Here is a 64860-nt window from a genome sequence, read left to right on the forward strand (position 1 = left end):
CCTCCTTCCTTCACCACCCCCACTTGGGTAAATACTTTCCTAATAAAATGGACCCCCTTGGATCCATATCCCCATCACTAATAATGTAAATAATTTTTATAAATTTGATATTTATATTTTAGGAAATAACTTATATAGCTAGTACACCAATATATAATGTCTATATATTATTACCATTGAAGAAGATTAGAAAATATACGATGGATACATTTGCATGATAACAATAGTTGGAAAAGATAATGGTAGGGATATTTTTTACCAAAATATTATAGAGTTGAGGTCAAATGAGGACCATTATATTATAAGAGGACTGTGCGGACTGGTGCAGTCGTGTGCCATTAGTCTGTATGTCGTGTGCCTGGCCTAAAGTAGTCATGTGCCACAGTTTGTATGTCGTGTGCATAGGTTTGTTAATTAATAGAGCCTGAGTTCGAAATCTTATGTTTACACTTTACATGTATTCTTGTGTGCCATTGTGTATTAAATTGTCCTGCACAGTCCTCTATATATTGTGGTCCTCATGTGAACTCAACCCTATGTATATGTATATGTATATGTGTGTGTGTGTGTGTGTGTATATATATATATATATATATATATATATATATATATATATATATATATATATATAAAGTAACAAAAAAGGGACATAGATGAATGGTATAACTTCATTCACACTTAATGATTTTTAGATTTGGGGTTCGAACTTATAAATATACTAGTTTTTTTACGCGCTTTGTGCAATTGAGATAATGCCCAATGATTATTTTTAAATAAGTATTTCAAAGTATATCAATGCAATATTATATAGGAGATGTTTATGCATAGGTAATTAAATGTTGAATTTGTTTATTTAAATCGGTAATTTAAAGTATATAAATTGAAGATAATATATGAGGGATTGATTATAATTGTCACTAAAATAAATGTTTGCAACTTTGTAGTAACTCTAGTCTAAATACTTAGTCTTAAAGCGATAGTCTAAATAAATACTATTTTTAGTTTAAATTTCTCTAATTATTAGTAATTCTCTTTTGGGTAGCATTGTCATTGTTTTCATCTTCAGTACATGTCCTTTCTTTTTTATTTTTTTTGTTGGTAGTGTGTCATGTGCCATTAGGTTACTGGTGGCAGCATAGAGAAATTCATCATGCAATGAGATTATGGTGTAGGAAACTTTAGATTTGCATTGCTGCGTATATGACTGAGATTTAATTTTAGTTGTAATATGGACAATAATGATGTAAGAACAATTTTCTCCGATAAAAAAATAATAGTATAATATTTGTAAAGTAATGTACAATTGTACCATTATAAAAAAAAATACAAAAAAAAATATTAATACCATAATGACCTAAATCATTCGAATAATAGAAAAGCATAATTGAAATATTAAGTTTGTTCTAAATAATCAAAAGAATATTAATTAAACATTAAAAAAAAAAAAACTTAACCTAAATTTATTTTTTTTAAAAAATCAAGAAAATCAAATGATTTTTAAAGTTCCCGATTTATAATCTTTGATGCTCAACTTTGAATGCTATGTATTTATTCAGGCTAATTATTTGACCAAAGTTTATGTTAAATTTTATATTATATATCGGAGACTGTGTAACATGTGTGGTCTTATGGTACTGTACTATGAGAATGCTACTAAAAAGCTTGCCCTATGAATCCCCTCTTTGGAAGATTTCATTTTTACCAGTTGAGTGCTGGGTTGAAATTTCATATATGCTGTTGCTCTCTTGAGCCTTAACATACCAAATCAAAACCTTTGTTTTACACTGTTAAACATTGAAATATTATTCCTCTGAAGCTTTTAATAAACCTTTCTATTCTCACAACCCCAAGCAACAGAACAGATAATCTGCAATTATATATGTCTGAAGAGAAATTGGTTCAAGGGTTGCATCCTAGTACTACACATCTCTTAGATGCATCAATTTTTGGAACCCTTTTTAACTTTTTTATGCAATAGAAATGTTAAGGAATTTAGATTTCGTAATCTGAGTAAGAAAAGCAGCAAAAGAAAAGACACAAAAGGAAGAAACGAATAAGAAGAAAAAAGCAGAAGAAGAAGCAGTTTACATATGAGTTTCCCACATCGGCAGAACAGAAAAGGGGGAGAGGAGTGGTGGGTTATAAATTAGGGCCAAGTGCCATTGGGCAACATACTTACCTGGACGGGGTCAATGGGTGATCAACAAGGCCCATGGCCTAGGTTGATGACTTCCATTGCACTTTGGAAGGGTGTTAACCTAAGGTCTACCTTAATGGTGGAGCCTACGTCATAATTTGTTATAGAGGGGGCCTGTGTTCGCGCGGCCCCTACCCAATTTTATGCCAAAGTTTTGTCGTTTTATATTAAGCCTATTTTTTGTTTGCCCAATTCTATACTTGATTTCAGGTTTCTGTGATTGGGTTCTGCATTTTTTCAACTAGACTGGACTTGAAGCTTATTCATTGCTTGTAGGCTTATGTATTAATCTTTTTTTCTGCTCTCTCTTTTTATTCAGTGTCTGTAGGCTTATGTATTAATTTTTTTTTTCTGCTCTCTTTTTTTATTCATTGTCTGTAGGCTTATGTATTAATTTTTTTTTTCTGCTCTCAATTTTTTTTTTTAAGATTTAGATATTTATTGGGAATAGTAATTGTTCATGAGATGTACAAACATACTTGAGTTCTTCAGCTCAGAATTAGTTTATTAAAAATGTAAGTATAACTATACAATGTAATATTTAACAATTTTACTAAAAATGTAAGTATAACTATACAAAGTAATATTTAATAATTTTAAAAGTTTAATAATGTCATTATTATGTTCATTTTAAAGTTTATTGTTACTTGTATTTTTATTTGTATTTGAGTTTGAAATAACTACTTTAATTATATAACTAATCTATTTAAATAAAATTTGTAAATAAAATAACAGGTAATATTTGTCGAAAATCTCTACCAAAAATTTATTCATATCTAATTTATCCTTTTTATATATGTGGAGTCAAATTAATTATAATTGAGGTTTAAATGAATATATACACAAATTATATTAAATATAAAACTTTACCAATAAATTTGAACACAATAAACTTTTTCTCTACTTTATTTTGCTTTAATATATATAGATATAGAGATAGAGATATAATAAAGTATAAATGCACATAATAGCTTCAAAAAAATATGTATAAATACATCTACCCACACAATTAATGCATTCATAATTATTAATCTTGTTTCTATCAAAATACATTCATATTTTGGAGGGAAAATTTTGTGGCCATCATTTTACTTTAATATATATAGAGATTTAAATTATGCAGCTACATAATCCATGGAAGCTTAGACTATTATTTTTGTAAATATACTCCACTTTTAAAAGTGACATGATATTATAATATAATAAACAGAATAATAAATAAATTAAAAAAGGGCATTTTTTTTTTTTACTTTGCAAGCTTGCATTTCAATTTTCATGTAAACACATAATTAAAAAAATATAATTTTCATACATACTTCTACATCATCTTACAAATGCCAAAATTTCTGAGATAAAAACAGTTTTAGAATCAACACTTCCATTGTCACATCCCCAAGCAACAGAATAGACATGCATAAATATGATGTGCAATTATGTATAAAGAGAAGTTCGTTTAAGAGTACAGTATCCTATTACTATACATCGCTTAAGTTTAGGTTTTGTAAAAGAAGCAGCAGTAGACTTAAGAGAGATTCCCACATTGTCTAAACAAAGAAAAAAAGAAAAAAATAAGAGATTTCCACATTGCCAGAATACAAAGGAGGGACAGAAGCGGTGAGTTATAAAAATGGGCCGAGTGCTATTAGAATGCATAGTTAATAGTTAATTATCTGGACGGGATCAATGGGCGATAAACAAGGCTCATGGCTTAGGGTGTCAATCTAAGGTCTACCATTAGGAGGTTTGCATTCCCCAATCGTTCGTTATGCGTTGGACTTGTGTCCAGCATGCTTGCTGGACACGGGTAACAGTGCCTAACGGCACTGTTATCTTTCTTCTTTTTTTTTTTTTTTTTTAAAAAAAATTTTAGACTAATTTGTTATAGGAGTATATGTTCATAATTTTATTACTATATGTTAATAATTGTACATTCATAACTTCATAACTATATATTCATAACTCTATAACTGTACATTCATAACTCTATAACTGTACATTCATAACTCCATAATTGTACATTCATAATTTTTGAAGTTTTATGTTCACAATTTTAGAGCTCTATGTTCATAATTTTATCACTATATGTTCATAATTGTAAGTTCATAATGTTAGAACTCTTTGTTCATAATTCGATCAATAACTGTACATTCATAATTCCATACTGTAGATTCATAATCTCATAACTGTAGATTCATAACTCCATAACTGTAGATTCATAACTCTATAACTGTACATTCATAACTCCATAACTGTACATTCATAATCTTCGAAGCTCTATACTCACAATTTTAAAGCTCCATGATCATAATTTTATCACTATATATGTTCATAATTGTAAGTTCATAATGTTAGAGCTCTGTGTTCATAATTTCATAATTGCATAACTGTACATTCATAACGGCATAACTGTACATTCATAATCCAAAAAAAAAAAAAAAATAACACCGTTAACGACAAAATGCGCGCGAAATTTTATTTTTTTTTTAACTAAATGACGCGTTTTTTTTTTTGAAAAACGACGTCGTTTTGGGCCCGTGTCCACAATTCATTGTGGACACGGGTCCAGGGCATAATTTGCCTGCATTCCCGCAGCCCCTACCAAATTTTGGGCTTCTTAGAAAGCCCCCTTTTAATTTTTTATTTTGTCATAGTTCAATTGTATGCTGAAATTTTGACTTATGCGATTGGTCTCTCAATACTAATTTCATTTGACAATTGTTTTATTTTTTGGTTTCATTTTTCATACGTATTAATTTCATTATAGCAATATCAATATATTATTTTAATTCTATCACAGTTTAATTTCATAATTATAGTAATGCTAAAGTATTATTTTAATTACACTCAAGGTTCATTTGACAATACACAAATTATCATGTAGACCCGTGTCCAAATGTTCACAATTTTCCTTTTAAAAATTCACAATATTTATACTACGAACACACAATGTTAACATTTATTTAATTGATTACATTGTTTTGTATTCACAAGTTCATTTCAATAGTTTTCTCAAATTACCACCAAGTCAATGAGGTACAAATAAATAAGAACGACATTGCCTATACATATCCCAAGAAAAACCATCAATCACTATTTCCTCATAATTTTCCATATACTTATTTCCTTAAAAGAATTTCATCGCGCATGTATGATTTACCTCATCCCCACATGCTCTATCAAGCCGGGTCATGGGGGCCTTAGGTTGGAGATTCAACTTTTTGGGATAAGAATTTTGCTCATGCCATTAAATTATACTAGTAATTGTCCCGTGCGATGCACAGACATTAATATTACAGTATTATAATATAAGTATAATTATAGAAATACGATTGACATTATTTGAGATTTAAATAAATGAGCTACATTAATATATAACAAATTCATTAAGAATTACAAATTGTTGAAAATTTTTTTATATACAACATTTTTAGTCGTAGTCATAGACTCCCCATTATCATCACATATCTCAAGACTTTTAACCCCTTGGATGACTGACCCTTAAAATTGCATCATACATTTGACAATGATTAAAAACGGGTTTTGTCATAAACGAATTGACATGTGATAATGTTTGGACTTGACTTTAATTTATTGTCATCGCATAAGAAAGCATTAAAGAGAATTGTTTCCTCTCGAATTTAAATGGTAGCCTTGAATCGAAATGAGTTAGTGACATTCGTGAAACTAAAACTTTAGTTCCTATATGAGCCCCACTTATAATTTTAACTTCCAATACATGACCAGCCAGTTTAGTAACTATCAATCAAGTGCGGTTGCAAAGACTTAATGAATGATCAATGTTTCTAGTTTAATGAGTTAGGCAACTCATTCGTGTATGCAGTGAATTTGTCTATATTGAGGATAATAACCACTTTGACTTACTATTGATTCTACCCGTTTATGTTGACTGTTATCATATTGGACATAATTATTTGTCTGTTAAACAATGTTCACCACAAATAATGAAGTTGGATAAAAATAACCACGTAATAAAAAGAGTATAGCAACTTCTAATCAGTAACATATTAAATTTTATCATCAACAAATGTAAATTTATAAATATGATTTTAAACATTTATAAATGGCCTACAATAATATTGAAGTCTAATATCCAAAAATATCAATTATAAGCCCAATACAAATTAGCATTAAAAAATACATATCAGGCCTGCACTTAGTAGCCCATAACCCGAACCCATTAGCCCAAATATATAAAGGGAAAACCAAACCCTAAGCCACTAACGCCAGATTCGTCTTCCTTGCTCTGTACTTCGCTCCTCCTCTCTAAACTCTTATCTCTCAGCGATCCGGATTCATAAACTGAAACGGTAGATCGTGGTTATCTAACTAATCCATGGCTAAGATTACGGTTCTATCACTGTTTTCTACTTTGCGATTGGTGAAATCGTTTTCCCTAAAAATTTCGATCTAAATTTTTTTGATCGGGGCCGATCTGTTGCTTCTATGAACAGATCTTTTAAACGAAGGTGTCAGAAACTCAGTTACACCGTCTTCCGCCACTGAGAGCATCGAGAAGCTTTTCTATGATAAAGATAAGTCCATTCTTCTCATCATCATATTGTTTTTTATTTTTTTAAATTTGTCATTAAATTCGATTTATTGTTTATTTGGTAGATTGGTATGAAAAAAAACTATAATACCGAGAAATCCCCAGATTAAGTTCTCGGTTTGGTATAATTTTGCTCCCTATAATTGTTGATGAAATTATTTTCCTCATTTTGGTGTTCTGATTCATGTAATACTTAAAAGTTTATTAGTTTGTTAATTTTGTCATAATTCCTGCAAATTTATAAATATTCAACTGATGGTTTAAATTTTAAAAATTTTGCCATGCATTTTAAAAGAATAAATAGTTCATTCACTTATCAACAAAAAAATAGTATCTGTCTCGTAGGAATAAAACCCCTAAGTAGTTTTGCATATTGCCTGGGTATTATATATAGTTGAGCTGTAGCATTTAATTCTTAAATATGCAAGTTTCCCCTTCTTGATAGCCTCAACTCTCTCTTTCTTCAATGTCTGTATTGAAGGTGTATATTGCATAGCTTTAAAGTGTTCATTGACAGTTTACTGAGAGTGTAGGTGCATAATTGTGTAACATGCTTGTGTTATAGCCATAAAGTTAAAATCTGAGTTGTTATGACCATGCTCATAGTATACCTAAACTGTAAAGATAATAAAAAGATACATTGTGTACTTACCTCAGTTATCTGGTAGATGTTTTCTCTTTTTGGCAATAACCGTAGAACTTGTTAATCTCATGATTTACCTGTGTATCAACTTGCTTTTTCAAGTCCTTTGAATTCTGGGCTTTGGATTTCTGTAGAATTGGTTTTAACAGTGAGCCAAATTATTGCAGCTATTGTTGGTTTGTCATTATCAAGGCATGAGCACACACACGAACTCCACTGTTTGCTTGGATTGTGGGTTATGCACCTGGATGAAACTTTGGAGTTCTTCCCTACATTTGTTGTGGATTGAAGATCCTATTTATAGGATAGTTATTTTGGATACCAAAGAGTCTCAATGGACATTAGGATACTTATTTTGCAATTATTGTGGATACTAAAGAGTCCATGTGGACATCTTTCAATTACATTGCAGATACCAAAGAGTCATTCAATAAATGTAATCTAATGACTATAATAAATGTAATCTAATGACTTTCAATAAATGTAATCTAATGACTTTGGTGGGAGCTCATTCACACTTTTGGAGGGAAACTTTTTGGGGCTAGGATTATGCTTTATTATATATAAAGAAGATATATTTACTGGCATTTATATACACGATGTACAAAAGTAAATAATCAACATTGATTCTTAATGTTAAAATTATGATTATATTTAAATAATTTTAAAAATAATAAATAACATAAATCACATAATCTGTATTATATTAAAATGATTTATTATTAACTTAGTTTTTATGATTATTTTAAGAAGATTTAATTATTATTTTTATACATATATATTTTATCTATATGTATTTCTAATAAAGATATGTTTGTCTAGACAAATATATAAATGATACTCCATATATATATATAGATAGTAAAATACATTTGGCTTAAAATATTCGAGGTTCAAACTTATAAATATACTAGTATTTTTATGGAGTTAATACCAATCCTCCCAGTATTAGCGATATACCAGCACTGGTCATCCGACTTTAAAACGGCTACAAGTAATCTTCCGTCTCTCCGTTAACTTTGCTATGCTATTAAAGGGGTGTTAAATTTGAGGGCAAACTTGTCTTTTGACCTATATTTCTTCCTCTTGGTTCATAGCAACATGAAATGACTATCTGAAGACTCTGAGGTTTAACTTCGCGTGTAAATGCAAGTTCAGCGATTACTGGGATTCGACGTCTAAATGGGATTTCCATAAGCTGCACAAGAGGCTGTTAAGAAGAGGAGAAGGACCACAAAGAAGCCTTACTCTAGATCTATTGTTGGTGCAACCTTGGAGGTAATTCAAAAGAATTGAATTTACGGCGAAACACAGCATATATAGCTTCTTCACTTGTAGTCACGTCCAGAACACAGGCGACGGAGGAGCGCAGTTTCTGCAGGTTCATAAATCTTATTCATTCTTCTGCGAATTATGGCTTCCCATTTCTGAATTGGCCTTCTGTTCTCAGCTCCTAGCACATTCCGAGCACTCAGCCACATAAGATAAGTCAACGTGGAAGGAAAGAATGTAATATAAGAGAAATTACATATTTGTCCTCACATTTAACGCCCATTTTAACAGCAACTCTAACGGAGGACCACATGTGGTTATTTTTAAAAAGACAGGACTACTGGTGGTTGTTTTAAAGTCGGATGACCAGGGCTGGTATATCGCTAATACTCGGAGGACCATTGGAAATATTCAGCGCAAAAATAGATGTCCAATATTAATAGTCTATATTAAAATCTTAGATTTATTTAAATTTTAAATATTTATATTATTGTATAATAATAATAATTGATAGTTTTATTGGGACCGGGTCCACCATAGGCCTAGAATGACGGTCCAAATACAAAGACCTTGATTTATTTAGATTTTAAATATTTATATTATTGTATAATAATAATAATTGATGGTTTTATTGGGACCGGGTCCACCATAGGCCTAGAATGACAGTCCAAATACAAAGACCAAGGTCCAAAGGATGGGTTATAGCTAACTATGCGATTGACAAGAATCAAACCCAAGTGATTGGGTTGAGAGCATAGACCAGAGACCACTAGATCAGAGTGTCTATAGTGCTCAGATGATGATGTCTTAAAGCGAGGGAATGGTGCCTTATATAGTGTAGAGGGTCTTCCGAATTGTTGACAAGTGTAAGACATCGACTAGTATTCCATATTTGTCCTCCACATGTCCATGCATGCCTCGTGTCTTCACCCATATCTCCAGCTTCTTACCCACCTTTTCTACCACCCCTCTCTACCCCTTACTACCACCCCCAGTCGGAGGGGGCGCCGATGGTGCGCCGGGGGGAGGGGGATTGCATGGTCCCCGCTAGTCACGCCATGACATGGGGAGTCCGATGGGCCAACCTTGCTAGCCATGTGCAAGCCGGAAGGATCGATTACTACCCCCTCCATGTACGCACATACCTACAATACTATGCCCCCCCCCCCCCCCCCTCAAGTGGGGGCGCTGTTGCTATGCCATGGCCTGAGGTGGTCGACGGGCCACGCCGTTGGCCAATCGCCAGTCATGGCCGGTGATTAATGCTGCCAACTCGAAAATATAGGAACCAATATATGGTGTAGCTCCTTGGTAGACAAGAGGTGGTGTGGTCTGGTGGGTTGAGGCGCGCTAGCTGTGTTGGAGCTCCTTGGTACACAAGAGGTGGTGTGGTCTGGTTGGTTGAGGCGCGCCGGCTGTGCTGGAGGTTATGGGTTCAACCCTTTCTGGCAGCATCCTTGACCCATTTTACTCTAGCGTTCTGCTGGCTCCCTGCCTTCCCTAGGTGCCGACCCGACGGCCACACCTCGTTGCCGGTATTCATGGGGGCTACCCTGCCTATCGGTTACCAATCTATGCTGGCGATTATTCTTCCCTATCAACTCCTTCTCTCTCCTCCTTTGTGCCTTATTATTCTTCCCTATCAACTCCTTCTCTCTCCTCCTTTGTGCCTTTTTAGGCCACCATGCATGCTTGTCTTCCTAGCCCAACAAGACCTAGGCCGACCTCCTCCCTTCACCACCCCCACTTGGGTAAATACTTTCCTAATAAAATGGACCCCCTAAGATCCATATCCCCATCAATAATAATGTAAACCATTTTTATAAATTTGATATTTATATTTTAGGAAATAACTTATATAGCTAGTACTCCAATATATAATGTCTACATATTATTACCATTGAAGAAGAATATTAGAAAATATACGGTGGATACAAGTGCTTGGTAACAACAGTTGGAAAAGATAATGGAATTTATAATGATAGAGATATTTTTTACCAAAATATTGCATAGTACGACTCTTATATCAAAATGTATATATATATATATATATATATATATATATATATATATATATATATATATATATATATATATATATAGTACTAATTCCCGCGTACTTAGAATATATGTACATGTATATACATGTTGAGAGAAGGGTGTATATAGAGAGAGAGTAATCCATCAGAGAGTGAGGGAAGGACCTTAACAATGAGGGCCAAAGCCCTTTTTATAGGCCAGGGTTTGGCGGGTTTAACCCGCCATCTTTGGCCTTGACCCGTAGATCGGGACCCGAACCGCTTGACCTCGACCCAACTATAAAACGGGAACTCGGACGTATAGGGAACCCGAATCCGGGGTATATTTCCTATCAAAATATCAAGAAGTCCCCCCAGTCCGTGCCCTGACAATGAGTTAATGAGGAAGGGTTCGGGCTAGAAAATTTGACTACGCGGTTCGGGACATACGCCGGTTGCCTCGTTAAAAAATCTTAGACTAGGGAAAAATCCAATGAGAAAAAATTCTAACCAAGGGAAAAAGAGTACAACCTTAAATACAGTCTTTTGGACTATACGGGGTCGCCCGCCCTAAGGGTTGGTTACGCAACACGAGTTGCGAGATCGAACTTTACCAATCTAACAATCAGGCTGCTGACTTTGACCACAAGTTTTAACTGCGATCTAGGGATCTACTTTGCCGACCTAGCGACCGGATTTGCGGCACAACTCAAAAGACTGGATTCTACCGATCTGGCGATCGGGATGCTAGCTATGACTAGGAGATCAGATTATTTGGGATCGGAAGATCTAACTTTACCAGTTACGAGATTGGATTTTACTCACGGTCTGGGGACCTTAAATGATCGTGCGGATCATAAGTGGGAACACTCTTCCCAACGCCCTTCGCTCGGGCTAACTGGTTGCGACCGGTTTGAGCTCGGTTAAACTCTAATCTAGATTACTCGACTAAAAGAGCGGTCTTAGCCGATTACAATTGGCTTGGCTTTGACTATTGCACTAATCACTACGACTTGCTTTTGGGAAACCAAAAATTGCTCGACCTGGGCAATTTTCCCCATTTTTCACTCGATTAATGAATTGAAAGTCCCAGGCGAATGGACACTTGGAGACCCGATGGTCTAACAATAGCGAGATGCGCTCGATTTACGAGTCGAAAGTCCCAGGTGAAGGGACACCAGGAGACCTGATGGTCTAACGATAGCGAGATCGGGAAGGTCGTTCTACTTGTGAAGCGATTACAAGACCGGGGTCGATCTACTCGTGAAGCGATTATGAGACCGGGAAGGTCAATCTACTCGTGAAGCGATTTACGAGACCGAGAAGGTCGATCTACTCGTGAAGCGATTACGAGACCGGGAAGGTCAATCTACTCGTGAAGCGATCTACGAGACCGGGAAGATCGCTTTACTCGGGGAGCGCTTTGGTGTTTATGAAACCCACTAGGAGACCCGAAGGTCTAACGATAATGAGTCCGGGAAGGTTATTTTGATCGGGAAGTGACGACGAGACCGGGAAAGTCGGTCCACACAAGAAGCGCTTTGGCGAACGAGCTAAGTCAGTCTACTCGGGAAGCACTTTGGCTACTCTGGAAATACTTTAGCGAAGTGAACGAGCTACTCTACCATCTACTCGGGAAATACTTTAGCGAAACGGATACTCTACCGATCTACTCGTGAAGCGATCTACGAGATCGGGAAGATCGCTTTACTCGGGGAGCGCTTTGGTGTTTATGAAACCCGCTAGGAGAACCGAAGGTCTAACGATAATGAGACCGGGAAAGTTATTTTGATCGGGAAGTGACGACAAGATCGGGAAAGACAGTCCACTCAAGAAGCGCTTTGGCGAATGAGCTAAGTCGGTCTACTCGGGAAGCACTTTGGCTACTCGAGGAATACTTTAGCGAAGTGAACGAGTTACTCTACCGATCTACTCGGGAAATACTTTAGCGAAACGGCTACTCTGCCGATCTACTTGGGAAATACTTTAGCGAAGCGAACGAGCTACTACCGGTGTAGCCCCCCACTCCCTTAGTTGCGAGAATCGTCAACATAAGGGAGCAGATACGATAATTTCCCAAGTTTGGCTTTGCAACTTTAATTGCGATCGGGAAATGACCCGACTGATCTCATGATGCCGATGCATCAGACCACACGCATAACGTCGTTGATCGGGAAGTGACGCGATCGGTTTCACAATGCCGGTGTACTACCAGTAGATTTGCCTAACTTGTATGACTTTTGGTACTTCGCTAGATCTAAACTTTCCAATCAAGGGACCAGACCTATAACGTGATAGAGGATTTACACGCTACCAATCGAGCGATCGGACTACTAACGTGATCAAATTACCAATCAAAAGATTGGGTTTGCCCGGGGTGGAAAGTCCGACCTTGCGGGCTCAATTGCCTACCTTGTAGGGCTTAAAGTCGAGATATGATCTCAGGCCAACTGGGCCGATGGTGGCAATACCGACCTAATCGGACTTAACTACTCAACCGGTGGTGGCAATGCCGACCTAATCGGACTTACCACACGACTGGAACTGGCGGACCTTTGTCCTATTTGGTACAATACCGGAATTGAAGGAACCTCGTCCTCTTCGGTCTTAGACCAGAACTATAGGAACCTCGTCCTCTTCGGTATGGAACCGAAACTATAGGAACCTCGTCCTGCCTCTTCGGTATGGAACCGGAACTATAGGAACCTCGTCCTGCCTCTTCGGTATGGAACCGAAACTATAGGAACCTCGTTCTGCATCTTCGGTATGGAACCCGAACTATAGGAACCTCGTCCTGCCTCTTCGGCATGGAGTCGGAACTATAGGAACCTTGTCCTGCCTCTTCGGTATGGAACCGGAATTATAGGAATTGAACCTCGTCTGATTGGTCCGAATACTAAAATTACCTACTTAGTAGGGCTTGATGCCGGGACTTTTCCCGAACTTAACAATGCCGCCGGTGGTGGCGCGACCGACCTAACCGGGCTTAGGGTGCCAGTGATGGAAATACCAATCTAACCGGACTTATTACAATTAATTCTCACAATTACAAGGAATTCAACCTATACAATTTGTATAATTTAAAACTCTACCGCCCATTTTAATTTACGGCTGTGAGTAATACAATTTTGTAATTCAAAAATTATATTTACAATCTCCTTGACTTGAGGCTACTCTGCTGTATAACCGACCGCATGCATGACCACGAGTAGCGTACCCTGCGCACGAACCTAAAAATTTCAAATCAAAACTTGATTCGCTATGGAGCTTAGTGATCCCCGGGTATGGAATTACTCGCAGTCACCGGCCTGATACGCTCGGACCCAAGAATCTTATATTCCAACTCGAGGCGACATGTATTCTAGTTGATGTTGAAATGCTCAATATACCACTATGTGTTCTGAAACATCCATTACGCAGAACAAGCTGATCTGATGCTTCGCATTCTTCAGGGGCGGCTTCACTGCTCAAGACTTTCCCACCAAATTACTTCCACCCAATCGGAGAGGGTCGGGTCGGGTTGACGAAGAAGGCGCAATCCATTTGGGTCGCCTTGATCGGGAGCAATAGCTTCTGGTTGATATTTTGATGATCAATGAGGCGCAGAGTCAGAAAATTGAGTGGCGAGCATATGGGGTTGGGTTACGCTGTTGTTGAGGGGGAGCTTCAACAATGATTGATTGGGAGATCAATTGGTCAATTCTTCACAGAAACTTTGTGTTTAGTCGAGCTAAGTTTTAACTATGATTTTGCTTTGAATAACTTTGTGTTCATTTGCGACCGCGACTATTATTAAATGAGGAATTAGGTAGTCTTTTCCTGTAGGGATGGTTACCCCCAACCGAGTTACCAAATCTGTTTAGTTTCAAACCAAGTACCATTTTCAATCAATCATTTTTTTTTTTTTTAAATAGAATTCAAAAGTCTACTAAAATTACACCGATGTTTGAATACAGACTAAATTACATCTACAATAATCAGCCCAACAACGTGAGGTTTGGAATTCAATCAATCAATCGATGAATCTAATCGCCACACTATAACCAATCATCTCTAATCCTATTGCTGCTGAACCCTAAAGTTCAATAATAGTTCCACACTAATAATAATAATAATAATAATAATAAATTAATAAAATTAAAAATATAATAACTTGCTCCTGCACTTCCTTGCTCACCACGCCACGAGTGACAGAATGAAGGACTAAATGAATCACATAACTTACAGTTGTTTAAGCCTCTTTCTAAACATCATATTTCTTTGGCTGGTGCTAAAGGGCCGCGCTTCTGGAGGAAGCGAAAAAATGAACTCTTTTCGCCTTTCCATCGCAACTTCTTGCCCCCCAAATCTGAAAACTTGGGAACAATATCCTTGCGTCTTTCAATCTGCACAAAAATTTGTAAAAATAAAGCAATTTTGCGAGAGCAGATGGAATGCTAGTAAAGGTGGATACAAATGACAAGCAAAATCTCAGAGAAAAAAAAAAACATACCTTTCTTATCTTTCCATCCCTTAAATGATACCGAATCCCAGACCAATTGATGGACTGAGAAAAATGTGAACGGAATGCAGAGATAGGGTATAAGAAATTGTCTACCACCAGCGCAATAAATACCTGTTCAGTTAGGAATTGTTTCGTCAAACATTAGGGTGAGTTAGTCATCTCAGTGAAAGCAACTCAGCTACAATGAAGCTTTATCAGATGTCTACATTACATATTCACCCGCAACCATATATACAACATATCCCTGCTTTTTAAACTTCAAACTGGTAGATTTTTCATTCACATGGGTGTTTGAGTGCAGTTGTACATATATGAATATATGTGTGCATAATTTGATAAATCTGGCAGATTTTTCGGATTATAATGACATTCCAAGAGATGGAGAGGGCAGGGAGGGACTGTGATTTATGTTTTATAGGAAAACTTCAAACTAACTTACCAGAAACCAGTTATAAGAAGCCAATGATAGTGGAGTAGCCTCCGGAGACAGTAGATTGCATAATTGAACCTCTATTCTTGTCAAGTTCCACATGGAAAGGAGTTCAATTGTTGTGCATATGGCAAGGCAGCCAACAAGTAACAACCCTGAGGAAAGAAAAAATATAAGTGTGCATATTAAAACTTAAAGCAGCAGCAATTGGAAAATAGTAATTTTCAGTCACATCATTGGTCTTGGCCGTCTTATTTAAAAATAAATGAATATCCCCCTTGGTCAGATGTTTAACCAAATGTTCATCAAAATATTCATTGTGTGAAATAAATATTTATTGCACTACAAGATTCATGAATAATATTCGTTGATAAAAGGGGTGCACGAAGAGCACAGGGTTTCATTGGATCCCAATTGAGAACCAAAAATACATAATTTTTAAATTTTAGATGTTTGCAATTTCTCTGCATTATTATTTCATCAACAAGGCAGACTACAAAGTGATAGTGCTATAAGGAGTTCAAATCAAGTCATACTCGATGAATCCTGCAAAGTAACCTTGTTCATTAGTTAATCATTCAGGTTTCAAGTGTACATTAAACTTCTTAACGAAAGAAAAATTATACTCACCCCTGCCTGAGATGACAATTTCCTCGGGAGAATAGCCTTTCAAATATTGTCTTACTGCTGCAGCAACATGAATTCCAGCCATGACAAATGGAGCTACAAATCCCCATGACAGATAGCAGTGGGTAGAAAATAATGCACGGTTCATAATCCAGTTAACATTTGTTGCGTATGACTCCAAAACAAATGTCTGCTTTCTTAAATAATTCCAGTATCTACAGATGCCAAAAGAAGAAATATAGATATGGAAGCCCATTGAGGAGGAGAGAATAACATGTCTATAAATATATAAATTTTCAGCAATACAAACCTTGGGAAGGTAAGATCAGTTGCTAGAGGATGAGGAAATACAGCGACAGGGGGCGATGTGATTAGCCTTTTATGTGCCCCTAGAGGAAAATATCACAGATAAATGAACACAACTTAAACACCTACAGCATGACAAAAGAGAATCTGAAAAAGAAATACTAGTAATCATGCATCCAGCTTTAAAAGTTACCCTCACTTATAGCTATTTCTAATAATGTAAATGGTCTGCTAAATTTAATCAGCACCAAGATAAATGCTTTCTGTGAATAGTTTGAAGCTGGTAACTTCAGAAATCAAAAAGGTGATAAGATTTTCACCTAAAGAGAGCCAAAAGAATCAGTTAAATGATTAAAACTTCAATGAGGATGTGTATAACATCTTCAATCATATCACCACTCACAACATCTTGTGCATTACGATTCCCTACTCTATTTTCATCCAAATCCATAACATCTTCAATAATATCATGCATTTAAATGGACCAAAGTCCATTAACTAGAGAAAAACAGGATATTCCCCCAGATTCCCCCTACCCTTGCTGCAATTATATGTATTTAATAAGGGGGGGCAACTGGCAGCACATCATACCAGCTATAGCTGCAAGTGTCATATCATCTGAGTAGCCCCCATCTTGAAGTTGTGAAACAACACCATGGCGGTCTTCTCTAAAATCATCTGCATGCATCTGGATGGAGAAGAAAACAATTATTTACAATATTGAAAAGCAAAAAATTTGCTGTGTTAATTGAAACCAATAGTAATTGATTACCATCATGCATCCCCCCCACAAGAAGAATGTTTTTCCACCAGTAGCAAATCCCATTGAACATGGCTGTAAATAGATAACAGTCAGACAATTCACTAAATGAAAATAAATCTAATTGAGTTATATAAACTGAGTACTTAACTACACTTAAGAGGACCTATATGAGCCAAGAAATACAACAAAGGTACAGGATCCACAAGTGCTACCTTAGAGAGAGTTCAAGATCTTGTTTAATGGGAAAAAAAAAAAAAAAAAAAAAAAAAAAAAGTTTTGCCAAACTTCCTTTATATTTTTGATATTACTAATGACAAAAAGGAAGGAGAAAGAAAAAATAATAATAAAAAAGTCTCCATAAACATAGAAGGGAAACTATTACATTCACAAAGTAATCAATCAAATCTAAATGCAATTAGACAGATGATCTCAAAATCTCCTAACTTCAATAAATCCCTAGCAAAATAAATAATTAGAATTTGTGAACCTGTAACAAGATGGATCTGAGGATAAAAATAAAATAATAAATGCAAAACTCCACTATCAACTTAAACTTTTAGCCAAGGTGGAACACATGCTTCGTAGATAATTAGAAAAATGAGCATGGTGGTTGACTGGTCATGAGTGGTGGTGGCTGAGAATTCATGAGCACATAGCAAGATGCATAATTAGAAAAATTAGTGCTGGTCACCAGTGGGCAGCAGCTTAGAGCTAACCAATAACAAGGCTAAGAAATAGCATATTAAACTATGTATCCAATTTAGATGGGGTATGAATTTTACAATAGTGAGGGGTATATACTAAACTGGGAAGACATGATAGGGTATACTAGAAGACCTAAATATTTAGGATTCCTTGAGAACAAGTAAAAAGACAAACAAAATATCACTTGGACTCTCAAGCTCAATTTCAAGCAACCTTGTGAATTGTGATATTCATAAATGCAGTACAAACTGACACCAACCATGTGATATTCATAAATGCAGTAGCTTCCCAGACTTCCAGAAGGCAAATCAAGAGGGTATCCTGTCTGAATGAAGATCTGCACAGTATTGTGAAAGAATACTAAATCCTATGAAAAACAAATTGAGGCAAACAAAATTAATGAAGCAATAGAACCAAGGTTTTCAGTTCAAATAATCTCACCTCAGGATTCTTTTCCATCTCAGCAGTGAGTGCTCCAATAGAACCAGGATGCAACCTTACATCATCATCAAGGAACAATACATACTTGGTGTCTTTATGCATTGTCTGCACTCCCACCTGCCAAATGTCCCATCACCAAGTTGTAAACAGTCATCATTTTCCATTCTTTTTCTTCTAGCCTCCATCATCAAGATGGTGGGGGAAAAAAAAGGCACACAACTGTTTCGGTTGGGTTGTTATGCTTGGCGGCCTCTATCAAGATAGATGGAGAAACAACAGAAGTGGGTGTAAATATAAATACTAGTTAAATACCAACTGATTGTGAATCTTCTGACTACAAGTTGTTGACAGACCCGCAACCACAATCTTCGCATCAACTTCATCCTGCATACAGTGTAAGCAAAAGTCCGAAAATTACTTTACATGAATTAATTAAGATCTCAAATGCAACTTGAGCATCAACACATGGATACTGACGTACTGCCAATGGTAAGGATGATGGCAGACATAATCACAGTAAGTTGGTGTCTTGTAAAGAAACTTTACCTGTGAAGTTATAACTATATAGTTGTTTCCTCTACATGGTTTATTATTCCATTGAAGACCAAATGACCAAATATCAGATAACATAAAACAAAACTCATTTCAACCCAACATTGTAAGCTTCTCAACACATGAAATAAAGTAATTCCTCCTGTTCTTCTGTGTTCCTCTATTTGAGCATAGCCCATTCCTAATTAATAGAATATGATCATTTTAGAAAGGAGTCCATTTAATGTTAAAAACAATGGAACTGGCAAAAAAATGTTCAGAAGGGCAGTAAATAAGAAAGAAGAAAAGAAAAAAATTGAGAGAGAACACTAAGGGTGGGAGCAAAGGTAAAAAGAAGAGTGAATACATTTGAATAAAAACTGGATTGTTTTGATAAAATATAATCTTGTATAACACTTTATACATATATAGGCCTATAGGGAATGTGAAAAGTAAAATTAGCATCTAACATTAACTCTGTAATTTTGTCATTTTGAACCTCAATAATTTTCCTTCTGAAATCTAAACTTGTAGTATCATGTGACATGCAGAAAAAAGTATGAATGCAACAGACTGATATCATTCAGTGGCAAAGACAAAAGAGTTCAATACACACCTGATAATCGTCCAGTAATTGCTTTACAGCACTATAAGCTGGGTCTTTTTCACTTTCTACAACAAAAAGAAACTCCAATGGACCACCATAAAGAGATGTGATCTGAGTCATTTACAAAAGGAGGGCAATGAGTGCTAACTGACCACCAGCTCATTCTTAATTTAAAGGTACAAAATAGCACAAGGAAATCATGGAATTCATGTTATGTAATGAATTATACTCAAGTCCAGAAGTGCAAGAAAGACTATGGGGTGAAATATGATTGAAACCAAATTTTCTCCAGTGGACAATCCTGTTTTCTGAATTATCAAAGGGCATAACAAAGCATAAATAAATAATGGCCTACTAGTTTTGTTCAGTTCACAACTCAAGACTACCACCTAATGCACAATTCCATATTTACCTGACTTCTCCAGTTGTGTAGGTTATGTTCTCCAAAACCTTTTAAAGGCATAACAATAGTCACTCTTGGCAAGTTGACCTGATTAGAATGCTCAAGCTCATTAATATCCTCACAGAGAAACGCAAAGCAATTGCCAGATTTTATCCTATGCTTCATCCTTTTAATCTCTCTATTCCTGTGATGGGAAAGAAAATGTTGTTTAAATTCACAAGCTTAATGTGCCTCTATCATCATAGTCAGAAAAGAAGCTAGATGATGCAAAGTTGCAATGCAGACAAATGAGACAATATCATGCCATCAGTTTCATACCTTACATAAGCAGCACAAGCCCATCCAAGGGCAAGGACTAAGCAAATTACATATCCCTGCAGCACAAAATTGTACTCGTGTTAAAATGCAACATGCATCACAAGATGATAAAGAAACGGGACTTCATAATCTAGAAAGTGCAACAAGCAACTCTTTTTGTTTCTTTATTTAACCTTTGATCTTTCGGTATGAAGGCAAGATCATCAACTCTCAAGAGACAAGACACTAGAACCAATGAACTAGAGGAGCCAACAACTAGCAAATGCAAGTCTATGCCTGACTGTGTGGCCACACATTATAAAATGATGGAATTAAAGAAAAATGTAATGTGTGCATACACACATGCATTGATGCATATGGATATATATATATATATATATATATGCACCTGTGCTTCTTACAAATCTGGTAGACACTATTTTTAAGTTAAATGAGTTTTACAATAGTTCCCATTAAAATATTATTTGTGGTGTGAAGAATCATAATTTTAATGCAATTCCCCTTGTGAGCCATCGATCTTCCCCCAGATCAACAGCTAAGATCAATTCGCAATTTTTACCTAGGAAGTGGTTCTCACAAGATCCTATCCCTATATATATAAACTGTAGCAGTATATTATCTAAGCGTTTTAAATTATTTGATACAGAGTGCATCTTTGTCTATTATTGCAAGACAAAAGTTTTGTGTATCATGCTGTTTAGTTACAGAGTAAAGACCACTGCGTCTGTAGGCCAATACATTACAGACTATACAGACAGTGTTCTCTGCATTAAATTGAATTCAACACAGCAAATTCCCATCACTGAGCTAAGAAAACAAATGAAAAATGAGACCAGACAACATTTGTTTTATTACTCTCACTTTACTTGTAATTCTGTAAAATTACAGTTCTTTAAACTTCAAGAAACTTAAATTTGTGTACCACTACTGTCAATATACTGCAGCTGGATTGATGCAGAAGTCAATCAAGCACAGAATAATGGTGGATTGTTTTATTGGTTAAAATGTTCCACAATAATTTGATAAGAGCAGAAAAGAGGCTTTTTCAGGTTGGAAACATCAAGGCGCATCCTTCCAGGGATAAAATGTACCCTCAATAACTTAAACTTTTAGATGAGATAGAACACACACTTCAACATAGTATCAAAGTAAACAAAAGGTCAGGTTTTAATCCCAGGCACTACCTATCATCAAAATATTTAGCTTAAACTTTTTGCTGAGGTGAAAAACATACTTCAATAAGAATAGGGAAAGAAAAGCAACTTGAATAGGATAGCTTTGTGCATGAGAATTTGCCCTATTGCCAAAAGTTACAAGGTTTAAAGGCATAGCATATGCCTAATTCACATATTAAAGTATTAAACTAACTAATCTAAGAAACTAAAGCAAGGAAAAGGAATTACAAGTAAACTATAAAACAAACTAGTCTAGGAAAGTACAAAATAGAGTAGGAAATAACCAAAACTATCCCTAATCATTGTAGTAAAATTGGTATATATATAATATATAATTCAATAATCTTGATCTTTGCCAACTTGCTAAAATCTCAATGAACTAGTAAAAGCGTAAGGGTCCAATCCCCTATATCAGACTCCATGAAGGAATGATCATCATTGTCGGTATACTGAAATCCTCCACACCACAAGAGGAGATATTAGAATACAAAGATAAAACTATGATAAGTTATTCTCAGTAGCTACATATATTGCTTAACCCCAATAAAATCTAATTTCTCAAGAATGTGCAAATCAACATCAAAATCATATTTTGGCTTCTATTCACTTATTAGATTGAGCATCTCCAAATCATTTTTCTTGACATCACTTGAAGCACCTCTAAAATCAAGCATGGGCACAATTGTTTTGCTATTTTCTAAAGGTTTTGGTAAATCCATACATTTCTATGACTGATCCAAGACATCAATATGATCGTCAATAAGATCAACAATAGGTTTAACCACCACATTTGAGCATTGAACCTCTTCACTTGAATATGTGCAATCAACATCCTGTTAACCAGCAACAATTCAATCACCATTCACATAATCACATGATTAAATTCCTTTGGCATTTCTATTATATCTTTACGCCCATTATGAACATCTTATTTGGTATTATTAATTCTAGCAAACCAATTTTCACACCATCAATAACATAATATGTTGAATCCACAAAGTGCGCACTGTTGCCATCAATTTTAAGGGCTTGGTTGCATTTGTTGTAGCCAAGAATGCATCGTTATTTTCATTTTCGGGGACAAGGATACTTGTTCATTTTTATAGGCATCAAAGTAATTCTCTTCCTGTCTTGAACAAAATGATAACCATTGTCACATCCATTGTATGTTGCACTATGACCAAACTGCCATGGTCACCCAAATCAGAGGTGGTAAGCATCAATGTCTAATATTGCACATAAGTGGTACTTGACATCTTTCTGCTATTGCAATTTCGTCCCCATCTAATTTTGAAAAGATTCGGATGTTTCTTCATACAAAATCCCAATAAACTTATGAGATTGTGAAATAATGTTCTCAAAACACCCTCCATTGGTTGTAAGATCACAAACACGTTTTGATATATTATACCTTCTCTGGAACAAGTTGTTCGGAGCAAGATATCTATTTGAGCATCAGAAACATCTTCTGAACAAAAAGATTGCATAATGAAATTCTCCTTTGAATGGTTCTTCAGTTCTTGTAAGATGGGTTCATCGTTGGCATTTCCGTCAAATCTCCTTAGTCCAATAATTTGGATGTCTATGACTCTGTTAGGAATCACTACTGTAGTTTTGAGCAACAACTAATCCAAGAAAAACCTACCTCTGATGCCACTTGATGCTTACACTACCTCTGATGCCACTTGATGCATACACTACCTCTGATGGAACTTGATGCAAGCAAAAATATAAAAGGTGTGATCATTCAGTGGCAACAAATTTAGTAAAGGTGCTAAGCCTGATTCTTGCAGTAAGCCAGTAACAAGCAAAGAATAGAGAAAGAAAGAAATTTGCTTGTATAGAATAGTTATGTACTTAAAGGCATATCATCTTCCTAATTCAAGTATAAAACTAACAAATCTAAGAAACTAAAGTTACAAAAAGGAATTATAAATAAACAAAGTATTAGGATACTAATTATCAAATCTAACCAAAACTATCCCTAATCATTGTAGTAAGACAGTATAAAACTATAAATTACTTTTATAATCTTGAATTATTCCAATGTGCTAAATCATAATGCTTCTGCATCATCATCTAAAGTTAAAAAGCAACAGTCTCCCATTCCAAAGCCAAATCCGTCAATCTTTTCACTATTGAACACAAGATTCAATTACCTTAAGTCTTTACCTATAATATTCAAAAAAGGCTTTTCATCCACTAAGGACTTTTTGTAGTTTAATGGCATGTCAAACTCCATACAAGAGGTCTTAGGTTCAATCCCCCTCAATTGTAACAAGAAACAAAAACAAAAACAAAGAAGCTTCATCATGTTGTATACTCTATATAACTCATAAGCTAAATCTCTTCTTTAGAAAATTTCAAGGACTACCTGTGTATTGTGACTATTACCTAACACCTCATGTATCAAGTGAAAAATAGAAATTTTCACTTCCTTGACCTAACCAAAACACCTTTTCCATTTGAACATGTTTTCTAAAGATTCTCTTGGTATGCAGAATCAGGTCTAACAAATTGCAATCCCAATTTTTTATTCCTTTTCTGCATTCCATACCCTTTTCATCTCCACTACATAGATCCCCCTTAATGGAAGGAGCCAATATATTTTCTTCAAGACCACATTAACTAACACTAGATTAACTTGATTAAAATATCTATTGAAATAAATAAATAACCCACTAAATATTGAACTCACAGCCCTCTAACCTCTCGAGCTTATGCCCAGCCCCCAAGGAAAACAAAGAAACTTCCATTACATCATAATTCATGTTTATACCCACTGCACTTCCACATGATATTTCACATGCTTAAAACAAAAAAAACTTTTATCAGAATAAATTTTCGTTACCGAGTGAAACAATAGTAAACTACAGAAATTTTAATCTTATCCACTTCTCTGCATTACCCCCGGAACCAAACGCACGCCAAGTCCAGGGATCCAAACTGTAACCCCCCGCCCCCCTCTCTCTCTCTCTCTCTTATCCATCCAAACGAGTCAGTTTTACAAAGAAAACAGAGTTTACCTGGATCTGAACAAAAATCGCGAGCGGAGTACAACACGCTCTGCTTGCAGAGAAGATAAACTTGTCGAACCAATTTAACGCCGGCATTCTCCCAACAATGTTCAAATACGGCTATATAAATATATTTATCTATATATCTAAATATGGATAGAATCTATAAACACATATATACACATATAACATATATAAGTGACAATATGAATATACGTAAATCTCTGTGTCGAAGAAAACGAGGTAGAGCACAACAATGCCCTAGATTTCAGTATAGCTATATGCACGACGCTTCTAACAGATGGCCATGGATGAGGACTGAGGAGAGAGAGAAAATAAAGAAGATGCAGAAACGTGAGAGACCGCGTAATAATTTTAAGTACTGATTTTTTTATTTTAGTACCTTAATTGTATGATTATTCTATTTTTTAGTACTAAACTATTAGACTTGTTAAATAGCATTCCCAATTAACATTAGTTATATTTTTTTTGAAAAAAAAAATCAAATAGGCCTTAAAAAATTAATTAGACACCTAAACTTTTAAAATTAGTAATTAAATTCATCAACATTTACTTTCAAAAAAAAAAAAAAAAATTCATCAACATTTTATTTTGATGCACTAAAGCCTAAAAATCAATTGGTGGCCTGTGATAACAAGTCACTAAGATTTCGACAACCCTCCAATAAAATTTCGGCACCATTTTCGATAAAAATTATCAGCGATCGGTTGCCAATCTCCATTTAAGAGGGCAACTAATGGGTCACCTTCTCGGGCGATAAGGCGAGCTGAGAAAGTGATCCACTAGCCACCTTCTCCCAATGGTCGCCTTCTTCAATGGCGACCGATGACCGATGGTCGCTTTTTTATCGAAAATGGTTTTAGAATTTCGACAGAGGGTTGTCAGAATCATAATGGCCTACTACTGCAGGTCACCAACTGATTTTTAGGCTTCATTGCACCAAAGTAAAATGTTGATGAGTTTAATTAATACTGTCAAAGCGGGTCGTGCCGCCCCACCGCGGGCCTAATGTTTGGCGGGCTTTTGTAGGCCGACTCGCGGGCTAGAGATCAAGTAACCCCATCCCGCCTTGCGTGGGTTGGTGTCTGGCGGCCCCGCAGCCTTTTTTTTGTTTTTTTTTTTAGAAATCCACCCACCCACCCCCCCCCCCCCCAAAAAAAAAAAAAAAAACAAACAAACAAACACCACAAGCGAATAAGTACATATTAGGAAATAGTGTCAAATATGTCACTGAACTTTTACACATTGCGCAATTGAACCATTAAAAACTTAAAAATTGTGCAAATAGCATTTTTTTAGATGCTCATTTCAAATTTTTCCCCTTAAATATGATGTCATAATGTCAAATTATATATAAAAATTTATTTAAATTATTATTTTTAAAAATTAAAAAAAAAATTGTTCAAAAAATTTCAGACATCTACTATGGATAAAGGGCCCAACCTTTGTCCTGGACGAGGATGGACGTCTACTGTTGATTCTCTCTCCATGTACCTCCACCTTCGTAGGAAAACAAAACTTAAACCCAATAATTTCACGTACACGTTCATTATTCCGGGTGTTTCTTCATCTGGGTATGAGAAGGTGGGGGTATTGCTCCATAGGCATGCAATCGTTTCTGGGTATGGCTCATATTTGTTTGTTGGGTCTGCTTTGGTGGATATGTATATGAATTTCGAGAGAATTGGTCATGCGTGTTAGGTATTTAATGGAATTACTGGTCCGGATACTGTGGTTTGGAACACCATGATCTCTAGGCTGGCGAAGAATTGTTGTTTTGATGACGCAGTTTGGGTTTTCTACAATATGGTTGTGAGTGGGACTCCATTTGATTTTACAATGTTTGTATGTAGTTCTTACAACTGAGGCTCCCCTTTGTTTGATTTGGACGAAGGGGGGCAGTCATGCCCCCCCCTCCCCCCCCCCCCCCCCCCCCCCCCCCCGCCCCCCTTCATCCACAATAGACGAAGGTGGAGGCAACCATCTTTATTTGAAATTGCTTTTAAAAAATTAAAAAATTTTAAAAGTAATAATTAAAATAATTTTTATATATAATTTGACATTATGACATCATATTTAAGGGAAACTTGAAAGTAACTTGTAAAAAATGTTATTTGCACAATTTTTGAGTTTTTAATGGTACAATTGCACACTTTTTTTGTTTGATGGTTCAATTGCACAATGTGTAAAAGTTCAGTAGCCTATTTGACAATTTTTCCTACATATTGTTATGTACATACTAACATACATATATTATGCATATTATATATACTAGCTAGTTACCACACGCGCATTGCGCGAATAGTCCAATGCACAATGTGTATTTTTAAATTAGTGTTTCAGAATTAATCAAAGTATCATTCAGTATCCTGCGTATATCAATGCAAGATTATCAAAATTTTCATAAAAGTAAACATTTCAAGGATGCATAACTATGACATGTGGCATCATTTTTTATAAAATTAACTGGTGCAATATCAGTTTTAGAGGAAAACATACACCATCACTGGATAGTGCTCAAGCATAATTTTTGCAATACAAAACTCTATTAATTGGCGCGATCCATGCTTCCTCTTGTTGTCACTTCCGCCAAAAATAAATTATTGATTTAATCTAGTCCCATGTGTACTTCACTGCAGTTTTAGTGCATTGACACAGTGCACCTTAAAAAACATAACAAAATCCTCCTTCATCAAAAAGACAATAATAGACATAATTTCTCATCTGTGTTGAATATATACTGTAAATTAAGTGTACTATTTCATCAATGCTCAATGCGTTGATGTAAGTCCAATTGTGCATATTTGTAGTATTGATTTAATTATATTTGTTAGGCTTGGGTCCATAATTTTGGTATTTAATTGCATAATCCCTTACTTTTATTATATAATTATGGTTCACACTTGTTTTGAATATTTTACGGTGTTTGTTAATGTTTTTGAACCATTGTAGGTCAAAGTTATGAAGAAAGGAAGTTCTATAATAAATTTGGGATCAAAAGTAAACCGAAAAACGCATACATAGCGAGTTCAACGCGTCGAGCCAGAATTTCCAGAAAATGTTCCGGACGAGACAGCAAGCTGTCATCCGTTCACTCTCGCATCCGTTTAGCTCGACGCGTCCAGCACAAGTTAATCATGCAAAGGCGCTGGCTTCAAACTTCAAATTAATTTCAAACTTCAATTCCTATTCAAAGAATGAAGCAGCAGTATATTCCAACTTCAAATAAAATGGGCGGCAATTTATAATTAAATAAAATAATTCCAGTTTCGGTCCAGATACAATTTCAGTCTAATTTTGCACAGAATTTTTATTTCAATCAAGATTAGTTATGGGCCTCCGGCTATAAAATCTCACATTCCTCAACCCTAATATTCATTCAGAGATCTTTGGAGACAATACAGGGAGAAATCAAGAGCAAAAAATTATCTTGGGAAGCAAGAAGAAGACTAGGGAGATTCGAGAGAATCGTCTGGTTCATTCTTGTACTATTTTGATGATTTGTAATTATTTATTTATATTTGCTATGTATAATTTAGCCACGCTTGGCTAAATTCTTTAGAGATTCTTGGGTAAAAGTGTTTATGAACCTATGTGCCTGAGTAGTTTCTTTAATATATTATTATTTGGGTTTAATTCTTGTGTTGCAATTGTGTTTATCATTCTTGTTGCTAGTAGTTTAGAGCCCGAATTACTTGCTTCATAGCCATATTCATGTCTGAACGAGAGTTAGACATAAATTAGGGCACACACAATTGCACCCAATTGTTGCACCTTGAGAAAGGATAATTTATTAGGGAGATTTAATCTTGATTATTGCCAGTTCAAGAGATGGTAGCAGTTAGGAATTCATGATGCTTGTTCTTGTGTTTATTGGGTGATTATTGCACGAGAGTGGATATTCACCAGTGTTAGTGACTACGAGAGTAGCTCTATACCACTTTGCATCCTCACACTCGTATGAACCCAAATTTAATGTTATATTAGGTTAGGCACTAGGGGAATAAACACTTGAATCCCAGGAATCTCAGTCTCTCTCCATTATTTTCAAAACCTTGAATCTCTGCTTTATTTTATTTATTTTATGCAATCAATCATCCAATCAATCGCTAGGATTAGCTTCATAGAATAATTTAGTAGCTAGTGTTTAATATAACCACTTCCCTGTAGATCGATAACTCGTACCCCGAGTATTATTTGTTTGCAAATATACTACGCATCATGCGTGATTCTAATTAATTGACCAAAGTTCATGTTAAATTTTATATTATATTTTTTTAATACAATCTAACATATTCATAATATATGTTTAACAATTATGTCAATTTTGATTGGGATATGGTTCGAACATAAAACCTTCCTTATGAAAATCAATGAGTAAGTTAAGAATAATAAATAGTTAACGAAATATTCCATTACTAAAGTTTATACTGATGGAATGCAGGGGTATTTAGAAAAAGTAAATGATATAATCGAGGGTAAATTAGGGAAAATAAAAAAATACTAAAATCAAAATAATGTGAACCATTCATTTCATCAACAAACAATTATACCAACATTTTTTTTTTGAATGTTACTGGCCCTATTACATTGTAGTATCTGTTCATACTTTCAACCTACTGAAACACAAAAAACCAATAACGCCTCCTCTGAGGCTTGAACTTGTAACCTTCCAAATAGAAGTCCAACTCGGGTACCATTATACCAACATTTTTTAATTCTCATTAGGGTCTTAACTTTATTGGCTCTTATTAGGTTTGTATAATGAAGTTGATGATAGTTACGAAAATGTCACCGTTTTTTTTTTTTTTTTTAAAAAAAACCTTATCAAAACCATCGAATTTTTACAGATGAAAGACTGAGATTTGTTCTTAGTTTTCTCCTGTAGGTGTGTTCTCAAGGAATCCAAAGGATATATATATATATATATATATATATATATATATATATATATATATATATATATATATATATATATCCTTTGGATTCCTTGAGAACACACCTACAGGAGAAAACTAAGAACAAATCGCAGTCTTTCATCTGTATAAAATTTTGTAATGGTTATGATTGATCAAAAGTTCAAATTGAAAATTACTTAAAATAAAATAAATAAAAGAGGTGAAATAGTATTATAGTAAACTAATGTTGGATGTTTAAAAGAATTCAATTAGATAAAATATCAATACTATATTTATAGGAGTTTTATTAATGGTAGGAATGTAAAACAATAACATCCAATAATAATATTATGACAATGACATGGTACTGTCACGCCAGAATATCATCGATGATAACTAATAGAGTTGTATTCAATAATGATACAATATCCAATAATAATATTATGACCAAGTGGCTTGTAGTCCACTGGTATCGAATTGCTCCCTTATGTGGGAGGTTTAGGTTTCGAGCCTCAGAGTAGGCGTAGTTTGTATGGGTATAATCAAACTCAAATACATAGAGTCTTAATACTCCAACGAATGACCTCAGGGCAGAAGAACCTGGGGACTATCAACTGTTCCCAGTGTGAGACTGTAGGTGCGTGCATTCCCCTTTACATACCCCTTTACAACGAATGACCTCAGGGCAGAAGAACCTGGGGACTATCAACCCCTTTACATACCTTAGACTGCGAATTCAAACCAAAAGTGACTGTAAGATATTGTAAAGGCCATATTGCGTGGCATCATCATATAGATTGTAAAGGCCAGACTTCTATATTGCGTCAGCATTGGAAACAGTGGATTTTGAAACAGCTATAGGAGTGACTAAAGGTTTACAATCTGTCATGCCAGCCCGCTTTAGGATGTCTGTCATATATCTTTGTTGAGAAAGCAAGATTCCATCTTTACATTTAATGGTTTCAATCCATATAAAGAAACCGGGTTCGCCTAGATCCCTAATCTTGAATGCAGATGACAGAGCATTAATAAGAGAGCTGATAAGATTTTGATCATTGCCCATGACAAGGATATCATCAACATAAACAAGAACATAAATGAAACCTGAAGCCTGTTAGTAGTAAAACAAGGATACATATGTTTTTTAAGCTTTAAAACCAGCTGCCATCAAAAAAGCGTGCAAGCGATTAAACCAGGCTCTTGGGGCCTGCTTTAATCCATATAGGGAACACTTCAATAGACAAACATGATCAGGGAACTGTTTATCAATATATCCCGGTGGTTACTACATATAAACAATCTCAGATAAAGTTTCATTCAAGAAAACATTGTGCACTGATAGTAGTTGGCTTGACAACTGGGCTGAATGTGTTAACAAAACCCTGACCAAGTACTTGATTGAATCATTTTGCTACTAACCTTGGTTTGTAGCGATCTATCGACCCATCAGCTTTCCTTTTGGTACGAAAGACCCATTTGTAACCAATAATATTCATATCAGACTGAGATGGAACAAGATACCATGTTTGATTCTAAAGAATGGTGTTGAACTCATCATCTATTGCCTTGCGCCATTCATCGTGTTTGACATCTTGTGTATAACAAGTAGGTTCAGTGGGACAAACCTAGGCTGATAGAGCCAAGAGGGGACCATCACCCTGACTCCGGGTGGCCATGGAATGGGTCCGTACCGTGGGCTGCGACGAGCGCCCTCTCGGCCGGCCACGGCGTCGCTGTCCAGTGACGGGTTCGATGTGTGCCGAAGGCTCACCCTAGGCCGGTTCTAGCTGGCCGAAATCGGTTCAGGCGACACGGGTCGAACCGTGTTGGAGGATGGAGCCGGAATAAATACAGATTCAGCCCACGGTCAAGATGCTTGAACAGGTGGTGCCTGCAAAACTGTCTTACCAAAAGGAAAAACACTTTCATCAAACCGAATGTGCCTGCATATATATATATATATATATATATATATATATATATATATATATATATATATATATATATATATATATATATATATATATATATATACCTTGTTAGTCTGAAGGTCCATGCACCTATACCCCTAAAAGACTTAGGATAGCCTAGGAAGACACATGGAGAAGACCTGTAAGACATTTTATGACGATTGTAGGGATGTAAATAAGGGTAACACAGACAACCAAAGACACGAAGAAAAGAATAGGACGGAGGGGATTTATGCAATAAGAGATGAGGACTGGATTTATCTGTCACAATGGATGGCATTTTAGTAATTAAATAAATCGTAGTCTCAAAAGCATAATCATAGAATTTTGAAGGAAGAGAGACATGACTTTAGAGAGCTAGACCTGTCTCAACAATGTGTCTATACTTTTTTTCGACACGACCATTCTGTTCATGAGTATATGCATATGACTGTCTATGGACAATGCCTAACTGAGCTAAAGTAGAATGCAGCTTTTTGTACCCATCTCCTAAATCAAACTGTATGGATTTAATTTTGCGATTGAATGAATGTTCAACCATAGCCCAAAATTTATCAAAGACAGCATATAGATCATATTTTTGTGACATAGGGAAGTACCAAGTATAACGAGAGTAGTCATCAACAAAAATAATGAAATACCCCAATAACCATTAGTAGAAAGAATGAGAGCAGGTCCCCAAATGTCTGTGTAAACTAAATCAAGAACACACGAACTAGAAGACTCAACACGCAATAAGGGAAAACGGGCAGATTTCCCTAACTAACATGCATTACATAGACCTAAAGTACAATGAATATTATTTCTAGACCCACTAACCGAACAACAAGAAAGAATTTGACTGAGAACCTGTTGATGGGGATGACCAAGACGATCATGCCAAACAGACGCTGAGGCTCTAGCCGAAAGAAACGCAGTAGGAGATGAACTTGGAATTGGAAGCTTGTAAAGCCCTCCAGATCTATTGCCCCGTAGAAGGGTTTCCTTGGTGTTGATATCCTTCACAACAACAAAAAAGACGGGTGAAACTCAAAAAACACATTATTGTCTGATGCAATTTTTTGAATGGATAATAGAGATGTAAACACACTAGAAACATGAAGGATATTAGACAATTGAAAAGATCTAGAGGGGGGATTAAAGGTAGCATGACCAATATGACTAATAGGTAATCACATACCATCGCCGACACGTAACGTGTCTTTACCATTGTACTCTTCTGAGAAGGAAAGAGCAGCTATGTCCGGAGTGGCATGATTGGTGGTACCATTATCTAGAAACCAAGTGTGAGAACCTTGAGGATCCGAAGGAGTTTATTGATATATGACATTAGCTTGAGGATCCTTGGCACACCAAAGGTGACATATGGAAGTAGTATGACCGAACATGTGACAAAGTTGGCACTTGGGTTACCAGTTGCCAATGCGTCCGCCACCACGCCCCCGACCGCCACCACCACCCCGCGGCGGACCGGTTTGGCCGCTGTTCTGGCCAGAGCCACGGCCACCGTGATTACGCCCGGAGCTGCGACCCCTCTGGCCGACCTTCTGCACCGTGAAAGCAGCCGGCGAGCCACCTCTGGAACCACCGCGCATCATGAATTCCTCTGCGCCCAAGAGATCAGCAAGCTCTTGGAGCGTAACCAGCTAGCCGCGCACATTGAGAGACGACGCGAGACCTCGAAACTCTGGCCGTAGCCCCAAAGAACGTAAAGATTCTGTTCTTCAATCGTCATAAGTCGGCCGGCGAGAGTAAGTTCTTCGACCAAAACCCTAGCTTTGCCGATGTAGTCAGTTGCATAAATGTCTCCTTGATTAAGGGTCTGCAATTGCCCAAGTATATTGAGGCCACGGGAGCGAGACGAAGACGCGAGTGCACCAACCACAGTAGTCCAGACAGCCCGGCTAGTGCGGTGACCGATGGCGAGAGGCATGACCTCATCTGAGAATGACGACATCAACATGGACAGCAAGGCTTGGTCCTGCCGGACCCAGGCACGGTGCGCTAGATTGGGCTGGGCGGCCACCGCGTCGTCGCTGTCGACGGATAGGGTGGGCGAAGGACATGGATTCATTCCATCAACAAATCCACGAAGAGCGTGACCATCAAGAAACAGAACCACCTGGGCTCTCCAAAACAGGTAGTTTTTGTAGGTCAACTTAATGCTGATGAAGTGGTGAGCAGTGGACAAAGAATTAACCACTGATGTAGCGGAAGAGAGATGAACATTAGAGACAGTCCGTTCAGAGGAATCAACAGATCCGTCAGCCATTGGAAAGAAACCCTAGCTTAGTTGATACCAGATGAGAACTGATAGAGTTGTATATTCAATAATGATCAACGATACAATGTACAAATTACAGGTATATATAAGGAAGAAGTCTTAGTGAGACTGGGATAGGGAATTATAATCAAACTCAAATACATAGAGTCCTAATTTCATCCACACTTCGTTCTTTCATAGTTGTCAATATAATTCTCACTAATATACGATCGGATGTGTATTTTCAGATGGAAATATTGTCAATGGAGATGAATACTTAGGTGGTGTGTAAGACTTTTCAACCAGAGATAGTCGTGTCTACGTTTGGCCAGATCATTAATGATTTTTAAAAAAGGTTTAAGTTCTTTCAAGGATCGCAGTTTTCAATTTGTAAAGCAATTCGCGAATCAAGTTTTCTATAGCATAGCTATGTAAATTGTTTCTGTGTCAGACTGTAAGGAATGACTTATCATTTCATCGAACTTTGTTGTAAATGTTCCTATTTATGATTAATGAATCAGCTTTTCAATAGTCATCAATATAATGGTCGTATAACTCAAGTTTATAAAAATTAATAGCCAAAATCAAATTATAATTAGTTTCATGAACTTCAAACTCAATAGTGCATTATCACTACTGTCTTGAAGATTGGTGGAGGAGATAAATCACAAAATATGCGTCAATGGACTTACAGGCCTCCAATATTGGTATATTAGCAAACACAACAAGATTAATTCACACATATTTTTTAGTTCTTAGTAACTAAAATCAAATTATGTCAATTAATAAACAAATTAAAGGTGCGCAGTTTTATGATTTTACAATTTTATTTTACTTATTTCAATTACTGTACATGTAACATTGCGACCCATAGACCACATCATATCATAATCACGACAAAAAGCTTTATATTATAGTATATTCTATTCATGTGGTCTACTTATCATATCACATTGCATATACTACCGTATATCCTGTCCAACTTTTGAAGCTTCTTATGAGTTATGCCGACATTGTAATTGGTAATTATATCGCAACAAACGTTAATAGCGTACCATAATGGATTATGTTTTTTTTTTTGGGGGGCAAGAAATGGATTATGATTTTTAGTAACTGTTATTTCATGTTTACACGTCAATCCAACATTATTTTAATGATCATGCTTTATTACATTGACCGTACCACTTGTACTAAATAGTTTATATTAAACTTTAAATGCTGCACCAAGACTTCTATAAATTATAATTGGATAAGAGCTTATTTCAATTTTAACTCTATTTTCATTTTTTATTTTCAACTTTGATTTATTTTATTTTTAGTGTTTGAATAAAATAGTCTTAAATGCAACAATGTGAGGTTAGATGAAAATTTCATAAATTGATGGCATTTTGGGTATTTAAGATTATTAAGAGTTAATTGTTTTTAAAAGTTGATGACTAAAAGTAAAATAAATTAAAGTCGATAATCAATAGTGAAAATATTATTATAACTGAAAAATCAGAAGTGAAATACACTTGATCACTCAATAAATTAATAATCTCACTAAAAAAACCGTGGTCAATTTGCTCAAATTATACCATGAATTTTATTGTGACATTACCACATTTAGTCCTTCTCTTTTAATTTTCTTTCATTATTATACGATAAACATGCAATTGTTTGCTACAATTAGTGTATCTGTTTAAATTTTTATCATTCCACTATTTAATAAAAATTATTAGCATATAATTTTATCGTTCAAAATTAAAAGAGTTTACAAAGAAATAACAAAATTTTAAATAAAAAATTAATTGCGACAAATAAATGAAAGTCAATGACGTAATGATGCAAAATTAAAAGAGTTAGACTAAATGTTACAATACTATATATAATAGGCAAACATCAACTAAAAGTGGAATTTATTACATTACAAAGATACATGAATTAAAACAATAAATATCATTTACTTATTTTCATAAATGCATATGTACCTACAATGAATTTTAGAGTTAATGCCTCAAATGGTCCTCCGAGTATTAGGTATTTACCAGCTGTGATCCTCCGAGTTTTAAATGACCTCCAATGGTCCTCTATGTTTTAAAAAATAACCACCCGTGGTCCTAATTCTTAAAAAAATTCGAGTTTAAAATGACCACGAGACGTCCTAAAAGGACCACGGGTGGTTATTTTTTAAAACACGGAGGACCATTGGAGGTCATTTAAAACTCGGAGGACCACTATTGGTAAACCCCTAATACTCGGATGACCATTGGAGGTATTAACTCATGAATTTTATTTGTTACTCCGTATATTATTTCAAGGAATATGATATTGCAATATGCAAAGAAGGTTTAAAGTTTGAATCTCATCTCAATATGAATTGATATAACTATTGCAAGCTATTATTGATAAGTTAAAGTGTGCCCAAAAAAAAAAAAAAAAAAGTGTTAAGTTGGCCCTCCTCGAATGGATAGTACAATTGGGTTCCCTAAGTGAAAAAAGCTCCATTCAAGTTCCCTAAACCGGTAAAATTATTCAATTAAGTTCAAATTGACTTGTTTAGCAGGTTAAATCTATATGACGTTGAGATGTGTCTTTTTTATTTTATTTTTAGAACAAATGTTTTTATTTATTAAAAATTAAAAATATTATTTATTATAAATAAATAAATAATTTTTTTTTTTAAAAAAAAAAAAAAAAAAAAAAGAACAACCACCACCGACAGGACGACCACGACCATCTAAGGAAGACGGCCATGGCCGACGAAGGAAGATGGCCATAGCCGTCTTCTAGATCTGGAATGAGGGCTACGACCTTGACCGCCGCCCTTGTTCCAGTCCGTTATGGCCGTCTTCCTTTGTCGGACATGACTGTCCTCCTTAGACGGTCGTGGTAATTTTGCCGGACAGCCACGACTGTCCGTGAAGAAGACATGTTTTTTTAAAAATTTATTTATTTATTTATAATAAATAATATTTTTAATTTTTAATAAATAAAAAATATTTATTTTAAAAAAATAAAATAAAAAGGATACGTGTCAACACCACATAGATTTAACCTGATAAATAAGTCAATTTGGATTTAATTGAACAATTTTATCGGTTTATGAGATTTGAATGGGGTTTTTTTAACTTAAGGAACCCAATTGCACTATCCACTTTACTTAGGGGGCCAATTTGACACTTTAAAGAAAAAAAAAAAAACAATTTAGTAAAATATAGTTCTAATGTTATTTGTTAATTATTACTAGTATGTCACTCGTGCGATGCATAGAATAAATATTTGAAATATTAAAATTATGTATGTTAGCAGCCCGCCTGAAGAACTGCTTGGGCTGTTGGAGGATGATGCGCTTTCTTTTCCTGGCGGAATATCTATAATCCTTAACTATGTTTGTATCTCTCTGGGTTTCCCCCTTCCTTACATATATAAAAATTATTACTAGTATGTCACTCGTGCGATGCACAGACTAAATATATGAAATATTAAAATTATGTATATTATTAAAAATATATTATTAAATTTCATATATAAAAAAGTGAATACGAAATTTATTCTTTTATAAATTTTTGTATTTAAAATAAAAATTGATATTTAAGCTAGGTAATTACTAATAAGAGTTAATGTTATATTTGGTCATTTGTGGTCATCCGAGTATAGTGATTTTGTTTCGTTTAATTCTAAACTTTCAAATTGATGACCCGTAATCTTTTGACTTTCAAATTGGTGGATTCTCGGTAGATAATTACATAGCATTGGATATCAATTTTGGTATATACTGACCAATAAAAAACAATTTTTTTTTTATGTAAAATAATGTAGAGAATGACATGTACCTCTTCATCACGGCAAGTTAACAACTTCTCTGCTTTTGATTTCAGAGGAACTTTTTCTTGCTTTTATTTTTTAAGGTTGATAAATCACGGGCAAGAACGTACAAACTCAATCTGAAAAAGAACTCTTAACCTCAAAGGAATTTCTAGATTTGCTATTCATTCCTTCGCTAATTATTTCTGTTTTATATAGGCTTTATCTCTGTTGCCCTAGATTTAATTATTACCGTTTTTAATTAAAGCCTATACTACTGTTTTTAATTAAAGCCTAAACAGTAACCTAAAAAATCTCAATACTACTATTTTTAAAATAAAGTTTGGACGGTACTTTATATTTGGTAAATTGGAAATAATTTTTGTATAATTGATTTAGCATTTTTGTAATTATGTATATAAAGTATATGTAAAATAAATTAGCAGAATTGAACTAATTATTATAATATTATATTTGGTAAATTGACAATGATTTTTGTATAATTGATTTATCATTTTTGTAATTATGTATATAAAGTATTTTTTTTTTAGCAAAACCGATTATTGTATTAAATCATTAGCAAGACAGCTAACAAGAAAATCTGGAGGTATATTAAACCATTCCCCGCAACCTGCCACAGAAAAGGCCTCCCTAGCAACAACATGGGCGGCACAGTTCGCAGATCGCCTAACACATCGGAATTCTACATCGCCAATTGCCGATGCTAATTCTTTAATATCGTCCACTAGAAAGCCATAAGCCGAATTAAAAGAACTAGAAAGAATAGCATTATATACAAGCTGTGAATCTATCTCCACTACAACACCACCCATGCCCGTGTTCTTTAACCAGCTTAAAGCCTCTCGTAAACTCATTGCCTCAGCTTCCTTGATGCTATACGTTCCAGACACCCGCACGTTCTTCGCCGCCAAAAAAGATCCATCATCCCCCATAGCACCCAACCATAACCCATTGCACCGGCCGGCAAATGAACAGTAGCATCCGAATTCAGCTTTAACTTCCCAACTGGCGGAGGCAACCACCTTGTATTATTAACAGTAGCAATTTCATCCGGCGGTTCAGACCCCTCCTGCGCTTGTCCCCAATTTTCCCAAAAATTCATGGTCCTACGCAGCATAACATTAGCATTAAAAACAACCCCATTCCAAACACTCTCATTCCTACTTGTCCAAATACCCCAACATGTCATCACATATTTTGCTAGCAAATCACCAGTTAGCATCTTAACATTATTTAAAAACCATTGTGAGGCAGTATTACCATGTTCAATGCTCATCACCGGAATCCCAAGCTTAGACCAACAACCTTGCGCCTCTGTACATGTGGCGAACATATGTCTTGCACTCTTGTCTTCCATCCTACACATGTGACACACTAATGAGCAATACACCCGCTTAGAATTAAGTGCATCACAGGACGGCAAAAAAGAATTTGCTAGCTACCAACCAAAGTGTCGTACTTTAGGTGGCACACTTAAATTCCAAATACGTGCCCAGGGCCGCTGGTTAGAAACCGCACCATTCAGACGTTTATAACATGACTTAACGGTATAGGCTCCTTTCTGATCCCAGTACCAATACCAAGAATCTGAAGGTTTACGCAGACTTACAGGTATATTCATGATCATAGACACATCCCGGACATTAAATAAATTAGTAACCTTATTAACATCCCACCCCGTACCTTGATTATTTAGGAGCGATGCCACCGGGGCCAAAGCTACCTCCTCAGCCAGCGCTGCTGTGATGAACGGATTGTTCTCACATAGCAACCATGCATGGTTCCCTATGGTTGTGTCAAGCCCATTACCAATACTTCGACGGCACCCCTCCCGCACCACATCTTTGACCGCAAGCAATCCCCTCCAAATGTAAGACGGGTTTGACCCCTCTTTTGAATCAAAGAAAGCACATCTTGGGAAGTAACGCGCCTTATACACACGTGCTACCAGCGACTGCGGCCTGGTTACGAGACGCCACGCTTGCTTACCGAGCAGGGCCAGGTTCATCTCGTGAAGTTTCCTGAACCCCAGCCCCCCCGCTGCCTTGGGTTGTGCCAATCCTTCCCATGCACGCCACCTTATACCCTTCCTGGAACCCACAGAGCCAGTCCACCAATACCCATTCATTAAAGTCTCTATCTCCTTACACAAGCTAAGCGGTAACAAAAAAACCATCATAGCATATGATGGCATTGCTTGGATGACATTCTTTAACAACACTTCCCTGCCTGCCCGTGAAAGAAATTTAGAGTTCCAGCTGCGCACCCTCGTTAAAATCCGTTCCTTCAAATACCCAAGTATCTCCCTCTTCTTCCGTCCTACCAGTGATGGTAGACCCAAATACTTGCCAGTTGTATTGCCCTCCGCGACCCCTAGGATCTGTACGACCCCGTCCCTAATCGGCTGTGAGACATTGGCACTGAAACAAATGGCCGATTTGTCATAATTAATTCGTTGCCCTGACGCTGTCGCGTAAGTGTCAAGAATGCAGCGCATCCGTTCACTCTCCTGAATATTAGCACGCAAGAACAGAAAGCAGTCATCCGCGAACAACAAGTGTGAAATCGCGGGGGCCCCTCTTGCAACCCGTGCCCCATGCAATCTGCCCATACTCATTTCCTCTTCAATCAGCACACTAAGGCCCTCCACAACGAACAGAAACAAATACGGCGATAGTGGATCGCCTTGTCTCAACCCACACTCTGGAACAATCGGGCCTAACCGCTCATATAATATGTGATACCGAACCGCGCTTACGGACTCCAATAGCACATTTACCCAATGCCTGGCAAACCCCATTTTAACCAAAACTGCCTCCAGAAAGCGCCACTGCACCCGATCATACGCCTTACTCATATCAATCTTCAACGCGGCCACCCCCTCCTTCCCCTATGTTTTTCGTTTCAAGTAATGATGGACCTCGTATGCTAACATAACATTATCCGTTATCAAGCGCCCCGGCACAAACGCGCTCTGCGACCCCGAAATCAGCCCATCCAGTAAGGCTTTCATACGGTTCGCGCACACTTTTGCCGCGATTTTATACACCACATTACAAAGCGCAATGGGCCTCAAATCCCCCATCGACTCCGGGACTGTCTTTTTGGGAATGAGCACAATATATGTGTTTCTCGCCCTTTCCGGTAAGTGTGCCGTCTCAACAAACTCCCGACAGAACAAAGTAACCTCCGGTCCTACAATATCCCAGCTGAAAAAACCCCGGCCCTAACCCATCTGGTCCTGGCGACTTATCCGGGTGCATTTGGAACACCGCAATACGGACCTCCTCTTCAGTCACTGGTTTTAACATTCTTGCGTTATCATGAGCAGAAACCCGTGAGGCGATATTTCTAATAACCTCTTGCAAGTCCCCATCATTTGCTTTAAACAAAGTCTGAAAGTACTCTAGCATCACACCACCCACGGCTTCCTCACCCTCAACCCAGTTCCCCGTACCATCCTTTAGCCTCTTAACCTTGTTCCTTCGTCTCCTCGTTTTCACAGAGTTATGGAAAAATTTGTTGTTCAGGTCCCCCCCCCCCCCCCCTTATACCAGTGCTCTTTAGCACGTTGTTTCCAGAAAAGATGTTGCTGCTCCAGCAGCCTCAACAATACATTCTCAGCTCTGGCATACCTCATCAACCCTTCATTATCATACCGTTCCCGCAGAGCATCCATAGTAGCCTTACAATTTTCGATTCGTCTCAGGAAGTCTTTGTTATAATTCTTACCCCAACGCCATATATCACGTCCACACCACTGCAATTTAGTCATGACATCCCGGCCCCTCGATCCTTCCCACGATTCGGCCACAATCTCACGACACCGGTGCTCCCTAAGCCACATATTATCAAACAAGAAACGACGTCTTCTGGTGGTCTGTACAGCAACAACCGAAGTTAGTAACAGGGGTAGGTGATCAGAATAAGGGCATACCAGTGAGGTGGCTGTAGCTCCATCAAACATCTCCTGCCATGTTGGTGTGACAAAGATTCTGTCCAGCTTCTCCTCCACCATGTTCGGCAATCCCCGAGAATGAGTCCAAGTGAACTGGACACCATCAAAGGGCATCTCCAGTAAGCCACAGTCAGCCACCGCGTCCCGAAATCCGTTTATCTGCCAAGGTGGATGCGGAGCTCGCCCCCTTTTATCATACTGGTGCAATAGGTCATTGTAGTCACCCATTATCACCCATGGCAAAAGACTTTCCCCCGCTAGCCGGCGCAGCATCTGCCAGGTTTCTCTCCGCCTTCCCGTATCCGAATACCCATAGTAACCAGTAAAACGCCACACGGGCGCGTCTACATCCAAGGATATCGTTGTGTCAATATGATTACTAGAATAGCCTGTCACCTGTAGTTGCACCATACCTGTTCATAACATCGCCAACCCCCCACTGTGACCATCAGCATCAACACAGAACAAATTCGCAAACCCCAACTGTACACGCACGGTCTCCATCCTCACACTATCTGCAAACGTCTCAATTAAAAAAACCACTTGCGGCCTCTTTGAGCGGACAAGATCCGCTAGAACTCGAATTGCCGTAAGGTTGCCAAGCCCCCGACAATTCCAGCTTAAAATACTCATATCTCCTAGCGGGCTTGCACTGCAACACCCGCCGTCATCCCGTTTTTTGTCAGTTCACCGTCACAATCCATCTGAGCAGCATCATCAACCCGCCTCCTCTTCGGGTCAGCCACCTCTACCCCCTGATCCGTGGGAACAACAGCACCTGGCTCGTTATTGCCACCACTACCCACTGTTGGCATGGTTTTCATACCCGGCGCCTGCCATAGCTTCTCTCAGCATCAACTTCCGGCCCCACCCATCGCTGCCCTACGCTCGGCACGGTCCTTCTTGCGCCCGCCCGCAACCATGCCCCATATGGCTTCCCATTCGCTAGGTCTACCCCCTGGACAATCTTCGGGCAAACCCTATCCCCATGGCCAATAATACCACAGACAAAGCAAAACGTTGGTAGCCTTTCGTACCGGAAGTCCACCAACACCCACACCCCATTATCCTTCTTCAGCTTCATCTGTTTTTTCAAGGGCTTCGTGGCATCAATCGTCACACGCACCCTGTAATAAGTCCGCATCGTGCCATCAAAGTTTCGTTCATCAACCATCACCAGTGTTCCCAGAAACGAGCCAATGGCCGAGACCACTACAGCAGATCGCAAGCCAGTAGGCAGTGAGTGGATCTGAACCCAAAAGTCCGCAAGGTCTAAAGGTACAACCTCCGGATCCTCCCCTGGCATAACCCTCCTCATAATAAGCAGGGATTGTTCAAAACTCCACGGGCCGTCACTGAGAATTCTAACCAGGTCAGCCTCATGATAAAAACGGATCAGATAGCGTTGCGATTGGATTTGTTGCATTGTTACGCCCATAGCCGGCTGCCAGATAGCCGCCATTGTATCCTGGAAAAACCCAAACTTAACCAACTTAGTCATCACCAGTCTCCCAACTGCAAAGAATTCACTTTCACGCTCAGGCTCAGCAATGGGAACATTTGGCAATCGGATGGCGATCCCCTCATCATCTACGTCAGCCAATGTCAAATTCGCACACAAACTCGTTAAATCATTGTGATTATCAGATTCCATGATTGAGTAAACCCTAGAAATGATAGGGAGGAGACAACTCGCGAAGGAAAGCGAGAGAAATTCTAATATTAACTAATGTTTATAAATTAAAATTGATTATTATATAAAATAAATTAGCAGAATTGAACGAATTTGAATTAATTATTATAATATTATATTCCGTAAATTGGTAATGATTTTTGTATAATTGATTTAGCATTTTTGTAATTATGTATATAAAGTATATGTAAAATAAATTAGCAGAATTGAACTAATTTGAATTTTTGGGGATGAAATTAATTATTATAATATTATATTTGGTAAATTGGCAATGATTTTTGTATAATTGATTTAGCATTTTTGTAATTATGTATATAAAGTATATGTAAAATAAATTAGCATATATAATTGAAAGACTTGAATTTTTGGGGTGAAAATTTTTTGAGGGAAAATTTTGGCCATCATTTTGCTTTAATATATATAGAGATAGAGATAGAGATTAAAAACAATAAATATCATTTAGTTTATTTTCATAAATTTTATTTGTTATATTATTTCTAAGGAATATGATACATACATATATACATTAGTGAAAGACAATAACTTCTATGTAATTAAACTTATATTTGCTGAATCCGAAAAGCACTCTTTTAATTAATAAAAATTTATCAATTAGTTAATGCCTCTCTAAATTAATAAAATTTCATGGTCCTAACATATTAATTTATACAAGTTTTAATGTATATATACAATCCAATTAATTTATACTATGATTGCTTAATTTATAAATACTTATAGAAGGCATGTCACGAGAACAATGCTGCAATGAATTGTTGACTTGTTCCGTTACTTCCGTATCAATTGTTTGTAGTACAAATTAAAATTTTATTATTATATTTATTATTTTGTGATTATTTAAAAAAGAGAAAATATACAATGAGCAGTAGTGTATGAGAACTATACTAAATGATATTAAAAAAATAATTTAATATGTAGCACTAAGAAAGTTAATTTTGCAATTTGCACAATACACATAATTAAACGGTTTCATAAAACTTAAAATTAAAATTTTGCTCTCAACTCCCAAAGTATAATTTCGTAGTGTAAAGATGAGTGTAAGGTAAGTCGTATTAGTAGGACGAGCCTTGAATCATATGGGTAGCATGATTTTGATTTAAGTATCTTAGCAATTATCATGTTCTCAATAGTCAATAAACTTAATAATATATAATTTTTATGAATGTCATATTTTGAAGCAATATGGGTCAAATATGCTCTGATTTTTTTTTCTTTAAATGACAACTAAGTTGTCATCGTTAAACTCAAACATTTTTTAAAGATATACAAATTTGGTAAAATAGTGCAATTAAATTCACTAATAAAATATAAGGTTTCCATACTTATTTCTTACAAACTATTTACGTAAGTGGTTGTAAAATTGTTCAAAAGATTGTTTAAATCATCTAAATACATAAAAAATTAAAATTAAGAGTTAAAGAAGCATTTTTTTGAAAAATTAGTGCGTCAAAAGTTATGTCTCGACAAAGTTTTAATAATCCAATCAATCACCTTTTTCTTCCTTTTTACATTACTACACTTTCTCTCAATTTTTGTGTTCTTTCTTAATTTTCATTTTTTAATATTTATTTCAAAGGGTGTAAAATAAAATAATTAAAATTATCTCAACTTATTAAGTGTGAAAATAGAAGTAAACTTTTCTATATCAATATGTTTCAAATTAGTGTTAAGATTTAGTAATTTATTAATATAAATTATCAAAATTTAAAAAGAAAAATTTAATAAAATTAAAAAAGTGGGTATCCCACATTACTAATTTTACGTTCAATGAATCATGGAAAGCTTCATGCTCTCATTTGCATAGTATTAACCATGTACTAAATGTCTCATTCTGAACTGAAGAGAGATTAGTCTTCTATTTTTTGAGGGCATTTAATTCATTATTATTTTAATTTTTTATTTAATAATTTAGTAATATTTATAATAATGACATTTTTTGATTTTTTTTTTTCAAAATAACAAGTTAAAACACTGTTGAAAATTATGAAATTTCCGACCATCTGAAAGTGATCTTAAATCAAGTCGAAAGTCTTGTTCCGACCACTTTTGATATCCGGAAAAACCTTTATTGCTATTTCCGACCACTTTTTGCTTTCGACTTGATTTAAGATCACTTTTAGGTGATCAAAAATTCCATAATTTCCAGCAGTGAAATACTGTTCTAAGTAGCATTCAAAGAGATTTTCAAAACGTAAATGAGTACAATTAAACTTTAATTATCTTTCATATAAAACATTTTAAAATATTTTTAAAAATTCAAGAGCATAGTCTGAATAAAATTTTTGTTTTTATCAAAAATAAATAAAGATGTACAAGAATTTTTATTTTTTTAAAAAATATGATACCATAATTTTTTGTTTTATCACAAATCTCTCAGGAGCTATCCAACCATAATGGCGTGATCTCCTAAAAAATTATCTCCTGAATATTAGGACTCTATCATCATTAGTATTCGTTACCTATTATTATTAGTAATTAGTATTCGTTACCTATTATTATTAGTATTCGTCTTGTAATAGGTTTACTATTTACTACTATATATACTCCTGTACAGACTCATTATTATTCATTCAGATATATCGTATCCTCATCTGGTATCAGCAGGTTTCTCTCTCCTCTCTCTAATGGCGCACCTCGGATCTGATGACGGCTCTGTTGGTAGTTCTGAATGGACCGTTTCCGAGGCCGCGCTTGTTGCACCGCTGCAGTCGGGGGTGTCTTTCTCTTCGGCGCATCACTTCGTCTCCATCAAGTTGACATCCCACAAGTTTTTGTTTTGGCGTACTCAGCTTCTTCCGTTCTTGGATGGCCAAGGGTTGTTGGGTTTTGTCGATGGTACTTCGGTATGTCCGCCGATCACCGCGCTTGCCGTGCCGCCTGCCGAGGGAGCTGTTCCTGCCGTGCCTTCGTCGGCTTCGTCTTCCGCTGCTCGGAGTGCATGGCTCCGTCAAGATAAGGCCGTGCTCTCCTTATTAATCTCATCCTTGTCCGACGAGATGATGCACCTCGCAATCGGTAAGTCCACTTCTCGGCATTTGTGGTTGGCAATCGAGCAGGTTCTTGGTTCGACTACACGGGCTCGTGCCCTCCGGTTGGTGGGCGAGTTGCAAGGATTACGGCAGGGGGATGCTTCGATCCCGGACTATCTTGGCCGTGCGCAGGTGCTTATCGAGGATTTAGCGCTTGCCGGCCGTCCGGTGACGCTAGCGGATCAGAATATGTATATATTCCGAGGCTTGCGGTCCGAATATCGTCCTTTGGTGGCGTCGCTCACAAGGGGTGCTCCGGTGTCTCTGCCCGAGCTATCCGATTTTCTTATTTCGCAGGCTTTTATATGTGCCGATGATGCTGGTGATGTTGCTGCTGCTCCGGTCGCCATGGCGGCTCAGCGAGGTAGAGGCCGTTCGGGCGGGCAGCAGCGTGGATGCGGCAACCGCGGCCGTGGTCGCGGCAAAGGGCGTGGCCGTGGTCGTGGCGGTGCCGGGGCTGTCCAGTGCCAGATCTGCTCCGGCGAGGGCCATTCGGCCGCTTCGTGCTTTCGCCGGTACGATGGAGCTCCGGGGCCGAGAGCGCATGTTGCGTATCCTGTGGATGATGCGGCTTCGGTTAGCACTCAGCAATGGTTTCCCGACACTGGTGCGTCGAACCATGCCACCCCAGATCCTTCTTTAATGTCCTCGACGGTCTCTTATAACGGTCCGGATCATCTTCGTGTTGGTGACGGTAAGTGTTTACCTATTGTTGGTACTGGTTCGTCTTCGGTAGCCTCTTCTAAAATACTGTTTCGGTTGTCTGATGTTCTTTTTGTTCCTGGGCTTTCTGGGTGTTTATTATCTGTGCAACGGTTTGCCCGTGATAATAATGTATTCTTTGAATTTCACCCTGATTGTTTCTTTGTGAAGGATCGTTCAACCAGGGAAGTTCTGTATAGAGGGCAGGCTTCGGGGGGTCTATATTCTTGGCCTGTTTCTCGTTCGAGTCCCGCTGCGTTAGTGGCTTCGCGTGTCTCCTCTGACGTTTGGCATGGTCGGTTGGGTCACCCTCATCCTCCTGTCTTGCGGCAGATTTTGAATTCGTGTTCCATTGATTCTAGTTTTAGTAATAGTTCGGTGTCGTGTCGTGCTTGTATGCTTGGTAAATCATCTCGGTTTCCCTTGCCTCGTGTCAATACTACTACGTCGCATGTTTTAGAGCTTATTTATACTGATATTTGGGGCCCAGCGCCTTTTCTTTCTGTCAATGGTTTTCGTTATTTTGTTTTGTTTATTGATGACTACACACGCTATGTATGGTTTTATCCTATGCGATTAAAAACTGATGTGTATGTTATCTTCGAGCAGTTTCGGTCACTAGTTGAGCGTTCATATGGTCGTAAGATTGTCTCTATACAATTTGATTTAGGGGGAGAGTATAAACGGTTGCACCGTACTTTTGTCTCTTTCGGTATCAATCATAGGCAATCTTGTGCCTATACCCATGAGCAGAATGGTAGAGTTGAGCGTCGGCATCGTCACGTTGTGGAAACGGGTCTGGCTCTCTTGGCTCAGGCTTCGGTTCCACAGCGATATTGGGATATGCCTTTGAGACTGCGGTCTATCTCATCAATAAAATGCCTACTCGAGTTCTAGACAATGTCAGTCCTCATTATCGTTTGCATCATTCTAATCCTTCTTATTCCTTCTTGCGTGTGTTTGGCTGTCTCTGTTATCCTCTGTTGCGCCCGTACAATCGTAACAAGTTGCAGTATCGGTCATCCCCGTGTGTGTTTCTTGGTTATCCGTCTTCGTTTCGTGGCTATCGTTGTTTAGATCCTGCTACTAACAAGGTATTCATTTGTCGTCATGTACGGTTTGATGAGACCGTATATCCGTTTGCTTCTTCTATGCCTTCTCAGGTCTCTAGCTCTCGCCCGGTTGAGCCGTGGGGTGTTGGTGCCGTTCGGGTTGGTGTTGGCTCCGATGTTTGTCCCACTGGACCTGATCCTCATCCAGAGTTGGACGCGGATTCCGGGGCTGCCGCAGCTGGTTCAGATTCTCGCACCGTGACTGCTACGGCTCCGGAAGGGGCGGTCTCGGGTGCTCCTACTGCGCCCAAGCAAGGCTGCCGTACGGCGAAGCCTGTTCAGCCTCGGTCTCATGTCATGGCAACCCGTTCTCAAGGACCGACGCAGCATGTGGCTCTTATGACTGTTCCTGAACCGACTTGTTATTCTCAGGCAGTTCGGTATCCGGAGTGGCGTGAGGCCATGGATATTGAGTTTAATGCCTTGCTCCAGAATCATACTTGGCGTCTGGTTAGTCGTACACCTGGCATGAATGTTGTGGGGTGCAAATGGGTGTTCAGAACGAAGCGCAAGGCCGATGGCACGATTGAGCGGCACAAGGCTCGATTGGTCGCAAAGGGTTTCAATCAAGTCGCTGGGCAAGACTTTTTTGAGACTTTCAGTCCTGTTGTCAAACCCACCACCGTGCGGCTTCTTCTCTCTTTAGCCGTTTCTCACAGTTGGGTCATTCGGCAGTTGGATGTTCACAACGCCTTCCTCAATGGTAATCTTGCAGAGACAGTTTACATGAGACAGCCGCCCGGTTATGAAGACCAGTTACGGCCGGATGATGTGTGTTTGTTACAGAGGTCACTCTATGGTCTTAAGCAGGCTCCTCGAGCGTGGTTCAATAGGTTGCATGCTTTCTTGGTGTCGGTTGGTTTTTCACCCTCCAAGACTGATGTTTCTTTATTCATCTGTACTCGTGCCTCTATTTGTTTATATTTGCTTGTCTATGTTGATGATATCCTTGTTATGGGGTCTGATGCTTCGTGTGTTACTCGGCTTCTTACTGACTTAGCCTCGGAGTTTAAGATTCGTGACATGGGTGCTCCGTTTTTTTTTCTTAGCATTGAGACGGTCTCCAAGGATGGTGGTTTGTTTCTTTCTCAGCAGCGATACATGTGAAATATTTTGAGCCGTGCAGGTATGGTGGACTGTAAACTGTTGGCTACTCCGGTTCCTGTGTCCCGACCTTCTTCTGATTCTGTGGTTCCCTATGCGGATCCCACGCAGTATCGCAGTCTTGCTAGGGCTCTACAGTATCTTACTGTTACTCGTCCGGATCTCTCTTTTGCCGTGAATCGGGTCTGTCAGCATATGCACTCTCCAACCACTGAGCATTGGGCTATGCTCAAGCGTGTTCTGCGGTATGTAAAAGGAACTCTGCACTTTGGTTTTTTTATTCGTCCTTCCTCCTCTGTTGCGGTTCATGCCTTTTTGGATTCGGACTGGGCTGGTGATCCAGCTGACAGGAAGTCTACTAGTGGTTTTGCGGTTTTTCTTGGTGGCAATCTGATTTCCTGGTCTTGTCGGAAGCAACGCACGGTTGCTCGTTCGTCTACAGAGGCTGAATACAAGGCTCTGGCTGATGTGTCTGCGGAGGTCACTTGGTTGGTTTCTCTGTTGCACGAGCTTGGAGTGTCATTGGCTGCTCCTCCCACTCTCTGGTGTGATAATTTGGGTGCGACTTATCTCTGTTCCAACCCGGTGTTTCATGCTCGTACGAAGCATGTGAAAATTGATTACCACTTTGTTCGTGACAAAGTAGCGAAGAAGGAGTTGCAGGTTAGCTTCATTTCCACAAAGGATCAGCTCGCTGATGTGTTCACTAAAGCTCTCCCTGGTCCGCGTTTCTCTACTCTATGTGGCAAGCTCAATGTTGTTGCTAGTCCACCTTGTGCTTGAGGGGGAGTATTAGGACTCTATCATCATTAGTATTCGTTACCTATTATTATTAGTAATTAGTATTCGTTAACTATTATTATTAGTATTCGTCTTGTAATAGGTTTACTATTCACTACTATATATACTCCTGTACAGACTCATTATTATTCATTCAGATATATCGTATCCTCATCCTGAAAAACTATGATTGTATAGCCAAAGTCACATGACACATTAGTCAAAATTTAATTTTAACCAAAAAGAGATGACAAGTTATCCGGCCACGTACAACTACTACAACCAATGAAAGAAACAATGCGTGAAGAATATAAAATAAAGATAATGTTGAAGACGGAAGATGATAATGAAATGACAATCAATAGCAAAGAAATTCCCCCAAAGAATAAGAAGAGTTGCCATTCATTTTTTTTTTTTTATTTTATGTAAACCACATTGTGGTCCGGGTCCATCCGGTTCGCTCCGAGAAGCATTGAAACTAGTCTAGAGGGAATCATTACTTGTGGAAATTAAATCCGGGTTATCCCAGAATTCTCCCCCACAAAGAAAGCTCATTTGCCACTTGAGCTACCCTGTTGGGTTGAAGAGTTGCCATTCATATTAAAGAAGATGTCAAACAAATCTTATCAAGATTTCTATGCGCAAGAAGAGTACAAGCAAAAAATAAGATATCAAAATAGGATCACATAAAAAAAAACTATGGCCGTGTTTGGTAAAATAGTTGTTAACTGTTAGCTGATTGTGTTAATTAGATAGTATAAATAGTTGATAACATTAGCTGATTGTAAAAAAGTATTTGGTAAATTAACTGTTAGCTGATAGTTGTTTGGTATAAATTTTTTTTCTCAAAAAGCTAATTGAAAAAGTTGCTTGGAGTAACTTTTTGAATTTTAGCTTTCTGGAGTTACAAAAAGCTAATTAACCAAACATTTATATTAATATTTTAACTAAATCAAACAATTAATAATGATCAAATAAACTAAAATTGACTTATAGACTAATTTTTTACCAAACAAGTCCTATACTTTAACTTTGTAAAAATAACTCCGTACAAATAAAATATAGTAAAATGTAATCATCTAAATCACTGTACAAATCTATGAGATACTCATTCGATGTATTTATTTTAAAAAAAAAAAAAAATCAATTCCACTCGTATACTTCCCTGTCTGGCTAAGTTATGATTACATACGTAACCAAACTTTTTAAATATAAACATGTCACATGATTCGCATGCATTATTTAATAGTATCGTACTTTGACCAAATTAATCAACATCCTATATTTAATTACATATGGATAATACTACGGCTCTGTTTGACAGAGTTTATTTAGGAGTTTATAAATTATTTTAAGCTATTGATAAACTATATGCAAATTATTTTAAGCTATTGATAAACTATATGCTCTGTTTGGTAATGATCTCAAAATAAGCTCCTAGCTTAAAATAAAAGCTTATTTTGAAATCAAAATAAGCTCCTAGCTTCCTAACTTTTTTTCCATCTTTGTCATTATTATTTTAAAGAAATGACATAATTTACCCTTCATAATTAAAACCATTTTCTCTTATCCTTTATCCGCAACTTTCACTGCAAATATTATTATTATTATTATTATTATTATTATTATTATTATTATTATTATTATTATTATTATTAGATTCGCAACAATATTGCTACTTCATTATGAGATGCTAGATCATGATTATGCTAATAGTTTTATTTCAAAATGTTAATTTTTTTTAAAGATAAAATGTTAAATTTTAATATGTAAACAAACTAATTTAAATTTTATGAAGATGTTTTTTTAGTCTTTTTACATTTATCAGCTTATCAAAAAGCTAATTTTACCAAACAATTTCAATCATAACAGCTAGCTTAACAGCTCTTCAGTTTTCAGCTCCGAGCTTATAACTTTTTAGTTTTCAGCTTCTAACTTAGCTTTTCAGTTAAGTTTGACAAATAGAGCCTACATCTACTCCTACTTTCTATTCTATTTTCTACTCTCTATTGAAGTGTCACGCTCTGATTAATCTATAAAAAACAAAAATAAAGTGAATCATTATTTTTATTCATTCATTTTTCTTTATTCAATAAAATTTATCAGTGACAGGAATTATGCTCTATCAGAATACATCAATCCTTTTCCATTGCACATATTGCCTAGAAGACACTAACATAACAGTATTGAACAGGGAAAAAAAAAAGTGATATAAATTGCAGAGTATTTAACACCATTGTCGTTTTCAAAAGAAAAAAAAAAAAAAAAACACCATTGTCTAATGTCTAGTCAAGGACAGTCCAGCTAGCCAAGGAAAATGCAAAAGCAACAGCCAACAGCAAAACCAAAGGCCAATGCCTAAACTAATTTGTCCAGAGATATATATTGTCATTATTCTATCGGGGAAAATACTACCTCTGCTCTCAAATTATACCCCGAGCTTTTATTCTCTCCAACAAATCTTGAATGTAAACAATTTTTTCTGAACCCACAAGATAAAAATATTCTATTCATACTTAGGGTGTGTTTGGTTGGTGGGTTTTGCCCATAGGAATGGGTATGAAAGTGATTGTTGTTGTTTGGTTGATAGGTTTTTAGAACACTACTATGGGTTTCGAATACCCCATCAATTGAAAAATCCATACCCAAATACAATAAGGGTTTCATTCCCTTATACATTCTCAAGCACTACTATTAATAACCATTCTCATTCCACCCTACTACCAAACATGTTAAATATTTTCACCAAAACCCATTACCATTACCAAGTATTTGATACCCATACCGATTCCGATTCCTATGTGCGAACCAAATACACCCTTAGTATGTTAGGAACTAGGATATATAATTGATGGAGCAGAATTCGAAAATCCTAATAGTAGAACAATTCCGTCAATTACTTGGATTCCCCACTTGGCTTTACGTGAAAAGGAGGCACTATAAGGCGCTGCTGGATGGCTCACATGATTTTGAGACTTTCCTAATCCTTACTGCATAAAAATAGTTGTCAGTCATGTGGCATAAAAAAGGGTAGTGGATGGACCATTTTGCCAGCCTCCTTACAAGGGTCCACATGACCACAACTCAGTGTTGGGTCTATATATATATATATATATATATATAGATATATATACTGGTTCAAATGAGGACAGAACTTCTTGTACAGTCAGGGACGGAGCCAGAACGGAATAGTGCGGGGGGCCAACTACGATTGAAGTACTAAATTAAATACATTGATATCCCGTTAACATATCTCAAAATAATCATTACATTACAAATTCAATAAAATTTAGAATAAATAATTTGTAATTAAATCTATATTAAATTATTTTGCAATATGCTTCTCAATGCACACGGCTTTGTACGGTTGAAAGAATGAAAATATTCACGCATGTTTTAAAAAACTATTGATTATTTCTTGGAAAATCATCTTCACAACATAACATAATAGCAATTGTTTTCTCAAATACATATACTACACAATTGTTACATTATTATGCATTTTAAATTAAATACAAAATTTATCACACAACCACAAATTTACATAATTAACCAAACAAATGTACATTGATATCCATGATTTAGAATCAAACAAAACAATTATTTAAGATAAACAATAAAATATGAAACAAAAATTAACCAAACAAGTAGTTAGAAAAAAAAAACCCAAAAATTAACTTGAAAAAATGCATAGATTTTGTTAAAGACAAATTATCTTATTATAACGTATATGTCGCATATATGCATGGTTCTAGAGAGAGAAACTAGTAAGAAAGTTAAATGAGGTTTATTTTGGATATGAGTCAATAATATATGGAATACATAATTTGAAATAGAAGAGAACTGAAAAAATTAAGAAGATGAAAAAATTTATAACTTTACCCATTAATTAAGTGGAGGGGGGCCAAATATTTTGAAAAACAACAAAAATTTAAAATTCTATATAATATTTTTTTTTTAAATTTAATACATATATAATAATAATAACAAAATTTGGGGTGGGGGAGGGGGGCCAAGGCCCCCCTAAACATGCACTTCCCTCCGTAGTACAGTCGATACGGATAATACGTTAATTGTAATATGTACATAATTCTATTATGCACTAGTTAAACAAAACTTGTGTATCTGTAGTAAAAACTTGTCCATTTCAAAGTTATTACTCTTTTGCATTCGTAGTATAACCTTATGCACCATGCAGTGTAAACATTATGCACTTCAAATTAAGTAAAAGTTATAAAAATGCCACCACATTGTTTTTCCATCTTTCATGGACGTCAATCTGGACCAGATCAAGGGCTATAAGATTTCACCATATGTTTTTTACTTAGGTGCCTTTTTTATTTGGTCTTGTTGACGAAAATTAAACTTGATCTTCTGCCCGCCACCAATTGTTAAACCATGGATCAGAGTTTACCTTGCATTGCAGACCTTGCTCCAAAACTACATTGAGATTATGTACTTGCAGTTAATATGGAGTATATAACTTCTATTAATAAATTATGTACTTATTATTACAATTAACATATTATGTATGTGCCTGTAGTTATTAAATTATGTATTTATTACAATTAACGTATTATGTACATGCAATTAACATATTATGTGCCTTCGATTAATAAACTATGTACCTATTACAATAGCAAATTATGTATATATTACAATTAACGTATTATGCACATGTAGTTAACATATTATGTACCTTCAGTTTATTTACAAATATATAATTTGTTAGCTGAAGGTACATAATATGTTAACTACAAGTACATAATTTGAATGTCATTTTGGATCAGGATCCACAATACAATGGGGAGCCTGGTCCATAATATAATTTGACCTCAATCACGGCAAATTATGTTGTGCATCCGTATGCACCATGCATGGTGCATACGGATGCAAAAACGACATCGTTTTATTAAAAACGCGCGTCTCCCCTTTAAAAAAAATTCAGGTTCGATTCCCAGCAACAACATAAGAACTAAAATTTCAGAATCGATGAACTATAATTCCATAATCGATGAACTAAAATTTCAGAATCTAATCTATGAACTAAAAATTCCAGAATCTATGAACTAAAATTTCAGAATCGATGAACTACAATTACAGAATCGATGAACTATAATTCCAGAATCAATGAACTAAAATTCCATAATCTATGAACTAAAATTCCAGAATGAATGAACAATATAATGTTGTTGCTGGGAATCGAACCTGAATTTTTTTTAAGGGGAGACGTGCGTTTTTAATCAAACGACGTCGTTTTTGCATGGTGCATACGGATGCACAACATAACTACTCCTCAATCACACTTTTAGGCAAATTATACAATGGACCAGGATCCACCTTGCATCGTGAACCCCTGATCCAAAATGACATTCAAATTATGTATACAGTTAACATATTATGTGTTTTTAGTTAACAGATTATGTACATATAACTAAATTGAATGCACATAATATGTTAACTGTTGCTACGTAATTTATTAATTACAAGCACATAATATGTTAACAGCATATACATTATATGTTAACTGTAGTATACACATAATTTATTAACTGAAGGTACATAATATGTTAGCTGCGTATATATTATATGTTAATTGTATTGGGCACATAATTAATTAATTGAAGGTACATAATATGTTAACTGCATACACATTATTTAAATGTGAATTTAGACTAATTCACAATAAAAAAGGACCCTGCTTCACGATATAACAATTGCCACTTTCAAGGCGGGGTGAATATTTTCTTGCATCTTTAGGTAATAATAGGTTATAAGTTTGCATCTATCGTTATGCCAATGGTCACTTTGGTAGCAAAGAGGAAGGCTACTAACTTTAGGTTATTAGTTTGAGTTTTTTGTTAAAGTTAGGATTCCACTGTCCACACTCCACACGGGCTTACCCGTATTAGATACAAATATTCCATTGCTACTCGAACCTCTCAACTTGAATCCAACTATTCACTACTCGAACCTCTCAGAAGGCTCGAATACCCAAAAGTATCCAACTTTTTGCCATCCCTATGTCCAATGAATGTCTCAGTCCACAGATAGAGATTGACGAGTGACGACATTAAGCTCATGAACAAAATTAGTTTAAGACTTTAACCAAGAGAAACAAGCAAATATAACCAATCAAAAGATAATAAATAAATAAATAAATAAAATTCCAGCAACATATTGTTCTAGCTTCCAGCAATCAAAGTTCAAGTAAACAAGAGAATAAAATAATTGTATTAAAGAAGTTCAGCTTGAAAGAAGATTTAAAGAGTTAACCGGCAGTCCATTTTAGTCTTTCTTTTTTCTTTTTTTCTTTTTTTTTTTCAAAACAAAACACTTTAGATCATAATATTATTGTAGCATAATCATTTTTTGTCCTCCATTAACAAAACAGTTTAAATTTTATCAAATACAAAAGCATTTCAGTCTTTAATTTTAATTTTTTCAAAAAAATAAACATAAAAAATATAACGAGTCAACTTACTTTGTATAAAACAAATTGAAATGTCCTTATATTTAATGGCATTTCAATGATTTTCCGAAAGATCAAAAATAATCATGTCACAATAATACTAGAACTAAAAATAAAATTAACTAAAGATCTAAATATATCCAAAGCCACATACCAAGAGGCTTCTTCTAATCTTCTTAATAATAATAATCCAGAGAGTGTCTTGAAGGAAAGGAAATACTCCATAATAGAAATAGCCAAGGATCCAGATAAAATAAGAGCAAATGAAATAATTAATTTTAGTGTGTACTTCTAAAACATTTCTTTTGATAATATAAATAACAATTGCGCAATTAGGAATTTTCACTTTTCAGATGTCAGCAAATTAGTTTGTTTTAAGAAGAAATTACAAATATCAGTGTTCTTTCTTGTGATGGTTACTTTTCATGCAGTTCCCACCTATCAAGATGAAGAAGTGCACCTGCTGCAAAACCAATGTTCAAGCTCTTTATAGCCATGAAGGACTTGAAGCTGGGACCTGAACAACCATCATCTGTCACATCTTCGTCACCCCTTAGCAATTATATCCACAGGTATGATTCATGGAATTATAAATAACTTAGCACAGACCTTGCTACAAATAACCTCAAACTAGTGCCTTCATGGGATAACTCCAGCCAAATTGGTTAAGGATAAAGACTTGTAATCACAAGATCACGAGTTCAAATCCCACCCTTCTTGGTTTGAGTGGGTCAACTATGGGCGACAACCTAAGCTGGTTTACCTCCTTGTAATCCTTTGCCAACTAGAGTTACAGGACGAGGTTTACCCAGTGCACACCTCGAGTTGTGGCTGCAGTTTTCCCTCATCAACCACACTAGTGCCTTCACTGCCCAAAATAAAGATTGTAGGAACACCAGGCACAGCTCATCCAAGGGAATGACTCTTGAACATAGTGAGACTCGTATAACCTCCAAACAGCTGAAGATGCCAAAAAGTTCAGTGTTCTTGCAATATCTAACATCCACTAATTCAAGAGAGCCTGGACTCACTTTGCCCACAGCTCCACTTAATGGAGCAAAGTTGGCACATAGCACCACCACTGCAGTTCCAAAGAAGCAAGCAGATCTCTATTCATCCCAAATTCTGAGGGCCAGAGGGACCGCATTCAAAGTCATCTAAAGAGCAGCACTTTGCCCCCTCTACCAAAACAGGATCCAATTCTTTGATACCAACCCTTTCCAACTCAGAAGCACACAGGACCAGACCAAGATATGACCTATTATCTGCAACTGAGTTCTTGTTTAGACCCATTGTTTGTAATCCAATGTTTCCACCATCTTCACAAATTTTTCATACCCTTTATTATCCTTCGGCTTCCTCTTGTTTCTGCTTAAATCCAACCCTTCCTGAAGATACAAAGCATACAATTCCCTTCTTCCTGCTGACAATGCAGCCAAGACTGGACCAAGCCCATAAGTCCCTCCTTCAACCATTTTTATAAAAGCATTTGGTGCCACTGACTGTCCACATAGAAATATAGTACTTTGTATTGTTTATAAGAGAAATACAGTGAAGGCATTTGCTATTAATGTTCAATGAAATATTATCTGAATGTTTCGACAGTATGTGCGGGTAATAATAGTACAAGGCATCAAACTTACACCAGACTACTTGACAAATTAGGCTGAAAGAGAAAAAATAATGGTGTCTTTGGTCAAATTACTAGGATTCAAGTATGGCTTTGACATCTAGAGCACTTTGAGAAATCAAGAAACAGTTATTCACGACTTAAAAAATGCAACACATCCAACAAAGATTTGTAGGTCTTCTCATTCATGAAATTATCCCTCTTCCTGAATTCTTCAAGAAGGTCAAATGCTTTCTCCCCCTTCCCGTCCCTACACATCTCTTCCAACACAGTTTTATAAGTCAGCAAATCTGGAGACATTGAATTACTCAACATATCAAAGACCACCTCGATAGCATCCTCAAATCTACGTTCCATTGCTAGACTACAAATTAAAATCACATATGCACTTCCCTTTGGAACTAAACCCTTATCCCTCATATCTTTATAGAACTGTCGCCCTTGATTCACTCTCCCCTTCTCACACAACCCTTTAGCTAAATAACTATATGTGTATGCATTTGGTTGGCAACCATATAATCCCATTTCACAAAACACCCTGATTGCTTCATCAACCTCAAGACATTTTGAATAAGCCTTTATGATCATATTCAAAGCAAAAGTATCTGGAATCACGCCAGAGGCCTTCATCTGCTTAGCTAATGATCTCACGGAATGTAAATAAACATAAGAAACAGTTAACCGATTAAATTTACGGAGAAGAGCATTCAGCAATAATGTGTAAGTTTCCAGAGAAGGCTTGGCATCTTCGCATGCCAACATTTTCTTGTACACATCAAATGCCCGATTAAACAACGATCTACGGCCGCAGCAGAATTTAATCATGGAGTTGTACAGGGGGAGGCTCGGAGGGCAAGCGCCTGCGAGGACCTCCTCCACCAGGGTTTCTGCAACGCGGTATCGCTTACCGGAGATGGCAATTCGGATAATGCGGAGGTAAGTGACATGGTTGTGCTTGTAGCCTCGCTGCTGGCCTGTCCAACGGAAAATGTCCAGTGCCAGGTCCGGGTCGCATTGGGACTGCAAGGCTTCGTCGACGTCTGACGGCGTGAACCCCGGACGGAGTTTGCTTATCCATGAATCGAAATGCTTTTCCGATGGGGTTAGAGTCCGGGGATTAGGGTTTGGGAGGTCTTTAGATGGGTGCGAGAGGGTTGGTGCAGTAGGGTGGAGGTGAGAAGATGAAGCTGCGGAAAGGGGCCGGAGAGAAAGAGAAGAGAGGATAGATGATCGGAATCTGGAGATAAAGGGATGTGGTAACACTGCTCGCATTGCTCCTGGAACGCAGGCCAAGAATTCGCCGGAATTGGGTTTCGGGATTTTCAGGGTAGAAATGGAGCGCGTAGTTAGGTCACCGCTTTGAACTTCTACTCAAACATTCGGAAATCGGAATTGATTGAGTGTTTATTTGGGCTATTGTAATGCTGTTAGTTTGGGCCACCATAAAGATGAGAAGACAATCTCCAATCAAAGGTGGACCATGTCCTACACAATTGTATGGAACCAATCGTTAAGCTGTGCATCCGGATGCACCATGGTGCATACGGATGTCAAAACGACGTCGTTTTATTAAAAAACGCACGTCTCCCCTTTAAAAAAAATTCAGGTTCGATTCCCAGCAACAACATTATATTGTTCATTCATTCTGGAATTTTAGTTCATAGATTATGGAATTATAGTTCATTGATTATGGAATTATAGTTCATCGATTATGGAATTGTAGTTCATCGATTCTGAAATTTTAGTTTATAGATTATGGAATTTTAGTTCATTCATTCTGGAATTTTTAGTTCATAGATTAGATTATGAAAATATAGTTCATCGATTATGGAAATATAGTTCATCGATTATGGAAATATAGTTCATCGATTATGGAATTTTAGTTCATATGTTGTTGCTGAGAATCGAACCTGATTTTTTTTTTTTAGGGGAGACACGCGTTATTATATTAAAACGACGTCGTTTTTGCATCCGTATGCACCATGCATGGTGCATACGGATGCACAGCATAATTTGCCGTATGGAACACGATCTAAAAATGTCGTAATTTTTTAAAGTAAAACGAAATAAAAACGATAGTCATTACTAATCTCGTATTTATGTTGTATAAAATGAAACTACAATGTGTTTAAAATTAAACTGAATAATATGTCTCACATATTGATTGTATATTGTCAAATAAATTATAGTTAGAGTTAATTACTAAAATTGTCTCTTGACTATAGCGAAATTATCAATTTAGTCCTTGACTATTTTTTAACCAATTAAGTCTCCCAACTTCAAAATTTTAACCAATTTGGTCCTCCGTTAGTTTGACCGTTAGTCAACTGTTAACTTGGGACCAAATTGGTAATTCTGCTATAGTCAAAGGACCATTTTGGTAATTAACTTTAGGGGTGGGCAATTCGATTTAGTTTTCTCGAATCGAACCGTACCGAACCGAACCGAACTAGTTTGGTTCGGTAATATACCGAACAACCGAACGGTATTGGATTCTTATATACCCAACAACCGAACGGTATCGATAAAAAACCGATCCGAATTGTTCAGTAAAAAATTGAACTGAACCGAATACCGTTTGATTTTTTTAAAACAATATAATAATAATAATAGTTCTATATTATGTGTTATGGTGTTTACATAGTCCATATCCAAAGTCTAATATATAACAAAATAGCAATCCGAAGTTCAAACGGTATTCGGTTCGGTTCAATTTTTACCGAACAATTCAGTTCGGTTCGAGTTTTTACCGTACAATTCGGTATACAAGAATCTATTACCGTTCGGTTGTTCGGTATATTACCGAATCTAAATAGTTTGGTACGGTACGGTTCGAGAGAACTCAACCGAATTGTCGACCCTTAAAGTTAATTACCAAAATGGTCCATTGACTATAGCGAATTACCAATTTGGTCCTAAGTTAACGATTGACTAATGGTCAAACAAATGGAGGACCAAATTGGTTAAGATTTTTAAAGTTGAGGGACTTAATTGGTCAAAAAAATAGTCAAGGACCAAATTGGTAATTTCGATATAGTCAATGGACCATTTCGGTAATTAACTCTTATAGTTAAATTAGAATAATAATTTAATTGTGCTATAATGAATCTATAGTGTATTTAAAATGAAACTGAGTAACATATCTCATATATTGAGTGTATATTGTAAAATGAAACTGGAGTTGAATTAAAATAATATTTTAGGGTGTGTTTGGTTCGCACATAGAAATCGGAATCGAAATGGGTATCAAATACTTGGTAATGGTAATGGGTTTTGGTGAAAATATTTAACATGTTTGGTAGTAGGGTGGAATGAGAATGGTTACTAATAGTAGTGCTTGAGAATGAATAAGGGAATGAAACCCTTATTGTATTTGGGTATGGGTTTTTCAATTGATGGGGTATTCGAAACCCATAGTACTATAGTAGTGTTCTAAAAACCTATCAACCAAACAACAACAATCACTTTCATACCCATTCCTATGGGCAAAACCCACCAACCAAACACACCCTTAGTTGTATTGTAATAAAAATACATTGTGTATAAAATAAAACATAATAACATGTCTCCCATATTAAGTGTATATTGTCAAATGAAACTGTAATTGATGTAGTGAATATTGAGATTCTTACTAATTCGTATGATATTGCGATCGGTTCCGATTTTGGTCCATTTTCTTAGTCTGCTTGTTGGTTTAAGTCCTTAAACTCGGATTACGTAACACTTGGTGAGGTTCCCGAGCTAAATGTCAGTATATGAAAAATGTCAAAAGTCCTTCACTCTCGCATTTAATGCGATATTTATAGATTATGCGAATGAACACATGTTGGGGGGGGGGGGGGGGGGGGTCGGCATGCGTGACACTTGTCTTTCATACACTAATTGGTCTCGGCGACAAAGGAAATACGTCCACATGTAAAGAGATGCCTGATTGATTGGTGACCATCAATTTTTTTTTTTTTTTTTTTTTTGGGGGGGGGGGGGGGGGGGGGGGGGGGTGATGTCATTGTTGGAGTTGATGCCTAAAGGTCAAATGCAGGCACTCGGGCACTTGGCCAAGCAACCAAGTCGTGATCGAGCACATAAGAGCGATAGTAGAAATTAATCACCATCGAGGGGTTTTATATGTCAATGTCGGATCGGTCAATTACAGTATCCGAGTCAGAAATAACTCACACCTTACAGTAACTCATACCCGATTAGGTTTCTGGCTCAATAGGGTACGTATCACGAGGTATATTTTTTATCAGTAATTATATCAAAATGATACTTTAGTTGTAGTGTAATGAAACTATAGTATATCTAAAATGAAACTTTATAACAAGTCTCATATATATATATATATATATATATATATATATATATATATATATATATATATATATTATAAAATAAATATGTAGTTTAATTAAAATAATAATTTTTTTTTGAATGCTACTGACTCTATCGGAAACGAAGGAGGATTTTCATTTTTTTATTTAAAATTATTAAAAAACTATTTTTTTAAATTCGATAATCTATATTTTCAGGTAAATATGTCATTTTATATTAAATTGCATTAGTTTGTTGTTCAAAGATTCAAATACATTCTTTTTTAGTTCGATAACTTAATTACAATTTGATGCGCTATTGAAGTGACATATTCGACCTTTATTCAAAATTAAAATCATTCACAAGTCACAACCCTAGTCACTAAATCGCATACGCCACACTGCCATAGTCCATACTCCATACGCAGCCGGCAGCCACCAGCCACCAGCCACGCACCGACCACCGTCTGCCATACTCCATACTCCATACTCCACGCCACCGACCACCGTAGCCTGAGCCCTGAAGTCTGAACGCCGTCTACCACTAGTGACCAGTCTCCTCGCTCCTCGCCACCGTAGCCTCACCGGCGTCTACCATCGTTGAAGACCGACCGGCGACCAGAGAGGTAAGGGGTTACTTTCTTTTTATTTTCTACAACCTGTACCTTGTTTCTCTCTTTTGATTGTTTGTTGCCATGGCTTTTACCAAGTTCTGTTGTATGTTGTCCTCTATATAATGAAAAAAAAAATTTGATTTTGTTGTCTGGGTATCTTGAATTTTTGCTTTTGTTTATGATTGGTTGAATGTAGGGGGACAATCGACCATTTTTTTTTTAAGGATTTCAAATGTGGTTAACCTGTTACATTAATTTGGTGGTTAACTTGTTAGCAATGCCTATTGAATAACTCACAATTCCATGTTAAATGAATGAATTCTAGTAAACTGGTTCCCCAGTGCCACTAAATTTACCAGTTTACTGGAAGTTAAATTCCAGTAAACTGCAAACTGGAATTAAATTCCAGTTTCCAGTAACAATTTCAGTGTTTTTTTTTTTACTATTTTGAAAATTAGGAAATGTTGAAAATAGGGGTTCTTAAACTGAACCGAAACCGAACTTGTTCAAACTGAACCGAACTATTAAACCGAACGGTATCATTTTTTTTTTTTTTTTTAATACTGAAATACCGAAACCGGAAAAAAAATGAACCGAATCCCGAAATGCCCACCCCTACTCAAAATCACTCGAAATTAAACTTATGTTAATTTTATAGTGTTAATCTAAAAAAAATAAATGTTAGTAAAACAAGTTTTCTAAATAGAAAACAGAGAATGAAAACTGAAAAATTAAATCACAAATCAGACTAAAACTCAATAGGCCCCCAACACACTCTTCTCTCGCTGAATTTCCTAAGCCCTAATTTCTGAAGCACTTGCGCAAGACGGCTCATAATGGAAAAGAGCATCTGCCTATATATATAACGGATCATAGGACACAAATTGGGAGAATTTGCATCTACTTTCAATTTCCGAGGACACACCACAGAAGCTGAGAATCACGTCGTTGTCACTGAACGCCGTCTGCCTCAGGATAGCCAGTCGCCAGCTGCCAGGAGTTCAGTTTCCACCTGCCGCAGAAGTGCAGAACCACCCTCACAAGGCCTCGCTAGTTGTCCACTCACCGTATGTATAAGCTTTCTTCTGTTTCAATTTCTTACTTGGTTCTTTCGGAATGGGTTGTTGCTGGTATCAGCAATTATTGGTGTGAAAGATGATGGCACATATTCTAATTTTACAACTAATTGTCTTGGTTGATTGAATTTTTTCTGTTGGAATTGCAAACCATTGAATTGCTTGAAGAATTCTTCCTTTAATTGAAGTTACTTTCTAAATCTGTCAGCTTTGATTTTCTTTGAGACAGTGGGCACCCAAGTAGTTTTCTGCTGCTTAGAATGCTTTGTGAATTGGTATTTAATTGTTTAAATTTTTTTTTTTTTTGGCGCCATTTGACTTTTATAGACTCCCTCGTATTAGGATTGAAATCCATCCACATACTTCTCTACCTTCAGACTTTCTTTCTGCATAAACCAAACACCCTTTTCCTCTGCAGCTCTGCTCCAACTTTAGCAGCAGGACTTAGTATATGCTGTACAACATTAATTGATGCCTCTGCTGCATGGTGTGCACACAATGGCTGCTCTACAGCCTTTGAATTTTTCTACTTTTAGGTTCATTGTTTTAACCTTTGCTAATGTACAGCAGTTAATAGGCTTCAATATTTTCTAGTTCAAAGTCGAATTTTCCAACTTATTTTTATGGTTCAAAATGGAACCAAAATTTCTAGTCCTGAAATTTTTAGGAAACTTAAGTAGAACAATAATAGTTCTTAAGGATCAATATGAACTGCAACTAAATCATAGGAAGTTATAACGGTAGGTGTATTTTTGTCTAAAAAAATTGTATAGTTCAACTCTTATAGTATAATGTATCAAAAAAAAGTAATGGAAAAACGAACATAAATGAAGGGTACTAACCTTCATTCACTCTTATTAGATTTTTAGATTAGAT

The 64860-nt window shown here is 36.5% G+C and overlaps 5 protein-coding genes across 7 annotated transcripts; 1 reads left to right on the top strand and 4 right to left on the bottom strand.

The window, feature by feature from the left end:
* Positions 1-14580: 14580 nt before the first annotated feature.
* On the bottom strand, positions 14581-24897 carry LOC109184862. 3 transcript variants are annotated; one of them, XM_019334925.1, is made up of 15 exons: positions 24537-24615; positions 24220-24319; positions 20336-20391; positions 20027-20201; positions 19624-19725; positions 18789-18860; positions 18477-18593; positions 18258-18372; positions 17340-17404; positions 17159-17255; positions 16572-16650; positions 16265-16476; positions 15644-15789; positions 15193-15315; positions 14581-15085 (listed from the first exon to the last, which is right to left on the bottom strand). In XM_019334925.1, the coding sequence occupies exons 4-15, from the start codon at positions 20180-20182 to the stop codon at positions 14951-14953; spliced, it is 1419 nt and encodes a 472-aa protein (XP_019190470.1). In that variant the 5' UTR covers positions 20183-20201; positions 20336-20391; positions 24220-24319; positions 24537-24615; the 3' UTR covers positions 14581-14950. The 3 variants fall into 3 exon arrangements, with proteins under 3 accessions (XP_019190470.1, XP_019190469.1, XP_019190467.1); XM_019334924.1 differs by lacking the exon at positions 24220-24319 and having other exon boundaries at positions 17340-17402; positions 18295-18372; positions 24537-24897; XM_019334922.1 differs by lacking the exon at positions 24220-24319 and having other exon boundaries at positions 24537-24897.
* A 13128-nt stretch (positions 24898-38025) lies between these two features.
* Positions 38026-40343, bottom strand: LOC109184754. The gene is made up of 4 exons (XM_019334792.1): positions 39170-40343; positions 38946-39073; positions 38792-38844; positions 38026-38491 (listed from the first exon to the last, which is right to left on the bottom strand). The coding sequence occupies exons 1-4, from the start codon at positions 40341-40343 to the stop codon at positions 38026-38028; spliced, it is 1821 nt and encodes a 606-aa protein (XP_019190337.1).
* A 1921-nt stretch (positions 40344-42264) lies between these two features.
* Positions 42265-43098, bottom strand: LOC109184755. Its single transcript, XM_019334793.1, has one exon. The coding sequence runs from the start codon at positions 43096-43098 to the stop codon at positions 42265-42267; it is 834 nt and encodes a 277-aa protein (XP_019190338.1).
* Positions 43099-49126: 6028 nt separating this feature from the next.
* Positions 49127-52058, top strand: LOC109184756 (uncharacterized mitochondrial protein AtMg00810-like). Its single transcript, XM_019334794.1, has 2 exons — positions 49127-49647; positions 51989-52058. The coding sequence occupies exons 1-2, from the start codon at positions 49127-49129 to the stop codon at positions 52056-52058; spliced, it is 591 nt and encodes a 196-aa protein (XP_019190339.1).
* A 4580-nt stretch (positions 52059-56638) lies between these two features.
* LOC109184688 (pentatricopeptide repeat-containing protein At3g25210, mitochondrial) lies at positions 56639-59403 on the bottom strand. Its single transcript, XM_019334716.1, has one exon. It carries the CDS (start codon positions 59254-59256, stop codon positions 58114-58116), a length of 1143 nt encoding a protein of 380 aa, XP_019190261.1. The 5' UTR covers positions 59257-59403; the 3' UTR covers positions 56639-58113.
* Positions 59404-64860: the final 5457 nt, after the last annotated feature.

This window comes from Ipomoea nil, unplaced genomic scaffold (genome assembly GCF_001879475.1).
Source record: "Ipomoea nil cultivar Tokyo-kokei standard unplaced genomic scaffold, Asagao_1.1 scaffold1286, whole genome shotgun sequence".
NCBI classification, from domain to species: domain Eukaryota; kingdom Viridiplantae; phylum Streptophyta; class Magnoliopsida; order Solanales; family Convolvulaceae; genus Ipomoea; species Ipomoea nil.

Bases quoted from the DNA above. Each gene is read 5' to 3' on its own strand.
- LOC109184862 (XM_019334922.1), bottom strand. From the start codon at position 24,623: ATGCCGGCGTTAAATTGGTTCGACAAGTTTATCTTCTCTGCAAGCAGA. The intron at 17,405-18,257 runs ATTCACAAGGTT...TTATCTATTTAC, and splicing joins CTGCATTTATGAATATCACA to AGCCATGTTCAATGGGATTT. The intron at 17,256-17,339 runs GTAATCAATTAC...TTCTCCATCCAG, and splicing joins TGTGGGGGGGATGCATGATG to ATGCATGCAGATGATTTTAG.
- LOC109184754 (XM_019334792.1), bottom strand. From the start codon at position 40,343: ATGAGTAAGGCGTATGATCGGGTGCAGTGGCGCTTTCTGGAGGCAGTT. The intron at 39,074-39,169 runs GTACGGGGTGGG...GTAAACCTTCAG, and splicing joins ATCGCTCCTAAATAATCAAG to ATTCTTGGTATTGGTACTGG. The intron at 38,845-38,945 runs GTACGACACTTT...TCACATGTGTAG, and splicing joins ATTTAAGTGTGCCACCTAAA to GATGGAAGACAAGAGTGCAA.
- LOC109184755 (XM_019334793.1), bottom strand. From the start codon at position 43,098: ATGGAATCTGATAATCACAATGATTTAACGAGTTTGTGTGCGAATTTG.
- LOC109184756 (XM_019334794.1), top strand. From the start codon at position 49,127: ATGGTGGACTGTAAACTGTTGGCTACTCCGGTTCCTGTGTCCCGACCT. The intron at 49,648-51,988 runs GTGTGATAATTT...AAAATTTATCAG, and splicing joins GCTGCTCCTCCCACTCTCTG to TGACAGGAATTATGCTCTAT.
- LOC109184688 (XM_019334716.1), bottom strand. From the start codon at position 59,256: ATGCGAGCAGTGTTACCACATCCCTTTATCTCCAGATTCCGATCATCT.